This window comes from Adiantum capillus-veneris, chromosome 8 (genome assembly GCF_014529385.1).
Source record: "Adiantum capillus-veneris isolate H3 chromosome 8, ASM1452938v2, whole genome shotgun sequence".
Taxonomy (NCBI): domain Eukaryota; kingdom Viridiplantae; phylum Streptophyta; class Polypodiopsida; order Polypodiales; family Pteridaceae; genus Adiantum; species Adiantum capillus-veneris.
In genome coordinates, this window is record NC_140938.1 from 73,601,424 (window position 1) to 73,673,512 (window position 72,089).

Consider the following 72,089-nt stretch of genomic DNA (forward strand, 5'->3'; position numbering starts at 1 on the left):
AGTCTACAAGTTCAACACTAAAATTTAAATATAAAAAAAAAGTGGCCGTAAGGGAGTGCGAAATGGCCATCCGGGACTTTTGGATGGCCATTTTGCGCGCCCTTGTGGCCACTCTTGTTGAGGGCCCTGGGAGTCTTACATGGAAAAATTTTGTAACACTATTGTGTATAAGTATGAGAAAAGGATGTAAGATAGATGTATAGAGAGCAAGAGCTCCCCCCTTGGGGTCTTATAATGACAAATAGGGGCTTTTTTAATGCATGGCCATGAGATAGAGGTGTAGCGTTTGATGTAATCAGAGCACCCCCCCCCGCCCCCCCCCCCGGTCCCTTTTTCTATGTGTTCAAAGGTCTGGAACATTCACTTGTAAAATTTTCCTATATCATGTGCATTCACCAGAATGGATTAAAAGTACCCCTATAGACCTTATCTACACATGTTTTTGTAGCTTTACAAGAATACAAAATCCCTTATGTAGTGTGCTATGTTACATATACTTTAGTGAACTCCCTAGGTCAAAGGCCTCACAAATCCTGTGCACTAAACATTCACACTAGAAATTGACCAAACAAGGAGACAATTTTTACTTCCTTGTGTCCACCTCGTGTTCTTGGGAATGTTTTGGTTAAGCCATTTCTTTGGTATTTGAAACCACACGTGACCCCTATTGTTATAGTATCCAACCAAAGGTTTTTTGATTAGCAGTTTATATAGGCTCGATTGGTACATATCTTCTATGTTAATAATGCATGTATCTATAATTTATGTTACACTTTCTCTATCCAAATGAGGTACATAGTAAAAATCAAATCCACAATTCAACAGTTAAGTTCACAAGGTAATAGCTATTGGTATCATCTTTAGCAATACCAAAGAAATAGCTACCAACAGCTCATGAATAGGGATATTTAAGAAGATTTGATACCAAAAACTTGTCAACACTACTCAAAAAGGTGGAAACTCAAAGGCTTTACAATATATGTATGATGAAACATGATCCAATAATAAGTCACCCTTATACATCGACACCTTCATCTCAAGTTGTCATTTCTCTAAGTCAAGCTTGGCATAGGCATAGTATGGAAACAATAACATGTTGGAAAGCAAGAATTTAGCTTTCTCAACTTGTGAAACGTTGTTAATGATATATATTCAGCATCCCCAAATGAGGATATCTTGACAAATGTTATGATCCACTTTAATAAGAATAACCATTAATGATTAAACTGAAATCAAAATACTGCTTGAATTTTTTATTAAGACTTGAGACTTGAAACATCTTACAGGCAAATAAAAATATCCATAAAGTTCAACAATAATTCTCAAATTTGTATGAAACTCCAGTAATCTAAATTAAATACTCTCACTCAATGCGACACCATTTAACAAAAAAACACATTTATAGAAGAATCCATCCTCGTGAAAATAATTACAAACGAAGACAATGTCGTTGTTATTAGGCTTCTCTTACAAGTATTTGTCTTCCTCATCTAGAGATTCATATACACTTGAGTATTTGTGTGTCTATGACACTAGGGAAGATAGTAGGACTATATGGATGGCTTTTCTAAGAGCTCCTAAAGAGTACCTATTGGTTCAAGATTCTACAAAAATTCTACTATTCTTATCAAAATCCTTTAACATCGTAGTGAAAGGTTCCTCATGGAACAAAAATAGAGTGATTTCCATCTCTGCACATGGTTGCTTGCTCATGTCCTCTGAAAAGAAGTTGACTCTGTAAGTAAACAACAGATTATGTGAGCACAAAGTTATAAAGTAGAAAATGATAATCTAATGACAACTATACAAAGAATAAATTATAAGAAAAATCTTTGATGACTCTCCATAGATAACACAACTTACTTGCATTGTGAGACTCAATCACATGCTACACAACTATAGATGGCGCGCCAAAGCCATCAACAAAATAGCACCACCCAATGTTATGAGGTAAGAAGCCTAAACATTGAAAGCCATAAAGAGGTTTATTCTCTCCAACATGATAAACTTAAAGATGGAGATGATGTTAAACTCTGAATGTAAGCTACAAGGGTAGTTTTCTTACCATTTTATCTTTATGTTGGAGATGAACCCTTGCAAAGCCCACACACTATTCACACCTCCTATTGTTGTGGTATTCAAGTCATGTGAGCTCATATTTTTTCCATCTTCGGGAGTAGAGGTTTCCATGTAGTGTGAGTGAATAAAATTAGAAGGAGTAGAATCTTGTTTCATGGTGTAATGGAGGTGAGAGAAGGAAGAGGAGCTAGCTTGGTGTGAAACTATGTGGTGGCCAAGGGGAAGAGATGGGGGAGGAGCTTGCTTGGTGCTACAATGGAGGTGGGAGAAAGCTAGCAGAGAGATTGTTAGAAGCAGCTAACGGCTACACCAATTATGCACCAAGTTGTGGATATGTTATGGATGTACACAATATTTACTTTTCATTGTATAGGGCTTGGGCTCATTTAGGAGTTCCAAAGTTGTATGAGTCTAGGGTAGAGAGCTCACTTTATCCCATAGTTGAAGGGTTTGAGGCCCAAAACTATAAAAGATCCCTATGCTTAATGAGAGGTCATTCTTGAGTGGTCCTTTTGAGAACTCTCTCCCTAGAGGAGGTCTTGATGGCTTAGCCTTTGAGCTTAATGCCCATGCTTAGAAGGCTAGTGCTAATCACATATAATTAGTGTAATCCTCTCTTAATTAATCTAGTCTTCATTATGTTTTCAATCATGTTTCTCTACTTTCCTTCATTGTTTTGAAGTGTTGATCTTCTCTAATCTAACTCTTACTTATGCTAAGCTTCTCCGATTAGTGGAGTCCTTATCTAACTCTCTCGATTAAGCGGAGTGGGTGTACTCGTGATTGAGGGATTAGAGTTGTCCTCTAATGGTGTGCTTGTGTGTGTGTGTAGGTTTAAGAAGCCTTAAGCTTAATTTGATTATGTGTGACTTGATTTGGACACCATGATGGGCATGGTTGGGGTGGCCGACTTGAATGTGATCTTGTGTGCTTAATCGTCAATGCATGTAATTAGAGTTGTGCTTGAGAGATTCCAAGATTAGTGTGTTTCACTTCGTTGCTTGATGTGTGTAGATGATTTCTTGAAATTGATGCTTGATGTGCGATTAGCATTAGTTGATTTGGGATGATTTCTATTTGCATTGGAGGATGCACGCTCTTGAATCCTCTCAATCTTTGTGTCCAATGACGCTCTCGCACATTCTTTGTGTGATGCCTCCAAGCCCTAGCCGGGTCATGCTCTTTCTCTCCGGATTGATAGATTTTGTGGGAGATTGCCTATGCTATGGCGAGCCTCCAACAGAGATAGTGTTACATTATAGGGGGTGCATGTGGTTGTTGCAGCAATGGAGAGCTTAGAAAAGAGTTTGTAGAGAGAGAAAATCACTTTTTAGCTATAGAATAGGTTTGGAAAGACTTTGAAGGGTGGAAAATGATGTTTTGAACTTTTTTGAAAAAAATCAATTTTTTGTATTTTTTAGTGCACGTTTTTGACTTTTGGAGGTCAAAAATACTTTTTTGACCATGAAATAAGTTTGGAGACCTTTTAAAGAGGGAAAACTTGAAATTTGAAATTTTTTGAAATTTTGAATTTTTTTGAAATTTTGAATTTTTTAGTGTATTTTAAATCCGGACCAAAAAGTGGGGGAAAAAAGGTCAAAGTGGTCCCCCCCCCCCCCCCCCCCCCCCCCTTTCCCCTAGCCACCTCCCTTACCTTCTCACTAGGTAAGAGGCGATAAAGAGGTGTAAGGCTACCTTGTACCCCTACTTTTTTGAGGGTATAGAGTGTGTCCACCACCCTCTTCCTATTGGCTAGCCTCTAATTAACCTTAATCCCAAAGGGCCCCTAGAGGGTTCATATTTTTCCTAATGGGAAGCATGGGAGGAGAGCTTTTTAGGCTATTGAAGGGGAACCTCGTAGGGCGAAATCAAGCGATCCTTGCTTTCTCATTATGGTTGTTTGCTCCTACCAGGTGCCAGCCAGCCCCAACCCTTTCCGCCATGACACCAATGCCGCACCATTTGTTGCAATTGAAGTCACTCTCTATTCAGACCAAGGGCTTCACTCCACCTCCAAGTATCCCTTTGAACAACCAACCAAGATGTGCGACTCCTGCCAAGTTTGTGCAGGCCGGAGTGAGGGAGCATTAATCATGCTCAGTCAACATAGGATGCTCGTGCAATTTTTTGAGGTCGTAAGTTGGGCAATAGGATTTAGCCAGAGCATCTCCTATCTCCAATGAGGCATTTTCTTTTTTTTTAAGCCATTAGGATTAGCATTTGTCATGGGAGCATGCTGCTCACAAATGACAATCTAACTTATGCTAGATGAATCACTCGGTGCATACAGGCAGACCAAGATGATTGATTAAAATGGAGAAGCTCAAAGACATGATATAATTTAATTACTCACAATGCTATTATATATCACTCGTCGGGATTTGGGTAGAGCTTGAAACCTCTTGTGTCTTTGGCTGCAGCACGCGTAGCAAGCTCCAAGCCTCCAAGACGCAACATTGAGCAGCTCAAAACCGACTCAGGAGCTCTTGCAGTAGGCGTAGCAGGCTGCATTGTAACTTGCACAGCAACCCGGTGCAATTTTGCCTCAATCAGGTGGCGTAAGGTGCCATCATCACCAAAGGGTAGAGCAACAAGGCTCGTGCAAAAGGATTTCCAGTCACTCTCGCCGCCATAGCATTCGAAACATCCAAGGTCGGCTCTAGCAGATTGCGGCTCCATAGCGAAAAGCAGTGAAAGAGATGCACGTAGGCGGGAGTTGAGCACCGAGGAAGGGCATGAAGTGAGCAATGAGAACTTTTTTAGGGTATATGCGTTCAAACTAGGGCTAGAAAAATATATTTTTCCTAATCAAAGAAAATAAGGGCAAGCTAGAACTTCTCCCAGTGTTTAGGTCAAAATTTAAAGCTTTTGTCGGTAATTACATTAAAATTTGTGAAAACTTCCCGGTTTTCTTCAAGGCAAGCTCAAAATCTAACCGGGATTGTAGGATTTTATTTGGTTAAAATACATTGGACCCCGGTTTTTTTCTAACTCTGGAACTTCAAACCTCACACGGCCATAGAGTTTGGACAAACGTCCACAGTGCCCCACACTTCAAACTTCAATCTTGAATCGCGATAAGCAAACAAGTAAATACCTCTCAAATTTCAAAAATTCTCAAAATATCCCCAATACCCCTGATCGTGAGATTAAATTTTCCAAAATTCCCAAAATTTAAAATACCTTGGTCATGAGATTAAATGTCCTTCAATTTTCCAAAATTCCCCAAATAACCCTTGTCGTGAGATTAAATTTCTCTAAAGATAAAAAAGTTTTTTGCTTTTCATAAGAAGAGTGATTGTCTATTAATACAAGATGCTCAAACCAGAATTTGAATTGGTTATGTAGGCTTTGGAGATGAATCGCTTCATTATTTTTGAAATTTGGACATAATCGCCTGTTTTGTGAGGTAATATGTGACAAATTACATGCTAAGCACTCAAAAATGCATCTCAATTTTCAAAAAGGAATAAAAAGTAGAAAATCTTGAACAATCTGACCAAAGTAAATACATGGGTACTTTGGGAATTTTAGAAATTTGAAGGGTATTTTGGAAATTTCGACAAGTTAGAGGGGTTTGAGCTTGGCTTTAAGAAAACGAGGAAATTTACACAAGTTTTAGTGTATTTAGCAACAAAAGCTTCTAATTTTGACCAAAAAACCGATAGAATATCAAGTTTGCCCTTATTTTCACCACGCCATGAAAGTACTTTTCGATGCACACACACACACACACACACAGTTACTAATGTATTTAAGGTGGCTCAGGTAGTTGAATGTAGCCCCAATGTAAACCCCCCCCCCCCCCCCCTTCCTTATGTGTACGGTATGAGTATGAAATAATGAGGGGCTACCCTTATTGTATACGCTTATGTACAAAATCCAAAAACCCCCCTATTGTACACTCCCGTGGTACCATACGGAAAAACACAGTGAACCCCCCGGGGTTTTGCAAATTTTGTTGAACAAATGTGAGGAACAATGGTGCACTTCACAGACAACACAATCAATGCATGAGCATGCGCATCCTTTACATCCCAACGATCTTGTTCTAGCGTAGGCAAAACAACTCTAATAGCAGCAATCCTTGCAGCAAGACCTGCAACATCCTCAACATCGCCTACATTCTCAAAACAAGGACGTACATCAATGCCTTGCACAATGTTCCAGACGCCCTTTGACACAAGAACATGTTTCATCATAGAAGCCCACATAGGATAGTTGTCCCCATCCAACCTGTCCTCAGCAGCAAACATCTTGAACACATCTGTGTTGTTGTCAGCCATGGTAAATGCTGCACCTGATGTGAAAACTGCCCGAAAATAGGAGAAATGGAGTGGGAACAACACGTGCTATATAGCACAAACCGTAGAAGACTGTAAAGCACATGTTATGCAGATAACGTCACTGACAGAAATTTTGCACAAAATGACAAAATAGCTTGTGCAGCACTTTCTGTAGTGGAAACGGAGGCCGAAATGAGCTCAAATCAAAAATCTGAGCAGACTAAGCTCTAAGAGCTGTCTCGAAATTTTTTGTCGACCTGCGAATGCTTGCCAAAGCTCACCGAAATCAAAGAAAGTGAGCAGGCGTGTGCTGGAGCAGCTAGCGACTAAGCTCGGGAGGACGCAACCTGCTCTGATACCAATTGTTGGAATTAGGGTTGCAGAGAAATGCACACAGCTTGGAGAAGACGAAGGAAGCTCAAGGCACACAATAGAGAGTGTGTTACTTAGTATGCAATTGAAAGATAGATAGCCCTAGAGGGACGGGCGTATATATAATGCACGGGGGAAAAAACCTCCTAAAGATAGAAAAACTGCCTCGACAGTCCTAGTGTGTTCACACACATCACTACCACATGTATATGGTAACAAGGCCAACGCGTTTTAAACCTTTTTAGGTCTAATTAGGGCACTTGATACATTCTCTCTTTAAGCTTTTATTGAGCTTGGAGGAGTAAGTAGGGGAGTCACTTTCAAGAATTAAAGCCAAGGCTTTTCAGGGTAGTTTTCAAACTTTAAGGTTGGATAGGAATTTATCAATGGAATATGAGAAGTACCCACAATCAAGGGGTGGGACACGACACAAACTCTTGGGGCATTTAATCCTAGACAAGAGAGTTTGTAGGTCCACCAAGATTAGATCTTCTACATGGAAGGGATAAAAAGGAGGGGATACTACTATCAAGGGATACATAGACAAAGAGGGTTTTTTAAGTTTAAAAAAGAGAGGGTATGTTATTGGCATTGGGCATGGATTAGGTTTAAATTGATCCAATGAAACATACTTAAAAATGGCTTCTTATTGACAGCAAGTGGTTCAACGCTATGCTAGATGTCCCAATAATATAGAGTCCTTTGTGTGGAACCTTAATACATTTTTGGAAAGAAATGTGGTTCAAGATGCATTGAGTTCAAAAGGTTGGCAGGAAGGGTCATAGGAGATCCAAGGGGAGAGTGGGGTGATTCAAAACAGGTGAGGGGTTTGTATGGATTTAAATAGTTTATAGAGGGGAGGCACCCTGAAAAAGGTATGGTTGGGACAAAAAAGCATGTAATTCCATGTACAAAAGCAAAGATGGTTAGAGAGGGATAGGTATAGATGGGGATAACTATAAAGCAGAAGTCAAGTATGACCTTATCTGACCGACTGCTATAATAGCTGTAATAAGATAAAGATAAAGGGATGGGGGAAGCAAGAGGGTAGGATAGATTTTAAATAACATTTATGAGCAAGAAAACAAAAGTTCGATACTTAGGTAAAGCATTGAGGATGAAGAGCTTACCATATTGAGGACGAAGAGCTTACCGTCAAAAAGTGATAAAGGATTCCAAGGGGTGGTATAGGTTTGATTTCTTTCAAGGCATAAGAGGGCTAAAGAGGAGCACAAAAAATGGCTTGTAGCCAAAACAAGGTATGTTCTTGGGTAAGAGTAAGGGTTTACTTAAAGAGAGGGTTGGGTTAGGATGACTACAATCATAATCAAGATCCTTTTTGGATTATTGTTTTGTGAATCAAACTAAGTTAGTAGGTAGTCCCAATGCTAAAGATAAACTCAAATAACATAGGGGTCCCTTTACTATGTGAAGATAATGAATGGAACATAAAAATTCAGGATATTAAAGATAAGATTTTTGAAAAACGGTTTAAGCAAATGCCCCCAAACTCAGGTGGGGTTGGTTAGTGATTAGTGATTAGTGATTTTCTAAATAACTATGCCCCTTGTATGTTCACGTGGGCACGTGGGTGAGCATCGGAGAACTATCTATAGCTAGTGCAAGCATGTAGATTTTGGCATAACTGTGAGAGTAAGGGGTTAGTGCCATAAATGAATTGTGATGGTAGTTGAGGCACCTTTAGATACAAGGGAAGTAGCCACTACCACAGATGGGGTGGGGTCACAAGCAGTGATGCCTATTCCCGAGGTAGAAGAACCATGGCCACAATCCTTATGGGAATTGATCAAAAACCAAAAAGATGGTAGTGCTACTTTACAGTCAATACATATTCCTGAAATAAACATGGATCACAAATTTTTCCTAGGAGATATACAATCTCTATATGGGGATGTTGGGTCTGTAGCATCTGAAGAGAGTGAACCACGCTCTCTACAGACTTTTCATCTTTCATAGGAGAACTCGAAACAAAATTTGAGGTTAGTAGAGAGGTACGTTATGAGTGGAAATCCACACAAAAAAGGATGGATACCAACAGCTTGCACGAATTGATGTCTTCTCCTATACAATGCACACTTTCTCTCTCAGTGTTGCTAAAAATTAGACCGCATCTATGGGGCCAAATGGGCAAACACGTGGAAACGATGGGGTTGAAAATACGTTCACATGACCAACTTGCAGATGGAAACATGGATGAAACTTCACCTAAGAAACCACAAGCAAAACTAGTACTAGTAGTAAATAAGGTGGGTGACTATTGCAAAGGTGAGGAAGGAAACACAACCTTAACACTTGAGTACAAAGGAGTAAAGACGATTGCGATATTAGATAGTGGGGCAGAAAATGGAATTGCAACCAAAGGGATGTGGAAAAATGGGGAAAGCCTGCTCTTAGGAAAACTTGAATGAAACTGCAATTAGCGAATGGATATGTGGAGAGAGCAATAGGAATGCTAGAACAAATCATTGTATCCTCGTGTGGCATTGTGTATGAACACCTTCACCATAATGATTTTTGATGATTGCAGCAACTTTGATATCTTATTGGGCAGACGATTCATGCATCAGCTCAAAATAATACAAGACTGGGGCTATGAATATATCTACTTGAGACACAAAGAGGTCACTACAAAAATTAGTGTCAAAGATTATAGTTGTATAGATGTAGAGCAAACCTCGGTGGAAGAATTAAACTCCACAACTGGACATGAAAATGAGGTACATGCTTGGTTGCAAAGCAAAGTGCACATTTGGATGTGCGGGGCATCAGAATGCGTGAGTCTTAGAAAAGGAAGATTGCATCCTAGAGCGTTTAATAGAAGATGACGCTTACATTAAGGAGCCATTTCTAGAGGATTTGCTTGAACCTTTTGGATGGGAGCAAATACTGGCGACTCTGACATCTACGTAAATGAGGTGACCAACACCAAATTTTGCGACAAAAATGGATATGATATAAGACCCTTTCTAATGATTTCGATAGTCCATGAAACCAAAAACATTTCTGAAACAACTTAGAATAAAAAAGTAAGTGATTACAAATGAATTGTGGATGAAGTTTATATATGGGATCCTCCACATGATGCTGGAGACGAACTTTCAAAATGGCTATGACATAACTCCCTTATTTATGATAAAGGTGTTGAAGGAAGCTAACAAGGTTTGTGAGTGTGAAAGCAAAAAAGGTGAGACAGATAGCTATGTCATGGAGTATGGTGTTAAAGTGCAAACGAAGGAAGCAGAGCAACCACAAGAATATGTCATGATTGACATACCTAAAGAATTGACAAAAACAAACCCTAGCTATCAATGAAATACAAAAAACTCAAGCAAGAAAAGAACAACCGTAATAGGCAAAAGTAAGGTATCAAAGAAACAAGTAATGTAGCACGTATGGGTATCGAAGTTAGACTTCAACAAAGCTACCCATCAAAGGCAAGTGCAATAGCGGATGATTCCAATCAAGCTACTTTTAGCACAAGGATTTTATAAAGGTAACACTCAAATATGGTTACCAAAAGTTGCAGCTCAATCTAAAAAAACTAAGAGAAATCATGGAGCACAAGCTTCTACCCAAAGGCAAGCAACGAAAACCAAGAGCCAACAAAATCCAATCCAACCAAGGGTGCTACAACCTCCAAATGGATACCCTGTCATCAAATACAAAAGCAAGGCTTCTACAATGGAAATCATCAGATATGGCTACCGAAGCCTAGTGTCCATCAAGTCATCAAGCAAAAGGAGAAAATACAAAAGACGGTCGCACACGGAACAAAGACAATGTGGGTTCCAAAATGGCTCGTGAAAAATCGATCACAAAGAACTCACACCTTTCGACAATCGCTTCTCATGGAAAATAACGCAAACGCTACATCAGTCCCTACAAGAGTTGGACTTGTTTCACAAATCAGTGTCAACATATGACAAGCAAGTCAAGAGGAGCCAACCTAATCGACAAAATGGTGACATCCAGAGACCAACACAATGAAAGAGACCTAAATTTCCAGAATCTATGGAATTTGGTTTCTGGAATTGAACAGGTAAGTCCAAGTTTCCCTTAAAAATACATGGCATAATAGTCAAAGTCGAGCAGCTAAGCCACCAAATGAGTGAGGTGTTAGTCCCAAAGCTTCAAGTAATATCTTCTATGGTCTAAGCATCTTAGCTAGTCTAGGTACGGCTTAAGCTAGAAGAGTTGAGCATAACTACTTCGTGTCGCTCATGCTAGTATATTTAAGCATAAGAGTCAAAGTCTATGTAAATTTTGTGCGGTGAAGTGAAGGAGGAATTCCAAAAGACACACATGCACTAAATACAATGAGGTATGATTGAAGAAGCTTCTACTTCGAAAAGCCTGCTTGGAAACATGGAGGCTATTAAAACATCCTTTGATATTACATGTGCTACATTTGTTCCTTGAAGCACCCACCAAATTCCTCTTTTGCACTGCATGATTTTGTTTGAAAGTTTTCTCATATGCATGTAGAGTGTCCCATAATTGGCACTTGCATTAGGCACTCTTCCTTTGTTTCTCCCAAGCAATCACCTTACATGACAGGTACTTCAAGTCCAAATGCTCAACTCCAATAAGAGTGTATACCAAAGTCACTTTTTTCCCACCGGGTTTTTTCCCTTTGGTCATCCTGGTTCCATACCCTAATCTAGAAACACATCATCTTCTTGTATATATTTCTTCTACATCAATAATAACAAAATGGCTACCCAAATCAATCGACAATGACTTGGAGCAAGAGCTGCAGATCTCAACATACTTATCAAGAGAATCTCTTATCGTCAAGGGTGATAACAAAGATCCATCAAACAAGGGCAAGATGAAGAATGGCATACAAAACCAAATGATAGGCAATGACAACTTCAACAAGCGAGCTATCCACAACAATCATACGTAGATTCCACAGTGCTTCAATATTGGCTACCTACTGCAGACAACTCAAATTGTAGTGAACCTTGAAAGAAAACCCATCATAAAGTCCACACCACAAAGAGGATCAGTTTTATAAACTCGGACACATCAAAATCCATCTTCATGGCGGCCAAGATTGGCAACAAAGAGGAGAATGCGCAACAAGAAGAAAATTTGCCTCGAAAATCAAAGCTCAAATCACCTATCAACAACATGGCAAATATAAATCACTCAAGGAAGGTGGGAGAGTCACAAAAAACAAAGCACTTCCCAAGCTAAAGACCAACCTTGAAGACAAAGCTAAAGACAACCCTATGACAAGAACCATATATGCAAGTAGAGAGAAAACTAGCTCAAAACACATCCCACAAGAGAAAATGCCTACAAAAATCTGCAAAAACCTGTGAAACCTGTGACTATCCGATTGTAGCCACACAAGCATACGATAATCCTCACTCCTGCGAGAGTGGGCACAAGAACACCAAACTGTGTCTAAGCTCACAAAACCTGTCAAAGTAAGAGTAAACGCTCGATCACTGTCAAAGTGGGAATATATCAACCACTGTAGAAGATGACATAACATTGCAAATTTTTATGGCGAGAAGACGGGAAAAAACGAACATAATTTTCTTTGCAAAATGAGTCAAAACTCAACACAAACTGCAAGCTAAAAAAACTGCCGATAACTGCTCAACCACTAAACCATCAAAGAGTAAACTACGAATACGCATAAACCATGGTGAGAGTCTGGGAAAAATTTGGTAGAGTTTCCCCTATAAACTGAGAAAAAGCTCAAAAATCTCACCAAATACGCATGAAAATAGATACTCAGTGTCTCAGTAGCAAAATCCACAAATAGCATACATAGCACTGCCAAAACCCTGGCAAAACAACTCACTCTTGACCGAGTGGCTATATGGACGTGTATACCTGTCCAAAAACACATGTAAACTAGCAAACCTGCTACTTGTGATCTATAACAAGCTCAAATTGTATCTGCATAATGCATACATAGCATGAAATTGCACAAGACTGTGCCAAGAGCTCTCTATAATGCTCCACACAATCATACATGAGCACTACCTATGCTGCATAATCCACACTCGAAAGATTGTGCAGCATGTGAGCAAAACCAATGGAAAAATGGCACACACTACCTCATTGGTTGGTAAACATGTCGATCGAAAACACATGCTAAGAGCTGAGTGCGCTCGAGGAAAAAAACTGCTCCGAAATGGGCTGCCGGAGTCGTATGTGTCGGTATGTGCCGTTGAAGCCGGAAATTGGAGAAAACGTCGAAGTCGTTATGGCCGTGGAGAGTACGTCAAAACCGGGGCCCTCTAGACGGGGGCTAGAGGAGAGTCGATGCCACTCTCGCTCTATGGTCTCCTACTATGTCGAGGTCGGAAAGGCGGGGATGTCCATCGGTGCCATCTTCCACCGCCATGTGGAAGAACGCTAGCCAAATAGCCGCCTGATTGGTGTCAAAATCGATGCACTGAGCTAGTCAATGCAAAACCATAAAGGAAGGCACTAAAATTGTAGCCGATGCCTAGTAGAAAAAATCGGTGTCAAAACCGATGTGTCCGAATGGATAATCACCGATGCTTGAAGCCATAGAGGAGAAATGCCGAGAAGAATGTTGAATCAATGTCAAAAATTGATGCCGAGGTCACCTCCCTCCGTCGGCGGGAGTCTTCGATGCCGAGGAGAATAAAGAAAATTAGGCGATGCCGGATGATTCCCGAGCTTACTCGCCGAAGTCAATGTCGCTCAAGCTCTCTCTCTCTCTCTCTCTCTCAACTCACACGCTCGCTCTCTTTCACTAGCACTCTCTCACTCTTTCTTGGGCTTTCTTGCGTTATCTCCAAGCTGGGGGTGTGTTAGTGAGCGAGGCGGGGAGTCGGGGTGTTGAAGGCCTTTGGCGAGATCAAGTCCTTAACTGCGAGTCGATGAGAGGGGACCAAGGGTGCACCCACCCTTACACACAAGGTGTGTAAGCAAGGTTTTTTCTTTTAAAGACATTCACTTTTGAGAAAGCATGTCTCTGTCAACATCTCTACCTGCCAGGTCTGACAAGCGAGGGAGGGGGAGTGTGTATCTGTGCATGTATCACCACCACACATGTTGTGATTTTCTCAACACTGCAGATCCCGCTCTTGACCAGCTGCTCGACCTCGGCTGCCTTTTCTTGGACTGCTCACACCTTCAAATTCTCTCCTGATTGACCAATGCTGCCCAAGAGTAAGCTCGTTGCCTTTGCTCGCAATTCCCTGCTCGAAAATATGTGAATTGGCAGTACTACCTTGCAAATGTTTCATCAACCCGAGCTCCCTGCAATGTCAAGAGATCACTCTCTCCTTGCTCGAATCTCTGTTGCTCGATTGTCTGTTGTCTACAAGCTTCCAATGATTTCAAGCAGTCTCCTACTCGACAGTTTGACTCTCTGCAGATCTGAATTTCCTTGTTTTGTTCTCCAAGGCTCCGCTCATTTTGAGCTCCCAATTCCCTCCAAGCCCTGTCGCGAGGCCGAGATCTCTCAAGCCTTGCTTTCCTCTCTGCTGTTTGCCTCGAAGCTCTCTCTTCTAAGCCAAGCTTTACACACAAGCTTCAAGGTCAATTTTTTGCAGAAGCTTCATTCCCTTGTTTCTTGCAGATCTCTGTTTTTACAAAGATGCCAAAGCTTCTCTCAAAGATACCCTCGTCTCCTCAAGAAGGGCTGCATGCGTTGGGTAGCCAAGAATCACCAAGATCTCTGATCTCCTCCGTTCAAGCCCTGATCCGTGCCGGATCTACCCCAATTGCTCCGATCCGGTGCCGCAAAGCATCGAGCCCCGTCTGAGCTCTGTCATCTCTAAGAGACCACTATCGTCGTGAAGCCATAGCTCTGATACCACTTGTGAGTGAGCGTGTGTGTGCGGATGCATGCGTGCACAGGTGTGTGTGGAGCAACCTCAAGGACAAGTGAGTGAGGAGATCCTTATTCTTATGTATACTAAGAATAAGGGTATATACACACGTGGACGAGCAGCCAGACACCGGACGTCCGGTCCTAGGCTAAGGCACATCGCCTTTACTCTAGCAGGGCCACTTTTCTGGATAGTTTTGTTGCAATTTTCAAGACGTTTTTCATGGTGGATCGTGATTTTGGTACTTTGTTGGATTGCAACCAAACTTAGTAGGATAGTGTCCCTAGGTGTTTTAAACCTCCTCCTAAAGTTTCGTTGCATTTTGAATCCGTTTGAGTGCCAAAATGGCGCGATGACTTAGAGTGGTGAGAAAGGACATAGACAGATTTTTCTAATAATTGAGTGGTGGTTTGCTTGTTGAGTTGGTGTGCTATCTTGTTAGGTTCACTTCTTGAAATTGACAACCTCAAAGAGTCTCCGTGCCCCATCTGAGTCACTTCCCTGAGTATTGGCATTATGTTAGTACCAGATAGCTATGCTACAACGTCCGTTTTGCCGGTGATCCGAACGAGCGTCCACTTAGACGGATACGTAGTCGGACATCACATTTATACTCTATTAGTTTAATGAGCTAGTGTAGTGATACTCTGTGTAAATCGTGATTCCAGAGTAGCATGTCACTTCCCTGAGATGTAATTCTATCATGATATTTGTAAAGGTCCATGTGAGCAAGTCACTGGCCACTTAGAAGGCCCTAGGTAAAAAGGTCAATAACTTGAATGTGAAAGGAGAGCTTATCTTTTGGAGAAGAAAAAAGCTCTGTTGTACGTACTCTCAAGCGACTACGAAGCTCCAACTTGTAATCATCGCAGCTAATGATTGGATAATCTGAATTTAGTTTCGAAACTTACATTGTGTTCCTCTTTCCATGCTCTTTCATTCAAGTGTAAGCATTGTCAGTTTTGCTATGGTTCATGACTACACATTAGTGAGCTTTAATTGCAAATTTGAATGCTTAGATCACTATTTTTTGACCTTTTGACCATAGGAGAGTATTCTAAGACCATAGGGCGACCTTTTTGGTGGATAGATTTGTTATAAGTTTTAGGACCTTTTTCATGATGGATCGTAATTTTTGTACCTTGTTGGATTGCAACCAGATTTGACAGAATACACTACAACACAACATGGAGATATCGACGCACGTATATCGACGAAATTAGCGGGCGTCGATATACGCGTCGCAATGTGTGTCGATATACACGTGGAAAGGTTTTATTTCTCACGCGTATATCGACGCATATAGCGACGCAAAAAAATTTGGAAAAAAAAAGCGAAACCTGCGAGCAGCATGGGCCATTTTCGCCTGCGTTCTGCTCAAATCTTGGCCTCCACCTACTGCGCAGGTATTATACCCCCCCAACCCCTCTCTCTCTCTCTCTCTACATCGTGCGTGTGTGTGTAGGAAAGAGAGAGAGAGAGAGAGAGAGAGGTGTGTGTGTGTGTGTGTAGGAGAGAGAGAGAGAGAGAGAGAGAGAGAGAGAGAGAGAGAGAGAGAGAGAGAGAGAGAGCGGTGTATGTGTGTAGGAAAGAGAGAGAGAGAGAGAGAGAAGTGTGTGTGTGTGTGTAGGAAAGAGAGAGAGAGAGAGAGAGAGAGAGAGAGAGAGAGAGAGAGAGAGAGAGATAGAGAATTAATGTATGCTTAGGAAATTAAAATTAAAGAAAAATAATTAAAGAGAGAAATGAAATGAAATGTTATATTAACGTCTTCGAAAGGCCAAAGTGACCTATGAGACATGAGACAAGAAAGTTACAATGTGATGTATCTGATACAAAGTCAGAGTAAGAAGATGAAAAAATAAAATATTATGGAATCCTAAACTGCTGGGTATGGACTAAACGGCTAAACCAGCTAGCTGGGATAGGTAGATCATAGGAGATCCAGCAGCTGTCGCTGGCGGATCTCATCAATCTCCTCCATGGTCAGTAGTCTGACCGGGCGTTATGCATGTCGAGCCAAAGTGACCTAGCTAGATCCTCTAATGCAGCCTCCGTCGATGTTGTGTAGTCCTCCGCAGTCGTGGACGTCTAGATCTCCCTAGCTCAATCGCTCGTTCGATCAGTAGAGAGATAGGGAAGTAGAGAGTGTGTGAGAGAGAGAGAGAGATAGGAAATAGCTAGAGAGATAGAGAAAGAGAGTTATATATATATATATATATATATATATATATATAGAGAGAGAGAGAGAGAGAGAGAGAGAGAGAGGTAGGGAAGTGAAGAGCAAGACAGAGAGAGAGAGATAGGAAAATAAGGAAATAGAGAGAGAAAGAGAGATAGCGAGAGCGAGAGAGAGAGAGAGAGAGAGAAAGAGAGATAGCGAGAGTGATATCGAGAGAGAAAGAGAGACCGAGATCGCTTTTTTGAGCAAGAACCATGCAAGGCTTCTGAATCTTTCTCAAGTTGCTCATCCATCTCCACATTATCTTCTGGCTTGGACATGGAGGCCCCGTCCGGTTTACAATCTTTGTAAAAAATAAAACGAGTACTCAAGCGTGCGAAAACGACTTCATAAGATTAGCATAGGTGCCAAAATTAGTGGGTAAAGATAGGGAGAGTACCACCAAACGCGTTTCGCTCTAATGAGCTCATCAGTGGTGGTGTTAAGTGGATTGAGTTTGTAAGAGAGGAGGAGGCAAGGGGTTTATAAAGGGAGCTTGGAGGAGTCTTTTTGAGGTTTCTATCTTGGGGGACATCACTTTTTGGGAGAAGTGGCTTTAAAGGTTAAGTACTAGGGTACGGGGGGGAAGTTATGGTGGGTTAGGTGTGGATGTAAGCTAGAAAAATATCAGGTTTTAAGGTACAAGTTTTTGGGAATGAGAGGTTGGGGGTAGAGGGGGGGGGGGGGGGGGGCTATTTTAGGTGAGAGAGAAGTGTAATGATGAAACAAGAGTGCAAGGGGTGTCCAAAGGATTAATCCAAAAAATTGAAGCTCTAGATGGTATGGTTATAAAAAAAGGAGAAAATTCAGTAAACTGATTTAAAGGCTAGCAATATATAGGTGGTTTTGGGATGGCTTGGGAGGTTTTGAAAAGAGACTGTGTGCGGGGTAAAAAAGGGAGGGGGGGGGGGGGGGGGGGGGGGGGGGGTGGGGGTGGGTTAAGGGGGGTGTGAACTATGCACCAGTAGGCTGTGGATGTTGGGGCCTAAAGTCCAACAAATAGTAGGCCTAGGGAGGTAGGAGAGGTTAGCATCAAGTTGGCAAGCTTTTGAAATGGGATTGCTAATAATTTGAGAGGGTAGTAATCTTCTAGTGGAAGGTGTGAAGGGGATTTTGAACACGGTGGGTGGATTTTTTGTTTTTTTGTGCAGGGGAAGGAGGAGAGAGGTGCGGTTGAGGTAAGAGACCTTGCTGAAAACTTTATGGAGAAAGTTAGGTGGGTAACCCTTAGCCCGAAGGCATGAGTAGAAGAGGTTGCGGAGGTAGAGGTATCCCTTCAAGGTTGATTCTCTAATACAATATCTTTTGAGTTCTGAGATGATGAAAGCGACTTTTTGATGTGTTGGGTGCCAGGAGATCCAAGGGATATAGTTGTAGGCATTCAAAGGTTTTTGAAAACAATGGGAATCCAAGAGGCTAGATGTAGCGAAGCGGGTACCTTTAAAGAATTCTATGTCGAGGATAATGGCCCGAGTAGAGGAGATGGTTTTAGAGATTTTGATGTGCTCTTGAAGAGGTTCACCATATGTGCTTAAGAGAAAAGTAAGGGTTTTGAGGGACCCTTTCCAAAGCCCAAAGGCATCATCCACATATCTTTTGAAGTAGAGAAGATTAGGGTTATGCAAGAGGGGGCAAGAGGCTTCCAAGTGGCAGAGTAAAAGACATGCATATACCACGGCAAAGTTTGAGCCCATGGCAGTGCCTTTGGTTTGTTTCCAAAATTTTCCTTTAAAGGTAATGTAGTGATGAGATAGGATAAGGGAGGCAAGGGAGAGTATAAAGTAAGCTTTTTGCGAGTCAAAAAAGTTAGAGATGAAGAAGTTGAGAGCAAAGAGGCCTTGATTAATGGGGATGCTAGGGTATAAGGCTTCAACGTCAAAGGTAAAAAGGAGGGTGTTAGGTGGAAGGGGAAGTTTATCCAAGTCTTGGATGAGGGTAAGGGAGTTTTGAAGGTGTTGCTTTTGGCCAAGGAGGATTGGGTAGAGTTCTATATGGAGCCAGATAGATGCTTTTTCAAAAAGGTAACCTTTATAGGAGCATATAGGACGAGAGACAATGGATGGTTTATGGAGTTTAGGGATAAAGTAGATAGGACAGGGTTTGGGGGGTTTATTAAGGGGGGAGAGGATAAAGCTCCGCTCCATAGAGGGGAGTGCGGAGTAGCGAAGGGTGATAGAGGTAAGAAGGGAAGCTAAGAAGGCAAAAGGGAAGTTAAGGCAAGGTTCATAGGTGGAGTGGTTATTGAGATGTGAGAGGGCATCTTTCTCATACCAATCTAGTGGTAGGATAACTACGCCAAGGTTTTTGTCGGCTGGTTTTATGATTATTGATGAGTCCAAGGAGAGGCTAGATAAAGCTTCAATGACAAAACGTGGTCGCTTTGAAGTGGGGAAATTACAAGCATTTAGCATGAGGTTAAAGTTATGCTGGTTAGTGGACAAAATTTGGTTAAGATGGGGGTTTATTAGAGGAGGTTTCCAAAGAGGGTTGGTTTCCTTAAAAGGAGAGGGGGAGGAGGGTTTAAGGTTTTTGAAGAAAAACTTAAGGTTGAGATTTCTTGAAAGATTGTGGTGTGAGTTGAGGAGTAAGAGAGGGGAAGGGTTTAGAGGGGGAGGGATGTATTTTAAGCCTAAGGCCAAACATCGCCTTTCGGAGAGGGAGAGAGCTCGAGGTGCCAAATTGTGGATTTTGTAGTTAGAGATACCATGCTCCAAGGTTGAAACTTGAATTTTTCCAAAGAGCAAAAGTTTGTAGCCTTGTGGGTTAGTGAGTGGGAGCCACAACTTTCTTCTTGTTCTTCCTTTGTGGGGAGGGGGTACGGGAGTGTCATTAGAAATCCAAATATATGGGAGGAGGGGGGGTTTGGAGAAGTAGAGGTGTACCCAAGTGTATGGGTGACTAAACCCTAATCCCTCCTCCCTTTGCCTTTTCCCGAGTGGTTATTCTTGTGGTGTGTGGAAACATTACAGGAGTGGTCCTTGTTGTGTGGGTGTCGGTACGGGTGGTTGGGGATTTTTTGAGATGGAATAGAGGAGAGACCAATGGAGGTGGGTGTAGGATTGAGGGTTTTAAGGGGGTAAAGAGGATAGGCGGGGGTGTTGGGAGAAGGAGAAAATTTAGGTTTTTTAGATAGAGGGAAGGACTTTTCAGGGGAGGGTTTGGAGGAAGGTTGAAAAGGTCGTTTGTTGGTGGTTATAAAGGATGGTTGAGGACAGTGGTGGTGGTGTTTAAAGGTTCTTGGCGGTACAAATGGTTTTTTGGAGAGGAGGTGGGTGGGTTTTTTAGAGGGAGGGAAGACCATCTTATGTGGAGAGGCGGAAGGAGAGACCTGAAACTTGGGAGGAATTGTATGGAATTTTTCTGTGACAACTTGTTCCACAAGTTCTTTGATGGTTTGCTCTTTGGGGAGTGAGAGCACCTCTTCTTCAATGTTGTTGATGGCCTTCTTGCGGGCAAGTTTAGCTATATCCTCTTTTGAGGTAGCGAGGTGTGCATTTACAACGTAGGTTTGAATATCCGAGAGGAAGCTTAGGAGGGATGAGGTTTTCCATTGTTGTAGCTTGAGGCTCCAAGCATGTTTGGAGACTAAGGGTATGGAGACTTGGATGAGCTTTAGTAGGAGATCATTAAGCCGTTCTTCTACTAAAGCATGATAGCCATCAAGGTAGGTTTGCAAATTATTTATGAGGAGAGTTTGTGATTGTACCAGAGCTTTCATGCAATCTAATTGGTATCTAATAGTAAGTGAGGCAAACTTAGCATTGAGGAGGGCTTGAGCTTGTGTATCCTCTAGGGATAGTTTTGGTGGCTTCATACAAAGGCTATTAGGTGCTTTTTGATTACAAAGTAGATCATTGATGTGCTTAAGGAAGCTTTTAGCTTTACCTATTTTACCATGAAGCTTCTTATATTCCAAAAGCGAGTTGGAAATAATCACCTCAAAGTCCCGAGGTTGCTTGAGGTGTGGGAGAACCTCTTCATTGGTAAGGGGGGCGGTTGAGGGTAGGCCATCATGTTGAGGGGTTGACCGTTTGCCGGCTTGGGGTGGAATGGTCGTAGCCATAGAAGGGGTGCTAACATTATGGTTTAGTTCGCCGCTTCCTTTTGCAAGCACCGAAGAGAAATCAAAGGACTCCTCCGGAAGACGCTCTAATTCTTCCGTGATGTTTTCATAGGGGTTGGTTGTAGCGTCATCCTTATTTATCGAAAGGAGAGTCGAGGTGGTCGGGTGAGAAGCCGAGGTTTCCGCTCTTGCATACGCGGCGGCCGAGATGAAACCGGGGAGCGAAGGGCCGATAGCCATAGAGGAAGGGAGATCCGGGGCGAGATTGTCGCGGGGTTGCGGCGGAGTTGGAGTGTTGGCATCCATTGGAATAGAGAAGATGACCCAAGGGTTTGTAGGGTGTAGGGCTAAGGACAAGGCGACCCAATGTGGAGGTCTTGGTGGGTAAAAAGAAAAGTTTGTGTCACTGTGTAGAGGGCTGAGTATCAAGATCCGAGTTGGTTAAAAGCAAGATAAAGTTAAAAAATAAAGCAAAGGTTAAGATTTAAGCTAAAGGTTGGCCCGAGCGTGAGCGGGGCTTAGTGTGTAGGTGAGTGCTTGGGTGCAGTAAAGGAAGTGGGGGAATGGGCTGGGGTTTTGACAAAGGTAGGGGAGGGAGGACAGTTAAACTCAGAATAAAGATGTGCCGGTGAAACCAAGTTTGTGCAGGTGAAGTTTGTAAGTGAGTGGGAGCATGCGCTTCATGGTTGATGTCGCAAGTTGTATGCAGTAAGCCATTACATGGGCCATGCCGTGGGTAATGCCGCACATTGTATTCAGTAAGTCGTTAGGTGCGCCATGCTGCAGGTGTTGCCGAAATTGCATGTAAGAGTGCTGTCAGGTGCGCAAAGTGCTGTAGGTATTGGCAGCAATGCTTTCCTCAAGGCGGTATTGCAGCGTAGCAGTGCTTTGCTCATGGTGGTTAAAGCAGTGCTTTCCTCATGGCGGTATTGCAGCGCAGCAGTGCTTAGCTCAATGGTGTTTAAGGCAGCGCAGCAGAAGCTCCGTCAGGTGCGCCAAGTGCTGCAACATAGCAGGGCTTTCGACGAGGGTTTAATGCAGCACAGCATGTGTGTGTGTGTGTGTGTAGGAAAGAGAGAGAGAGAGAGAGAGAGAGAGAGAGAGAGAGAGAGAGAGAGAGAGAGAGAGGTGTGTGTGTGTGTAGGAGAGAGAGAGAGAGAGAGAGAGAGAGAGAGAGAGAGAGAGAGAGAGAGAGAGAGAGAGAGAGAGAGAGAGAGAGAGAGAGAAGTGTGTGTGTGTGTGTGTAGGAAAAAGAGAGAGAGAGAGAGAGAGAGAGAGAGAGAGAGAGAGAGAGATAGAGAATTAATGTATGCTTAGGAAATTAAAATTAAAGAAAAATAATTAAAGAGAGAAATGAAATGAAATGTTATATTAACGTCTTCGAAAGGCCAAAGTGACCTATGAGACATGAGACAAGAAAGTTACAATGTGATGGATCTGATACAAAGTCAGAGTAAGAAGATGAAAAAATAAAATATTATGGAATCCTAAACTGCTGGGTATGGACTAAACGGCTAAACCAGCTAGCTGGGATAGGTAGATCATAGGAGATCCAGCAGCTGTCGCTGGCGGATCTCATCAATCTCCTCCATGGTCAGTAGTCTGACCGTGCGTTATGCATGTCGAGCCAAAGTGACCTAGCTAGATCCTCTAATGCATCCTCTGTCGATGTTGTGTAGTCCTCTGCAGTCGTGGACGTCTACATCTCCCTAGCTCAATCGCTCGTTCGATCAGTAGAGAGATAGGGAAGTAGAGAGTGTGTGTGAGAGAGAGAGATAGGAAATAGCTAGAGAGATAGAGAAAGAGAGTTATATATATATATATATATATATATATATATATATATATATATATATATATATATATATATATATATATATATATATATATATATATATATATAGAGAGAGAGAGAGAGAGAGAGAGAGAGAGGTAGGGAAGTGAAGAGCAAGACAGAGAGAGAGATAGGAAAATAAGGAAATAGAGAGAGAAAGAGAGATAGCGAGAGCGAGAGAGAGAGAGAGAGAGAGAGAGAGAGAGAGAGAGAGAGAGAGAGAGAGAGAGAGAGAGAGAGAGAGATAGCGAGAGTGATATCGAGAGAGAAAGAGAGATCGAGATCGCTTTTTTGAGCAAGAACCATGCAAGGCTTCTGAATCTTTCTCAAGTTGCTCATCCATCTCCACATTATCTTCTGGCTTGGACATGGAGGCCCCGTCCGGTTTACAATCAGGTAGAAAACTTTCATTGGGCTGAGAACTTCCATGGCTTGTGCATGTGGTGAAAAAAACACCAGGATGGGCATAATATCCTTGGAAAAACCTGTGCAAAAAATTGCAAACAGACGGAACATTACAAAAATGACAAAAATGGTTATGCTTTAATATATGATTCATCAAGTGCGGCATTGGAAAGCTTTCTCTGACAGGCTACCTCGGAATGGAGGCAGGTGGGTTCGTAGACAGAGAAGAAACTATGGAACTAAAAGAGGCAAAGGGGTTTTGTCTGCTACATGTATTGCCATGTACACCTGGGAGTGCACTTATGTGTCTACCCATATAGGATTTGACCAATAAAGACGAGATTTTGACCCGGTGGTCCTGATCTCCGTACTCCTCTGGACCGAGGTGTACGGAGATTGGGCAAGACTAGAGAATGCGAGGTAGTTTACATTGTGAGGATTATATATATATATATATATATATATATATATATATATATATATATATATATATATATTAAAAAAACATTCATAATCATTATAGATGGCAACGTCATCAACTAACATGGAGGAAAAGATTGCATGCTCGTGCACGCTCTGCAAGTATCAAATCCTGCGCAAGCGTCCATGTAGTAGATGAGGTTGCAGTGGCAGGTACAGTCCACAGCCGTTGGATGTTCTTTCTAGAGCGGTTCATGAAAACACTTAAGGGTTTTGTTCGCCAAAAAGCGCGTCCAGAGGGGAGCATGGCAGAAGGATGGCTGGTGCAAGAGTCTCTTGTATTGACGACCGAATTTCTATCCGTTTCTGACCCAGAAATGCCTCGACTGTGGAGCGATGAGGAGGATGCAAGACTGGTGGGAGAGGAGCCGCAAGGGCAAGGGGTTCCGAAGAAAATGAACCTGGCCATGCGAGAAAAGATCATGAAATTCTGTATACTAAATTCAGCGCCGATGCAAAAATGGCTTGAAAGGTACAAAGAAGAGAAAGAGAGACGCAATCTAGAGCGACAAATTTCAGGCGAAGTCGAACAACTAGAGGCTTACCCTTGCCAGACTATCTCGCTCCTCTACCTGAATTCCCTAAGATGGCATGGTTGGACAAGACAGTGAGAGCAGCTCGACAGATCGGAGAACCCATATCTCTAGAAGAGGAAGAGCTGGCTATTGGATGTGACTGGAAGTATCATACATACATGGCACTGTGGTCGCATGGAAAGCATTTCAGAACACAACAAATTGACAGCAGAAGAAACACGTTTGACAGTGGGGTAATGGTTAGTTTCATGCAAAAGAGCAGGGCCAGTGCTAGAGACACGAATGAGAGTACTAGCAATCTGGATTATTGTGGTCTGGTGTTAGATATCCTGAAAGTAAGCTTCAGGCGGTTTGAGATGTTTTTGTTGGATGTGAAGTGGTTCAAGGTGATTACTTCTGGTCGCAATGCAACGGTACGCAGAGATGGAAACAAACTTGTGAAAATAGATTCTACAAAGACTTGGACAGATGTGAGCGACACATTTGCTCTCCCCAAACATTGCGAGCAAGTGGTCTTTGTACCGGACCCTCGAGAGCGACAATGGTGGTTTGTGGTTCAGGTTGCTCCAAGAAATAAACAAGTATTTGAAGGGCAAGATCTCCTGGAGGAAAGTCAGTCAGACGACGTCCATACTACTGTGACATTAGATGAGATGGACGAAGGTATGGCAGAGGAAGCTGACAGATATACGAGGGATGACGCAGACGAGCCAGAAGTGACACTTGTAGATGAAGATGCAATGGATGAAGACAATCTGCCAGAACGAGTTGGGACAGAGTTATGTTTGCAATTAGAGATAGACGATGATACGGTGCAAGGTCTTATCTATGATGCCTCACTCGTCGAGGCCTAGGCCTATAAGTGTTTGTGTGAAGACTTTGATTTAAAATTAAGCTTAAAGTTAATTTAAACAACTGTGTTCTGACGCTTTATTTTACTTTCTTTGTGCAGGACTTTAGTATGGCAGACGAGATTCTAGAGCTCGCTTCCATGAGTGCAGATGCATTCATGGGCTTCGTTACACGAATGACGCCTGCTCAGATGGTAGAGGCTTATCAGTACTAGGTAGCTAGAGGCACGGGTACTACGTCTCCGGGCTTCACACCCGAGGGACCGACGCCTAGGGGGGGGACGCCTACGGGGTTCAGGACGCCTATGGGTACGATGCCTTCTTCTCCCATCACGACCGCTTCGACACCTAGGGGTGGGGCAGAGGCGGGTATGTCCTCATCTCCGCAGCACAGGCGCACTCGCCGATCTCGCCGATCGTCAGGTGGAGGTGGTGGTTGCTGTGGAGGAGGGTCCACAGATGCTTCGATCCCTCCTCGCTCACGACCCCCGTCTTACCCAGGCACACCTCTCGACACACCTCTTGGCACACCTCGGACACCTTGGGGGGCACACGATCCTAGTGCCTCCAAGCTCTATACTGTACGGGGAGATGGTTCTATTGACATGGATAGAGTCGGGACTGAGATGCGACAACGGATTCGCCAGCTCGTGGAGCTGCAGTTTTCGACCAGCATTCTGACGTCTTGGGATCAGCAAGAAAAGGAAAAAGTCACTTACATAGTGGAGACCGTCCTGAGAGAGTACCAGCCTGCTCCGAGTTCTTCCGTTGTTTCGGCGTGGTGGATCAAGGGTGTTGCACGGGACACCATCAAACATCGACGAGATGCAGCTCGGAAGGCTTTCAGGACCGGCTCGCCGAAGCCTTCGGGCATCCCACACGAGACGTGGCTGCAGATCAGGGAGGATGAGCGGACAGCGGCCACGCGGTTCAGACATCAGCGTGAGGCCACGCAGGTACGACAGATGACTAGGGGGACATCTCATCTTGGCAGCGGAGGCTTCGACACCTTTCGCTATGAGTTTGTGAGTTTCTAATCCAATCTTAACTATGGCGTTTTTTAAAACGCGATGAATCATGTATTCTTATTACTTTGATTTTTGTATAAACGCAGAATCTTGCGATGCATCGAGCTCCATCACGCGAGAAGGAGTCAGATGGATATCGCAGAGATATCTATGAAGTACTGAATGATCTTGAAGCTTCAGGAGAGCTTGTAGACTGGGAGGCCTTACAGTCTCGCTAATCGCTTGAGGTGAGACGTTAATATGTGTGAGTTGATTTAATTAAGTCAGTATATGTGAAGTAATATCAATACTAATTTTGTGAGTTGTCATATGTGCAGGTTGCGACGCCTAGTCATTAGTGGACTAGATTTCATCTATATGCTTTGTGAGACACAGACACGCTTATGTGTCTCTTTTTTGTACAAACAGTTAGTGTTCACACAGTTATTGTTTCCCTTATGGTTATGATTATTGTCATTGTCATTGTATAGACAGTTATTGTTTCTCTTTCTGGTTATGCTTATGGTTATTGTTAATTTTGTTTATGGTTATGGTTATCTGCATTATGGTTTTGATCAAAGTGATTATAGCCGGTTATGGTTTTAAGTTATGGTTATGCTTTTAAGTTATGGTTATGGTTCGTTATGGTTATACTTTTAAGTTATGGCTATGCTTTTCAGTTGGTACGGTTGTCTTTCATTGGCCTTAAATCTCATGTGAGATCCTACATGGATAGCATGTAGGAGGCGTATACATGATATGGTTTTTTTTGAAAAGTTTATGTAAAAACAAAGGGAACTCTGCCGAAATTTTTGCGCGCGGGAGCATGGTTGATATTTTGGTGCTGCTCGCTTTCTTGGGCAGAGGGCAGGAAGTCTGGCTGTGGCTGTGTCCATCTTTTAACTGGGCACAGGCCAGGCTACCTGTCCTCTGTCCAAGAAAAAAATTTTCTGCTATGGTCGTCGCTATATGCATCGCTATGCACGTCGCTATATGCGTCGCTATGCGCGTCGCTATACGCGTGGCTATCAACGTCGCTAATAGCGACTGGTTTCACAGCGACGCTCATAGCGACGGGCAGCATCGATATATACATCGATAACACCTTCTTTTGTTGTAGTGATAGTGGCCTTAGGTGTCTTTGACCTCCTCTTAAAGTATTGTTACATTTCGAGTCCGTTTGAGTGCCGAAATGGTGTGATGACCTAGAGCGGTGAGCAAGGACATAGGCAAATTTTCCTGATCATTAAGTGGTGGTTTGCTTGTTGAGTTGGTGTGTTTTCTTGTTAGGTTCACTTCTTGAGATTGACAACCTCAAAGAGTCTCCGTGACCCATCCAAATCACTTCCTTGAGTATTGACATTATGTTTATTCCATATAGCTATGCTACAGACGTCCGCCACGACGACCCGCTAACAAAAACCTACATATCATCTAAGTTCAGGGACTATTTATAAAACCCTTTAGCTATGTGAATTTTTCAGCGATAAAAGGGATTCTTTTCCTATTGAATTTGTACTTTTTTTTCAAGATCATTTTTCAATATCCTTCTCTACATGAAATTGTGAGAAAATATAGAATAAAATAATCTTTATTGTTAAATCCGTGTGATATACATTTTTTTATTGTAGTGTCACCCCCCTCCTTTCCCACATCAAAAGGCCTTGCATAGTCGTATATAAGATAAATAATTGGTGTGTGTGCGATCATGCATGAGGCATAGTTATTTCAAAAAGTAAATGATAACTATGCAGCGCATGACTAATGCCTAGATAACTATGCAACATGTTGACTAATTCCTAAGCTAAGACACTTTTTAGAACGTTGGTCATGAGATGAGGATAGGTTAATATGAGCCACACGACCCTTAAGAATAAGGCTATGAGACCTTTAAAGATTTGAGTCCCAAGCTAGCTTTGAAATCCTCCCCAATATGTCAAATTCACATCAAATTCACATACTCTCTCAATCATGCATAAAATGGTTGGCAACATGAATTCAACAACCCCACGTGGGTTAGGGTAATATGAGCCACATGACCCTTAAGACACTAGGCTATGAGACATTTAACGATTTGAGTCCCAAGCTAGCTTTAAATCATCCCTAATATGTCAAATTCACACTCTCTCAATCATGCATAAATGATTGTCAACATGAAATCAACATTCCCACGATCATGTCCTTGATTAAGCACCCTTGGCATTTCTATCACTCAATTTCTAATAGCAAACAATGTCTAAATGAACCCAAATATTTCAGGCTATTTGTGTGATAAGTCTTCTATCCTTGGCCACCGAAAAAGTTTAAAAATGAACCCACTGACCACCAAGAGATAATAAGCTGATTATTATCTGCTGCTGGCTAAGGAAAGCATTATTGGTTGAGAGAATATCTGACTCTCATACTCAATTTGAAGGATTTTGAATGACCCTAAAATGTAAGGCTTTGACTTGGTCTTAGACCATACATCCTATATCCATTGTAGACTTACCAACATTGGCTAAAAGTTTGTTGTTGCTTGTTTAAAAATGGAAATCAAGCATAATACAATAGCAAAAGTCTATAGCTTTAAGCAAAAACAAGGAGATTTTATAAAGCATTGTGTTAGTAGAATGAGATAGTACATTGATAGAAGTCCAAAGTTGAAAATTCCAACCAAAAGGATTCTTATCTCATCGTTCCTTGAAGGTCTATTCAACAAGGAGTTGCATGCTATATTGTATATCAAGAAACACAATACCTTGAAAGCATGCATCTTGGATGCAATAGACTCGGGGGACAACTATGCGATCTACAGTGAACAAAGAAGTGTGAAGGATACACAAAGCGAGCAAACTACATTTACTATGCTAGCACAAATATGAACCACTGTGGTAGCGCCATTGAATTCCATAGAGGATATGCTCAAGCATATAAATGATAAGATGAGCAACATGCAAAGGATGCAAGTGAGAGGGCCAGGACAAGGTCCACCACAAGGGCAACCCATGGAATTGATGAGGCCATCTAAGTGGCATGCCATCGAGGGAAAATGGAAAAATTATGAGACCAATGAATGATATTATTGATCAAATTATGATGCAAATGTCCAATACGTGCCTATGAGACCATAGGGAAAACTATGTATAAGGTATCCACCTAACATGGAGCAAATGCAAAAGCCACCCATGGCTATGGAGACAACACAACTCATCACTAGGTTAGAAACCACCCCTACTAAGAAATAATGCAGTACCAGCCAAGTACATGCATCTTGAGGGACATGTGGAAAATTAGTCCATAAGTATTGGCCACACCCTATAATGAAGCTAGTTCATCAGTTGTGGTAGCAAAGGAATAATGGTACACTCAACCGCGAACTACCATGGTGGAACTAGTCTATCAGTAGATACCTCTAGAGGTAGAAACTAACTTCATTGCAAACTAGGGACCTAGGCCACCTATGATGAAACAAATGCCCAAACCACGAATGAAAAATTTCCATAACTATGGATCAAAAAAACTATTCCCAAAAATTGATAAGAATGTTAAGCCAATTGAGGCTTACTGCATGAAATGTGGTAGAAAAGAGAGACAGTATCTTGAGGATTGTTTAAGAAATCCATCAAACAAAGAAGAAAAGGCAATCAACATAGTACACATCATGCCAATTAGATGATTTGACAATGAACCTATGGCTCCAGTCAAAGTAGTGACAAGGATATAAGCAAAGATAACAAACAAAGGTGTGCTAGTGAGTCATACAACAATCAAAAGTTTACTGAAGACTCCAAAAAAGAGAGAGAAAAATGCTATGGACTTAGGAGATAGAAACAACAAAGAGAAAGCTCAAATGTTGTTCAAGAGAAGACAAAGTCCATGTCAAGTGAGTTCAAGGAACCAAGACTGGAATTGGGAGGCTTAGTACTTGTAGCTAAACTGAGCCAAGCAGACTTTAGATGTAACCCAAGACCACAAAACTAAAAAAGAAGTAGACTTGAGATGTGAAAAAATTTCGGTCGAAAATGTCAACACTTATCAATGTACCATAACATTGGAGGGAGAGTTATTGAAGATCAGACTACATCTATTGAAGGATCTACAAAACACTTTAGAAAAAGTTGGAATCACAGGATTAGCGAGAAAAAAGCAAAAGAGTTATGATTAGAGGAATCTCATAGAAAACTTATCATATCTGTTTCTATGAACAAGGCAGAAATTATTTCACGGGAAATGAGGGAAATGAGGAAAACAAAACTCTTCTTTTTTAGTATAATGTTGTAAAAATCATGGTTGTACTAAATATTGGGCCTGGCATTGCCATATCCACAAAAGCAATCTGGGAAGCCTGGGGTAGACCATCAATCAAGTAGACAAGAATGAAATTGCAATAAGTTGATGGTCATATCATATGAAAGATGGGATTTCTAGAGAATGTGATAGTCAGATAATGTGGATTTGAATATCAACATACATTTTCCATTGCATATTTTAGAAACAAACTAAACTATGAGATAATTTTGGGATGACCCTTCATGAGACAATTACAATTCATCCAAGACTAGGGAAACAATTACCTATACATGAAATAGGTGGGTTCGATTACACAAGTAAACCAAAAAGATCACTCTTATAAGGATGTCATGGTTGAACAAAGACACTCCTATTTGGATGTGTGGGACTTTAAAAAATGGTAGTTTAAAGCGAGAGGATTGTATCTTGGATCAAAAAGTAGATGATGTTGATTATATGCTAGAATCTTTTCTTGAAAACTTGTTCGATTCATTTGAGTGGACTCAAATATTGGCTGCCATGGATGTTTGTGTCAACAACGAGTCTACAACAATCTTTTTTTTTGCTAAAGAAAGCTACGACATTGTTCGAATCCAAATGGTAACTATTGTTCCATTGAACGATCAACAAGTTTTCTCTAAACAATTACTATGATGCTACACATGAGGTACAAGAGAAAACAATGACCATATAGACTCTGAAAAATAGCATGTAAGGGCAAAATTGCTATTACGTGAAATCATGGAAAATTGGATAGCTGAATGTCGTTTGCAAAAATATAATTTTTTTATTGACCAATTATCTTCCAGAAAGAAAGCATGCAAAAAAAGTACACAAGATTAGATACCAATAGTTCATTGAAGAGGCTTAGGAGGAGGCTTGCATTTGAGTATTGAAGAGAAAACTGGCAATGCGACGAGTTCTAAAAATCATGCTACTTAACATGCTACAAGTCCAAGTCCTCCATTTTAATCAAGCCTTACCAGAGGATTGTTGGGATTCACGCCAATTGGACGGACATCCCAGTTACTACTAACCCATCCACTAACTTAACCATTATACACTTATTCTTTAATACACAACAGAATAAGGAGTTGCAACAGGATTACATTGCTATGCACTCCACCCAAAGCAGGTCTCTCTCTCTCTCTCTCTCTCTCTCTCTCTCTCTCTCTCTGCTCTTGCACTTGCACTCGCACATGCTTCTCGCGGCACCTTCAACTGGTATCAGAGCAAGGTTTGTGCTTGCCGTTTTTGCATCCGCATGTGCGCACTTTCAAAAGTGCAAATAGGTTTTCGATTTCAGCATTGGCAAATTCAGCGTTCCTAGAGCATTTCCGGCAGGTGTCCTGCTGTTTTACTCCCCTTTCGAAGTTTTTGGTGTAGTCGAAAGCTTCATCCGAGCTACAGTTTAGGAGTTGTATTTTTCAACTCCACTTTTGCTACAGGTACAAGTACAAGACACAGGTGCAGGTTGTTAAGAGACTATTTTGGGATGGAATATAGTCGTTTTATGGCATTATCTTTTCGGCATCGACATTGTCTCGGGTTTTCCAGATATCCATCTCCTCACAGGTTCTTGCATACATATAGGGCTCCAGGTTTCTTACAGGTTGCAATGTTTTGCATCAGCACAGATTTCAGTGGGAGTACTTTATGCGCATATGCATTGTTTTGGCACTTTTGATAGTGATTGAGCTCTTTTGAGAGCAGTTTTACTCCCCGCAGGGATTTGTTTACTGCTTGCAAATTTTTTTTGGCGCCTATTTGAGCGCATATACTGCACCTTGCAATATTGTTGACAGTGGATGTATGTTGAGTTGCAGAAACTACCATATGTACCTTTTGTGGAGCCGATTTGGCTTGTTTTTTGCAGTGCCAATTGTTTCTAAGACTCGGTTCAGAGGCCCTTTCTGAGACTAGGCTAGTTTCTTGTCTGCATAACCTTTTGTGAGGGTCGATAGCGTGAGGTTTTCTTGAGCTGGGGGATTCTCGAATGTTGAGATCCTTTCGATGATACAGGTTGTTGGAGTACCCCTTTTTTGTGGCCTCGCCATAGGACATGTATAGAGAGGTCTAGGTGCATTTCTGGTTATGTGGTTCTCGACACCTAAATCGATTCTGGTGCGACTTTCCATGTGACACCACATAGAGAGTGGTTATCTACTTATTCTCACTCTTGTGGCAAAGTGAGACTTGGTGATGCTTATGGACTAGACATTGAGGGTGTCGAGAACGTCAAATTTCATCTAAGGAATGGTACACACTTTACTTTATCTAATGTCAGACATGTGCCCAAGTTGACTAAAAAAGCTTGATTTCAGTTGGTCAGCTTGATGAGTTGGGCTACAACACCACATTTGGAAATGGTTTGTGGATAGTACGCAAAGGTAATCTTGTTGTACTCAGAGGTCAGAAGCATGGTACCTTGTATTCCATGCATGTGTCAGATGTTGGTCATGATTACATATCTATAGCCAAGCTGCCGTCTACTGAGTTGTGGCATTGTCGGCTAGGTCATATTAGCAAAAAAGGAATGAGAGCTCTGACTCGTTTTGGCTACTTACCTGTCTTGTCTTATGTTGACTTTCCTGTTTGTGAGCACTATATCTATGGAAAATAGACTAGGTCCATGCACTTACCATCGGGTCAAAAGCGAGCTAAACCTCTAGATTTAGTACATAGTGATGTTTGTGGTCCTATGTCAACCAAATCTCTAGGGGGGCAGCTATTTTGTGACATTCATAGATGACTCTACTCAAAAGGTGTGGGCATATCCTTTGAAACATAAGGATCAAGTTCTTCTTGTGTTCTAGAAATTCTTAGCACTCATTGAGAATCAGTTTGGCAAGAAACTCAAGAGGTTGTGGACTGACAATGGTGGACAATATGTCTCCAAGGAGTTTGACAATTTTTGTGCTAAAAGGTGGATTAAAAGGCAATTTACTGCACCATACACACCATCTCAGAATGGAGCTGGTGAGCGCATGAATCATACGATTCAGGAAAGAGTCACATCCATGCTTTCTAGGGAAAATCTCACATAAGGATTTTGGGCAGAAGCCGTCTTTACCATAGTGCACATTATAAATCCTTCGCCTAGTACGCCATTAAATTATGAGATTCCAGAAGATTTATGGTCTAAACGTAAGCCCCACTATGACCATCTTTGTGTTTTTGGTTGTGAAGCTTATGCTCACGTGCCTAAACAACTTCGACTGAAGTTAGAGTCAAAGTCACACAAATGTATTTTCATTGAATATGGTGCAGACGAAGAGATGGGATATTGTCTTTGGCACCCCGAATCTTGTCAAGTCATCCGTAGTTCAGATGTGATCTTCAATGAGTCGAATATGCATAAACAACCTATCAAGGAAATAGAGATTTGGAGAGTCACTTTTGAGGATGTTGTCTCAGTGACAATGAAATCAACTTAGCGGGCTAGTGATGTACCTTCCACTAGCAATGCTCCAGAGGGAGCGGATAACAATGGTCAAGGAGTGAGACGGTCTACTAGAGTCTCTCATCCCGCGTTTGGATCTAGGTCTTGATTACATCATGTTGACCAATTGCGGTGAGCCATGCTGCTACCAAGAAGCCATGATGATGGATGATGTGGTGAAGTGGGAGCAGGCTATGGAATTTGAGTATAACTCGATTTTGGCTAATGACACTTGGGACTTGGTAGAGCTGCCAAATGATGAGAAAGCTTTACCTTGCAAATGGGTTTACAAGAAGAAATTTACATCAAGTGATCCAAATCCAAAGTACAAGGCTACACTTGTAGCCAAAGGGTTCAAACAGCAAAAGGGAGTCGATTTTGATGAAATCTTCTCGTATATGGTCAAGATGACAACGCTTAGAACCGTATTTGATCTTGTAGTGATTGAGGACATGGAACTTGTCCAAATGGATGTGAAGACAATACTTCTTCACGGGAATCTCGATGAGGATATTTACATGCAGCAGCCTGAAGGGTTTGTTCAGGAGAATGCATCTCGTGAGAGCTAGTATGTAAGCTCAAAAAGGCACTTTATGGCTTAAAGCAGGGTTCAAGGTAGTGGTATCATAAATTTGATGCATGTATGAGGTCTCAAGGATATAAAAGGAGCGAAGAGGATCACTGCTTGTACACAAGAAAGATAGATGATGGCTCGATGATCATTCTAGTTTTGTATGTTGATGACATGCCCATAGCTGGGAAATCCATTGCAAGAAATTGCCAACTTGAAGAAAACACTTAGCAATAATTTTGCAATGAAATATTTGGGGGATGCTACACACTTTCTTGGCATGCGAATCAAAAGAGATCGCAAACATCGTATTCTTGAGTTATCTCTGGAAATATACATTGAGAAAGTTTTGCAGCGTTTCAATATGCAGGGGGGAAAGCATTGAGTACCCCAATGCAGGCATTCTTGAAACTCAGCAAAAAAGATGCACCCAAATCTGATGCTGAGAGAGCAAAAATGGCTAAGGTACCGTATATTCTTTGGCAGTGGGAAGTCTCATGTATGCTATGGTGGCCACAAGACCAGACATTGCTTTTGTAGTGGGAGTGGTGAGCCGATATATGGCAAATCCTAGCAGAAAACATTGGGAAGCAGTGAAGCACATTCTTAGGTACCTCAAAGGTACGATCGGTAGGTATTTACGCTTTGGGAACAATGATACATCCATTGTGGGTTATGCGGATGTAGACTATGCGAGTTGTGTCGACAATAGGAGATCAACATCTGGCTATGTCTTCATATTTGTTGGAGCAGTAGTATCTTGGAGGTCATGTATTCAAGATTGTACGTCGTCTTCCACTACAGAGGCAGAGTACATTTCATTGTCGGATGCAAGTAAAGAGGTTGTATGGTTATCTCACTTGGTTAGAAATCTTGGCATTGATGAGACTCCATTGATATATTGTGATAGTTAGAGTGCTCTTGCATTGGCAAGGACTCCCATGTTCCACTCCATATCAAAACACATTGAAGTCAGGTATCATCTCATGAGAGATTTCTTGGCCAAAAAGATCATTGATTTGGTCAAGGTACACACTGACGACAACCCAGCAGATGCTTTGACGAAAGGCTTAGCTTTGGAGCGGTTTACACATTGCAATGAGTTGATGGGTATAGGTTCAAGCGACTAGATTGCATCACGGTTGTACATACCAGGTCACTTGGGCTGTGTTGGGCTTCAAGTGGGAGTTTGTTGGGATTCGGGCCAGTTGGCTAGACATCCCACTTACTACTAACCCATCCACTAACTTAACTGTTGTACACTTATTCTTTAATACACAAAAGAATAAGGAGCTACAATAGGATTACATTGATGTGCACTCCACCCAAAGCAGCTCTCTCTCTCTCTCTCTCTCTCTCTCTCTCTCTCTCTCTCTCTCTCTCTCTCTCTCTCTCTCTCTCTCTCTCTCTCTCTGCTCTTGCACTTGCACTCGCACACACTTCCCGCGGCACCTTCAAGGATGAGGCCGAGACAGATGATCAATGATTGGATGGTCTTGACATGAAAATTCCAATGACCTTGAAAGATGGAACTAAGGTCAAGGAATTAGCAGTTGATATAGGTACCGGAATTAATGTAGTGAACAATTTCATTTTATAAGAAGGCAACTACCCAACCCTTGGAGTATTTCATAGCTAAAGGGAAAGCGTGCCATAAAGAATTTACTCCCAAATTTGGGAATGATCAACTTCAATATACTTGTGCATGGATTTCGCTACCCACACATACTTATCTGCATTCCACATGAGCACATGAATGAAGATATAATACTAGGATTTCCATGGATGAGAATGTATAAAGCCATTCAAGATTGGGACACCAATGTCTTGGAACTTACACTCAAATGTGGACAACTGAAAATTCCATTGGCATACAACAAAAAGGAATGGAAGGCGAACCTGTGAGCTTCAAAGTTGGAAAAACCCTATCCCAACACTACATCTATGTCAACTGCTTGACACAAAATCTATCCTCATAACATAGACATGCAAGGAGCCAAGTAATATTGGGTACAAATTGTGAAACTCTAGGCAAATCTTAAGCATATTTGGATGCCCAAGGAACAGAAAAAGTACAAGCAGAGTATCTGCAAACCACAAAAACAAGCTATAAAACCAAGCAGCAAGAAGAAAGTGTACCCACCAAAGACCAATTGGGTGTGGATGCCAAAGAGCAGGACAAAAGCAAAGACACCAATTAAGATGATTTATAAGTGGGTAAAAAATCTTCAACAACCACCAATTTAGTCATTAGGGGAAGAGGAACAACCAATCTCTTAAAAAGAGTGAGCAAATAGACAAAGATGGTTGTTCAAGAAAAACCATTAAAGAGCACGCTCAATTGCTTCAAGATCTTCTATTTAAGAGAATTAATCAGCAAAGAAGCCTCGACAACAAAAACTTTTGAGCATTCCACTCAAGATCCTTCTCTTGCACAACACTATTGTTACCATATACATGTGGTAGTGATGTGTGTGAACACACTAGGACCATCGGGGCATTTTTTCTCTCTTTAGGAGGTTTTTCCCCCCGTGCATTTTATACACGCCCATACTCTAGGGCTATCTATCTTTCTGTTGCACACTAAGTAACACACTCTCTATTGTGTGCCTTGAGCTTTCTTCGTCTTCTCCAAGGTGTGTGCGTTTCCCTCCAACCCTAATTCCAACAATTGGTATCAAAGCAGGTTGCATCCTCTCGGGCTTAGTCGCCAGCAACTCCAGCACATGCCTGCTCACTTTCTCCAATTTTAGTGAGGTTTGGCGAGCGTTTTCAGGTCGACAAATATCTCGAGAGAGCTTGTGGAGCTTAGTCTGCTCAAATTTTTTATTCGGGCTCATTTTGGCCTTCGTTTCCACAACAGGCAGGTCTGCACAGGCAATTTTGTCATTTTGTGTAGAATTTTTGTCAGTGCTATTTTTTGCATAGCTGGCGCCTTACATTCTTCTACGGTTTGTTCTATATAGCACATGTTGTTCTCGCTACATTTCTCCTCTTTTTGGGCAGTTTTCACATCAGGTGCATCATTTACCATGGCTAACAACAACACAGATGTGTTCAGGATGTTTGCTATTGAGAAAAGGTTGGATGGGGACAATTACCCTATGTGGGCTTATATGATGCATCATGTTCTTGTGTCAAAGGGCGTCTAGAATATTGTGTAGGGCATTGATGTACGTCCTGGTTCTAAGGATGTAGGCGATGTTGAGGATGTTGCAGGTCTTGCTGCAAGGATTGCTTCTATTAGAGTTGTTTTGCCTATGGCAGAACAAGCTCGTTGGGATGTAAAGGATGCGCAGGCTCATGCATTGATTGCATTGTCTGTGAAACACACCATTGTTCCTCACATTCATTCAGCAAAATTTGCAAAACAGGCTTGGGGTATTTTGACTTGTCTTTATACAAGTCGCAATGAGGCTAAAATTGCTTTGCTGCGTAAAGAGCTGGAGTTGAAGATTATACCTGAGGAATATGATATGGACACTTTTCATGCTAGTGTCAAGGATATCAAAGAGCAACTTATTTCTGCAGGTGGTCATTTCAAACAGTTCCCTTGTGCAGACTATTCTTGATGCCTTACCAGATTCTTACCACACTTTTGCTAGTACTTGGATACTTATGACCCAAGGAAATCCTGAAGTTGTCAAGTTTGATGCATTATGCACATTGTTGTTGCAAGAGTCACTTTTTAGAAAAAACAGGACTAGATAGCGTGCAGTTGAACAGGCTTTTATTGCTTCTCAAAGAAAGGGTGGTAACAACAATGCAGCCACTTTTTATGGTTCTGCTGCGAGTGGCAAAACTTATGTTCCCAATGCTTCTGCTAGCAGCACTTCGTCTGGCAATTTTGGCGATAAGGGCAAAAAGAAAATGTGCTGCCATTATTGTAAACGTAATGATCACTTGGTCAAGCAGTGTCCTAAGTTGAAGGCCAAAGAGGCTAAGAAGAAAGAGGGTGGTTCCACTTCAAATGCTCGTTCCACTACAAATGTAGCCATTGTTGAGTCTTCTGTAAAAGGAGATTGAAATACTGATGTTGATGCAAAATGGGCTTTTAGTGCAGAGTGCACTTACAATCCTGTTGTCCATGATGCATGCATGTCAGTTGCTGCAGATTCGCATGTGTGGTATTTTGAGAGTGGTGCTACAAAGCACATTACATCACATCGTGAATTGTTCACCTCTCTTGAGTCTGTCCCTCATGGGAATTCAGCCACGTGTGCCAACAATGCCTCTTATCCGGTTCAGGGAGTTGGAAAGATTGTGCTTACTGCTGCTACTGGAAGTTCTTTCACATTTACTGATGCACTTTATGTACCTGGGATCAAGAAGAATCTCTTGTCTATATATGCACTTGCTAGACTTGGACTTCCTTGTATGTAAAGTGTGAGGGTGATGTACTTCTCATTGTGGTCCTTTATATAGATGATTTGCTGATGACTAGACCAAATGAAAGACATATTGCTGAATTTAAGGCTGATTTGAATGCTACTTTCAAGATGAAAGATTTGGGGCTGTTGCATCATTACTTGGGTATACAGTTTAAGCAGTATGATGGTGGTATTGCCTTGTGTCAGAAAAGTTACATAGAGACATTGCTATGTAAGTTTGGACTTGAGGATTGCAAACCTATTGCCACTTCCATGGAGACAGGTTTGAAATTGAGTCTTCATGACGCTAGTGATCCTGATGATGTCACTCTTTACCAAACTGCTATTGGATGCCTCATTTATGTATGTAACATGAGGCCAGATATTCAGTTTGCAGTCTCATAGGTCAGCAGATTTATGCATAGCCCAAGGTCTAAGCATTGGCAGGCAGTCAAGAGGAGTTTTCACTACCTTAGTGTTACTTTACATCTTGGTTTGTTTTATCCCAAGGGGGGATCATTGCCGCCAGACTTACATGCTTTTTCGGACACAGATTGGGCTGGTTGTTTTGACATGTGAGTGTCCACAAGTGGTTTTTGTTTCATGCTTGGCAGTTCATGTATATCATGGTTGAGCAAGAAGCAACCTACTTGATGCATGGTTTTTAGGACCCCTTCTGAAGATGTAACAAAGGCACAGTCAGTTGTTGGGGAGATGAGGATACTCTAGTCGAAGGGATCTCGAAAGAGAAGAAAAATCTACTTCACAAGCACCAAAGAGTAAAAAGTGCCATGGACAGAAGATACGTGGGAACGAGCTCTTATGCATGCCTACAACCTATATCTTACAGAATAGCCCATTCTAGGTGTGAATTTCTAGTGAAATTTACACGAGGATACTCCGTTTTCACTTTTTTATCGAAAGTAAATATTTTTTACCTACAGTAAATATTTTTCACCTACATGGTAAATACAAATCACTTTTTACCTACAGTAACTTTTTTTACCCATGGTAAATATTTTTTACTGCACCATAAGTATTTGGTAGGTAACAGTTCACTGTTACTAGAAGCAGTGATTGGGTATCAACAATGCAGTTACAGGAGGAGAAAAGGGGAAAATCTTATGGTAAAGGTGAGTCAACAGGGATAAAGACTTTTGAGTTGAAAAGAGACATGCTGATTTTTTCAAAGAACACATGTCAAAAGAAGCCATGGTTGAGGATTTTTTGAGAATTTGATATTCAGGAGGACCTAGCTGCCACCTCCCCCCCGCAGGTCCCCCCCTGACATGTGCAGAACCTCCAGTTTCAACAACCACCTTACCTGCTCTTAAATGTTGGTCAAGGCCTTATCCCCATGTGTCACAATCAGAAAAATCAGCATTTACCCTCCCCTCTCACATCACTCTAGAGAATATCTTGATGGTGACATATCAGGTGACCTCAATCTGTTGACTACCCTAAGCAAAAAGTAACCCCAATCAGCGGATTTAAGCATGTTTATCCCTAATCCTAAACCCTCTCAGAAACCTATATAAGGAGGCCTTCTCTCACTCAAAACCAACACTTCACCCACTTCACCAAGCAATGAAGCTATGACGACATTGCTCACAACGAGGAGCTATGGATGGAGCTCTACTCTCTCTCCCTCTCTCTCTCTCCCTCTAGTATGCTACATTACTAGCCCTAAAACCTAAATAAGGAGTCTTCTCTCATGCTCCATGGCCACCATCCTCGCCATCATTCTCTAAGGTATTGATGTGTTGCTAGTAGGATCATACCTACTTGCTGGTTTAATTGTTTTTGACAAGGGATTATGCCATCCTTGGCTTGCTTCTCTATATCCTTGTTATGTATGATCAGATGCCGTTGTATTGTTAAGCTGATGTCTTGTGTATATATATGCTACATAAGGTCCCTAAGCTTCGTTTCTATGTGTTTGCCATATGTTTTGATGCCATCATAATTCCAGAAGTCTCACTTGCCTATGTGCACTATGTGTGAGGTCCCTAAACCTCTTAATTTAGGGTGGTGCCCCCTTTGTTTTGTTCTTTGCTTGTTTGCATGAGGCGTGGTTTGTGGAGTGTGCACGAGTACAGAGGCCACCCGATTGCACTGCTCTTTTTCCCGCTATCACTACTGTGGCCACTTCTAGTTGTGAGGCTAAGTACAGGGCAGTCTTCACAGCTACGGTTGAGTGTGTATGGCTCAGACGCCTTATGGCTGATTTGGGTGTTGGACAGGACACTGCCAACACTATCTACACTGACAGTAAGAGCACATTGGTAGTTGCAAGGAACCCAATTTTTTATGCTCGCACAAAGCACATTGAGGTGCATTACCACTATGTTAGGGAGAGGCTCTTAGCAGGAGATATCATCTTGGCTTATGTGCCAACACAGGACAACCTTGCAGATCTTTTCACAAAGGCATTGTCTCGTGAGAAGCTCGAAGCTTTTCGCAAAGCTTTGGGTTTACTCTTCTTTGTGGACTGACCATGTCCTCAAGGCATGGCACATTCCTTTACTCATGTGCCAGCTCTCGTTCACCACATCACTCCAAGGAGGATTTGTTACCATATACATGTGGTAGTGATGTGTGTGAACACACTAGGACCGCCAGGGCATTTTTTCCTTCTTTAGGAGGTTTTTTCCCCCGTGCATTGTTTATACGCCCATCACTCTAGGACTATCTATCTTTCCATTGCACACTAAGTATCACACTCTCTATTGTGTGCCTTGAGCTTCCTTCATCTTCTCCAAGCTGTGTGCATTTCCCTGCAACCCTAATTGCAACAATTGTAATGTTTTACAATGCATTGACCTCACAAGCATGATAGAGCCAATCAGGGCCATGCATAGAAACAACTTTTCAACCCATGAACAACACTACATGGGCCACACTGTATCATCCCAAAGGACTCCAACCTGGAGCTTGGAGAGGCATTCTAAATGCAGCATATGAAGAGCAATGTTTCAAGTGTTTGTGTGGCACATGTGACTTTTTTTTGCAAAATCTAGTGTGAAAGTGCCCTTCGAAGTAAAGAGAATAAGGAAAATGTAATATGATACTCCCTAGGTATGTGTATATAGTGTAAATATCCTCAAAAACATAAAAATTTGTAAAAGTGATCAAAATGCTACAATCCATAAAAGTATGGCCAAATATAGTATTTATGTGTGTTTGATTGTTTTGAATTTTTTGAATTTGGATTTCTATTTTTTAGATTGGATTCATATTTTTTTTTCTAATTTTTCTAATAAAAAGGATAAAAAATCAGAAATAAATAGCAAATAGACTAAGGGCTACTTCCTAGGCGTTTAGGAAGAATCGATTTTTGATGATTGCATTTTGTTTTTAAGGCTTTTAGTAGTTATATTTTGGCCTTAATTTGAATTTGGCTTATCCCGGCTCAGATGGTGCAACACAAGGATTTTCCACTATAAAATGTACTTAATGTGCCAAATCGTGTGTGTTGATTCCAGGGTCAATGCAAAGCTCACCACATATGGAAAATAAGAAGATTGTGAAGCAAAAGCTATAAAAGCTTCCTCCCTACCAATTGGAGGAATAATCCATAAGAGTGGCAAAGAAGATATATTCAAGAGAAGCCTAGCTAGGGAAGCACAATGTGGCCATTTTTCATGGCAGATTTAGAAGTGCAGATAGCCAGGTGGTAGAGCTGCAATTGCTTCCCAAGGAGATATTGACGTAGCTCAAGCTCCATAGGTTAGACAATCACACATGAGATCGGGCTAACTATCATTCTACCAAATGAAGCCATGTGGAGTTGACTTATAGAGGGCATGTGATCTCCTCAGCTCAATCCAAGAAGATGGTACAACAAGAATCACTGACTTCACTAGCCAAGCTATTGAGTTCAATATAGAAAAGGACATAGTAATAGAAGCCTTAAAGCTACCAAGAGAGGGTGAAAGAATGTGATCTAAGGAGAAGAAAAGGACAAGACTATTCATCAAGAATACTATTGTAGCAACTTTCATGGATATGATTCATAAGCGGACAGAAGACCTCAACTGACACTAAGAAATACATGTATGAACCATGCAGTGGCATCAGCTTTCACCACCTCCTTGAAGACCAAGCTGTTGATACCCATAGACCATGCTTCATACATTGTGCTCAACACTTCAAAAAGCACAAATGGCATCACTTATCTTGGAGCTCTTGAAGTTCTCACTAGGATTTCCCACCATGTAGTGGGTATGGCCGACAACCTATCACCTCTACCTAATCAAAATTTTTGATAGCAAGTGGGAAGAATAAAAACAACAAGAAGAAGAGCAAGAAGTTGCAGTTCACCCTACTAGAAGATCAAAGAGGAAATGTATGCATCCCTTTGAAGATGAGGATGATGACAATGACGAAGGCCCTATGGAAGAACAGGATGTTGAAGGTCAACCTTCAACAAAAAGTGCTCAAGAATTTCCAGACACTAAGGAAGAGAGAAGGGTTGCTAAAGGTAAGCAAAAGGTGGGTGAAAGGAGCTCTAAATTCCTTAAAGTGACACCACTAGTTCCCGGGGATTCACTCTATATACAAAACGGGACGCCACCTATGAGCGGACAACTTTGATAAAACCCCTATATACGATTCATATTAGGGAATATGACCCCCCTTTCTATGCTTATACGACAATCAATGAAGAAAACTATCATACCCATATCTTACATATAAAATTTAGGTCTCACATGATTTGACTGAGTAATCTAGTCAAAGATGGTGTAGCATAGGGACTCGCAACGTACTAAGGAACCACTTCTGTTAATAACTAGATGTACCCTCAATGTGTCTTAGTTTGACTTTTAAACTATGTGACGATCAGCCTGCACTCTGGCTACTCGTCCAATTTTGACCCATCTAAATTACTCAAAAAACATGGTTATAAAGTTGTGTTAGGTTCTTTGTGTAAATTTGCATCTACACAAACTCTTTATATATTTTATCCCTCAACAAATGAACTATAATCACAAAACAAACAATTGATACAAAGCAGTGTTAGTTTTTGCATGTATCTTTGTAGTTATTGACTCACAAGTCCAAGGGTAGCCAGACTCTTTTGGGAAGCCATGACTTTGAAACACGGAAACTTTCTCTCATTTTTCCCTTTTCTCACTTCTTCCCCCTTCCTCTTCATAAATACGATACCCCCCTCCCTTATTCTTAAGTCTCGGAGATAAATTATTGGGGGCCTGTCCCTAACTTATACGCTTATGTAACTTGTAAAAAGAACCCCTCCCTTGCACTTACGTGGTGGGGTAAGTTTTCCATGGTGAATCCCCCGGGCACTAGTTATAATAAAAGAACTTTCCTAGACGGTTTCAAGGTTAGATAGAGAGAAAGAAGATTTCAAAAGGGAAAGTGTCCTACAACGTGATTTCAAAGAATTTGGCAATGAAACCCAAGGAAGCTTCGAACAAAGAACCCCCATGTGCATATGTTAAATACAACGACCCTAGATACTAATGCAGATGCTCAATGAATGTAAATACAGTTAAATATTACCAACATCTAGGTAACTCATCCCAAAGACAAACTAAAGGACCAAAAAGAGCTCCTTAACAAGCTAAGGACTAATCCAACAGTGGATCCAGCCTAGTTAGCAAAAACTATAGTGAAGGACCAGCCTTGGCTAGTTAGCCAAGTTAGCCTAGTTAGCAACAGTGGATCGAGCCTAGTTAGCTCCTCACCATTTTCCTGATGAAAAGAGTGAAGTGTTGGGGTAGCCATCAACTCATTCTAAAGGAACATCCTAGCTCACTGAACTACCCTAGACTCTCTTCATCAAAAGGGAAGTCCATTGAAGACTACATGTTGAAGACATTGATGAATGCAATTGAAGTCTTGAATTTGGAAACAGGGTTGCAAGGAAACATACACAAATTGGAGAAGACAAAGAAGCTCAAGGTACACAACATAGAGTTGTATTACTTAGTGTGCAATGAAAAAATAAGATAGCCCTAGAGTGATGGTTATACATATGATTGCACTGGGGAAAAACCTCCTAGTGAGGAAAAGGAATGGGGCCGGAGGTCCTAAGTGTGTTCACAACATCACTACCATATATCTATGGTAACCAATCCCCCATGGGAGTGATGCGGTGAATAAGAGTTGGCACATAGAGTATAGGGAAGTGCCATGCCATGAGGAAATGATCAATCCACAAAGGGGAGTAAGCCCAAAGCTTTGCAGAAAGCTTCAAGCTTCTCACGTATAAGGTTTCCAGTTTCCGAAACCTTAAAAATTGTACAAAGCTTATAAAATTAAATGGAAAACCACTGTTGAAGGATTCAAGCACGGCTAATCTTGGTATTTTTGGAATCATAAGCAGGGCTTTACTATGGTTAGTAATTTTCAGAATCAGAATCTGATGAAAACTGGAAAAGTTATAGACCCTGGAAGGTTACAATAAGAATTCAATTAGTTAATGAAAATTGGATGGTTTCTGTAATAATTATTAACAATGACTTTTTACACTAAGGTTCTAGAATTAAATGGTACTCCAATTTTCATCATTAGAATCATCAAAAATCAACCAAAGTAAATTCTGGAAGGTATGGGGACTGTGTGGAAGCTGGGGGAACCTGCCAAGGACAGAGATAGCAGCAGGTGGCACCATTTGCAAGCTGGGGGGCTGCTTGGAGTGTAGAAACCTGCCAGAAGCTGCCCGGTGCCCAGAAAAGCTATAAAAGGACCCCCTTCTCTTCATAATTTTTTAGACTCGGAGCCTTGACACTCTCTCTCTCATCTAGAGAGAACGCTGCGCAAAAATTACTAGAGATTAAGCTCTAGTTGATTAACCTAAACGGTAATTAACCTAATCCTTCTTAATTAGCCAAGCTAGATTAATCTATTTTGTTAATAAATTAAAGATTAGGCTTATGCATACTCATAAATCCTTTATTAATTAAATAATCTCTGCTGATTGTTGTAATTAAGCTTAGAAATCTTAAGCTAATTAATTATCCTATCATATTAGGACTAAAATTAGCCAAATGAACCACAAATTAATGAGAAATTTAGTAATCAAGCTTAGATTAGGTTGAGGTAATTATCAGAGCTGCATTAGACAGTCATTAAGCTAGGAAAATTATCTCATAATTTTTTGAGTACTTTTTATAATTAATTAGGCTGAATTAGATTGTTTTTTAGAGAAAATTAAAGGGGAAACTAATCAAATTCATCCCAAAAGTCTTGAATTATTTATCAATGGTTAATTAGATATTAAGGAACCCATGATAATTAGGAAAAAGTCAAAAAATTAATTTAGCTAATTACTTTAGTAGAAATACCTTGTTTTTGGGATAATTTAAATAGGGGAAATTATCAAATAGATTCAAATTGAATTAAGATATTTATCCGAGGTTAATTAGATGTTAGGAAACCTATGATAATTATTAAAAACACAAATAATTAATTTTAGCTAATTACTTTAGCCAAAATACCCTATTTTTGGGACAATTTAAATAGGAGAAATTAGCAAATAGATTCAAATTGAATTGAGATACTTATAAGAGGTTAATTAGATGTTAGGGAAACTGTGATCATTAGGAAAAACTCAAAAAAGTAATTTAGCTAATTACTTTAGCAAAAATCCCCTGTTTTGGAACAATTTAAATAGGGAAAATTACCAAATAGATTCAAATTGAATTAAGCTATTTATCAGAGGTTAAATAAAAGTTAGGAAACTCGTGATAATTAGGAAAAACTCAAATAATTAATTTAGCTAGTTACTTTAGCAGAAATACCCTATTTTTGGAACAATTTAAATAGGGGAAATTAGCAAATAAATTCAAATTGAATAAATCTATTTATCAGAGGTTAATTAGATGTTAGGAAACCCGTGATAATTAGGACAAGCTCAAAGTTTTAATCTACCTAATTAATTTAGCAGAAATACCATGTTTTCATGACAAATTAAATAGGAGAAATTAGAAAATAGATTCAAATTGAATTGAGATATTTATCAAAGGTTAATTAGATTTTAGAAAACCCATGATAATTAGGACAGGCTCAGATGATTAATCTACCTAATTACTTTAGCTAAAATACCCTATTCTTATGACAAATTAAATAGGGGAAATTAACAAATAGATTCAAATTGAGTTAATCTATTCATCAGAGGTTAATTACATGTTAGAAAACTCGTGATAATTATGACAAGCTCAGATCATTAGTTTATCTAATTTCTTTAGCAAAAATACTTTGTTTTTAGGATAAATTAAATAGGGAAATTAGTAAATAGATTCAAATTGAGTTGAGCTATTTATCAGAGGTTAACTAGATGTTAGGAAAATTGTGATAATTAAAAAAATTTCAGATAATTAATCTACCTAATTACTTTAGCAAAAATACCCTATTTTTAGGACAAATTAAATTGGGGAAATTAGCAAATGAACTCAAATGGATATGAGCGATTTATTATAAGTTAATTATATTTTAATAAACCCTTGGTAATTATGTTACCATCAGATAATTAGTTTACATAAATATCCCAATAAAATTACATTAATTTTAGGGGAAAATAAAAGAAAGAATATAGTAAATTAATTTAAAAACTTTTGATATAAATATCAAAGGTAGAACACGCTCTGAGGAATCCATGATAAATATCCCAACCTTAGATAAATAGTTTAGGTATGTATCTTAAATAAAAATAACCAATTTTTCATATAAAATGGACAAGGGAAATTAGTAAATGAATTTATCTAATTACCAAATAAATAGCCGAGGTCCAAAACCCTTATTGAAGGGTGGGAAAAATTACTTACAGCATAACTAAGTTATAGAAGGAATATCTCATCAAATTGATTATTAAAGATACCTACTTACTCCAAAAATCCTTATTTTTGGATAAACAAGGAAAAAGAAGATTACTCAATTAAGCTTCTAATGGATTAAGTCTTTTTATAAGGCTGCCGACATGGCTCCCAAGAGAACCAGGGGAAATCCTCTTCCTGAGGGAGAGGATGTTAAGCGAAACAAAGCCACCAATGACCATGAAGCCGGGCTAGCCATAGACCAATAGAGGAGAGTCTACGGGCACCCGCCCCAGAGCACATGGACGAGCAGTCTTAGGTGGATTTCTATTTTATTCACTAAAAGCTTTTACATTCTGAGAACTCTTAGACACGTTTTCATCCATGCATACTACTCTAATGTGCTACATTACAGCTTCCATGCAAGAAGTGGTAAAGTAATTTCCACACTTCAACAACAAAAGGACAGGGCAGCGCTGACAAGAAAAGGATTGAGTCTTTTGACTCTGTTAAAAGGTTTGGAGCTTAACAATCAAGTAACATCTAGCATTCTCCCAATCACCATGACATTGGTCAACCACAAACACCATGTTTTGAGCGCTGGAAATGACAAGCATTAAAACATGAAACTAATAAGCATGACAAATTTCTCATCACACAAAATCTAATCATAAACGAGCAATGATTTTTAATCAGGAAAGACATGATTGGGTTATGACTGATTGACTTAGGAAAGAAACGTTTGACCATCCTTAAGACAGCTTGTCTCAAGACACCTCTGATTCCTTGGAAATATTTTACTCCAGGTAATGAGTAATGATGGAGATACCATCAAGGAAGAGTCGATTTCCTCGCCATTTGTGGAGTATTTACCCCGTGCTTGTTTATGTTTATGGGTAGTACTTTCAAGTATATTCTAGAGGAACCACCCAGCTGTATGGGCAACTGGTTTTGGCGTATGGACGCCCGGACTTTGGGTGAAGGCTTTTTCCACCCCGGATTTTATAAATAAGGAATGGATGCCGTTTTTCACCCCTGTATAGGTGGTCTTGAGACAAGTTAGTATTGGTCAGAGATACTTCAAAATGACAGTATCGTGTCTCAAGTCTAAAGATGTTTGTTTGCTGAAAGAATGTCTTCAATACTGTTTTCAAAAGTTGTCTTAATGAAATGCAATGTGAAAGTTAAAAGGAATCATTGTTTTAATTGTGAAAAGAATGTGGTAGTAATTAAACAACACAGAAATCATGTGTGAGTGCGGGGTGGTAAGTGGGGATTGACTAAGGTTGTCAATCATGGACGGGTGGACCTGATTAGTCAGGTAGCTATCCATTCCGGCGCTGTAAAACGTTTAGAAACTTCGTCATTTGGAAGAGGAATCCACCAACGGCTATGCCCTCACATATGTTAGGGGGGAAAAAGCGTTGGCTAAGGAAAAACCAAAATCTAAAGGATGAAGTTATAGGGCCGGAAAATTTTTAGTGGTCCCGTTTCCACTGCGAGACAAGATTAGGTCTCTTTCTAGGGCTATAAACCTAAACCATTGTCAATGGTAAGGGTGAATTCCCTGGAATTATTCTTGTTAAAGGACTCTGACTTAGTAGGCCTAGAGACCTGTCAATGGTACCATCCCGTTTTTGGTGTCGGCGGGATTGGGGACCTTACATCACGAGACAATGCCTTTGTGAAAATATCTGCAAGGTTGTCCTGTGTTGGCACATAAGCAAAGATAATCTCTCTTACTAAGGACCTCTCCCTGACAGAGTGGTAATGCACCTCAATGTGCTTTGTGCGAGCAAGAAAAACTGGGTTCCTCACAAGTGCCAATGCACTCTGATTGTCAGTGTAGATGATGTTGGTTGTGTCTTGTCCAACACCCAATGCACCCATAAGGCGTCGGAGCCATACACAGTTAAGCATAGCTATGAAGACTGCCCTGTACTCAACCTCACAATTGAAAGTGGCACAGTAAGTTGCTTCTTGCTCAATCATGATATGCATGAACTATCGAGCATGAAACAAAAACCACTCATGGACACTCTTGTGTCATAACAACCAATCCAATCTGAGTCTTAAAAAGCATGTAAGTCTACCAGCAATGAGAAGTACATCACCCTCACGCTTTATATACAAAGTGCTTTCTGTTGGATTGTTATGAAAGCCTCATTTAACCAAATGAGTGCCAACTTTCTCATACCAAGTATGAGGAGACTGCTTCAACCCATACAAAGATTTCTTACATTTGCACACTTTATCTTCATGCCTTTTAATGAAACATCCACAAGGGTGCGTTATATAAACTTCCTCAAATATGTCACCATACAAGAAAGCAGTAACAATGTCTGATTGATGGACATCCCATCCAAAATGAGTTGCCAATGCACATTAGTCATACGACAAGTGGGAGGAAAAGTCTCTTCAATCTATGCCTTTGTTGTGCATAACCTTTTGCAACAAGTTGATCCTTATAGCGATCAATCTCATCATTTGGCTTGCATTTCACCTTGTAAACCCACTTCATACCAATGGAATTTTTGCCAGGAGAAAAATCACATAAACTCCATGTGTCATTTTCTATAAGTGCTCTATCAGAAGGTAAAGGTTCCTCAACATCACATAAACTAGAAACAGCCAAAGCATTACAATTTGATGCATAGGTTGCATGGTGAGAACCTCAACGAATACAAATAGACAAAGGTGCATCTAATTTACTGTCACACAAAGGATGCACCGACCATTTTTGGCATACCCCCAACCCTTTCCACATCAAGTACATCATGTACATTTGCATCAGTAATAGGATGATATGTAACGTTTTCAAAAACCCCCATAGGTTGTACATTTGCCTCATTCAAATTTACATACGAATTTCTACCACTGAAAAGAGGCAACAAACTGTCATAAATGTCATGTGAGCCTACATTATTTCTCTAGTACATTGCAGCAAAGATTGAATAGAATCTTCCATAAACGCATCATCTCGTGAAACCAAGTTATGCTTTTTTGTGGATGGTACAACCTGTATCTTTTTCTTTCAGTACTATAACCAACAAAAATGCATGTGACAGTCTTATCATCCAATTTTTAGCGCTGCATTTGTGTCACCAATGCATAAGCCAAATAGAAAAAAATGCACACGTGATTAGTAGATAGATTTCTATCATGCCATGCTTCATATGGAGTCATAGATTGCAAAGCTTTTGTAGGACACCTGTTAAGTACATAAGTGGCACACATGATAGCCTCAAGCCAAAACAAATGTGGAAAAGTTGGACCATACATCGTGCCATTTCTATAAGCAACCTATTTTTCCATTCAACAACACCACTTTGCTGAGGTGTATACAAAATTGTACATTAGTGTTTTATCCCATGACTGGTGAGAAATGCATTAAATTCATAAGGCATATATTCCCCCTTTGATCTGAACACAGACTGCCCATAGTACATTTAGAGACATTTTCACTCATAGCCATAAATCTTTTGAAGCACATAAACACTTCGAACTTAGCTTTAAGTGGATACACCCATGCATGCCTAGAGTAATCATCAATGTAAGTCACAAAGTAAAGCTAATTACCGAGGATGAAGTTTGTTTGGGCCACAAACATCATTAGGCATAAGTTGCAACTTGCATTTAGCCCTTACTGAACCATCATTTGGAACTTTTGAACGTTGGATCTTACCCAAACTACATGCTTCACAAAACATTTTTTACGTGTTTCAAGAGGTGGCAAAGAAGCAACCATATTATATTTCTACAAACGCAACATATTGGCAAAATTCAGATGCCCAAAATGTGCATTTGGCAAAGTTTTGCATTTGAAATAGCCTTTGATTCCATAACTTCATTTGCAAAATCCTATCCACACTTGTCATACAAAGTGACCTTGTATAGCCCACGACACAAAATACCGAATGCAACAATTTCATCACCAAAATTGAGATCATGAACTGTACATCTATCATCCACAAATTTGACAGCAATACCAAGTCTAGTAAGTGCTGATATAGACAAAAGGTTCTTTTTAATCCTAGGTAGATTAAGTGCATCAACAAGTGTGAAGGAACTACCATTCACATCAGTCAACACAATCTTTCCAGCTCGCTTGACCAAATAAGAGGAATTGTTGGCACAAGTGACTATATTCCCATGAGGGACATCCTTGAGAGAGGTAAACAAGTCACGATGAGAAGTAATGTGCTTTGTAGCACCACTATCAAAGTATCACACATGAGAATTTTCAGCAACTGACATACATGCATCATGGGCAGAAGGATCATAAGTGCACCCTGCTCTAAAAGCCCATTCTACATCTACATCAACATCACAACCTCCTTTCATAGAAGACTCTACAATAGTTGCACTTGTAGTGGAACCAATCTTTTTCTTCTTAGCCTCTTTTGCCTTCAATTTTGGACATTGCTTGATCAAGTGTTCATTAGATTTAGCAACACCTCTTCTTTTTTCCCTTTTCACTAGAATTTTCGGACGAAGTGCTGCCAATAGAAGCATTAAGGACGGGTGACTTTCCATTCGCAAAAGAACCATGAGGAGTGGATACATTGATGTTACCACTTATTCTTTTTAGCAGCAATAAAGGTTTGTTCAATTGCATGTTGTTTAGCCCTGTTTTTTTTCTTAAAAGTGACTCTTGCAACAACAAAAAGTGCACATTGCATCAAACTTGGAAGCTTCAGGATTTCCTTGGGTAATAAGTTTATAACTACTATAAAAAATTTGGCAAAGAGTTAAGAACAGTCTGCACAAGGGGGCTGTCAAAATTACTTTGCATGCAGATATAAACGCAGCAATGTAATTTAAGCCTCAATTGCAACTTACATAAATACCAACCAAAATATCCCAGGCCCGTTTTGCAGATTTAGGTAAGTAAATGTGAGGATTAATAGTGCGATTCATAGATAATGCAATCAATGAGTGAGCATGTGCATCTGTTACATCCCAATGAGCCTGCTCAGCCGTAGGCAAAACAACTCTAGTAGCAACAATTTTGCCACCAAAACCTGCAACATCCTCAACATCTCTTGTATCCATAGAACCAGGACATACATCAATGCCTTGCACAAGATTCCAAAAACCCTTTGACACAAGAACATGTTTGCATCATGTAAGCCCACATTGGGTAATTTTCCCCATCCAATCTATCCTCAACAACAAACATCTTAAATACATTTGTGTTGTCACTCAACCATGGCAATTGCATGCACCTGATGTGAAAACCCCAAAAAGAGGAGAAGCAGAGCGAGACAAATGTGTGCTATATAGCAAAACCCAAAGAAGACTGTAAGAGACTTGTTGTTATGAAGAAAACAACATTGACAAAAAAATTGCACAAAATGACAAAATTGCATGCACAGCACTACCTACAATGGGAACGAAGGTTGAAATGAGCCCAAATGGAAAATCTGAACCAAATGAGCTCTATGAGTACTATTGAAGTATTTGTTGACCTAATGATTCTCACCAAAGCTCATTGGAATCGAAGAAAGTGAGCAGGTGTGTGCTGGCAATGTTGACAACTAAGCCGGACACAACTTGTTCTAATACCAATTGTTGAAAATAGGATTGCAGGGAAACACACACAACTTGGAGAAGATAAAGAAGATCAAGGAACACAACAGAGATTACTTAGTGTTAAATGGAAAGATAAGATAGCCCTAGAGTTATTTATTGGATACTCAGCCATGGAGCTCAAGACACCAATAGACATTGAGTTCCTCATAGAAGGGGACAAAAAGCTATGGATCAAGTACTATGAAGCCCTTGAAGCCCTCCAAAAGAAGCACAAGGAATGTAAACCAAAGCACTATCTTGTAGAATGGTAGCTGTTTCACGAATGACTTAGAGTAGGAGGGGGGGTTAGCAGGCTAGCTAACAAATCATACCATTTGTTAGCTCAATATTGTAACTTCACCCATTTTTGGTATAAAAACCCATCCTGTCAAAAATTTTAATTTCAATTACTTTTACAAAAATGTAAAGTCGATAGATGGGGTTGTGAGTTTCCAGCTTGTGATTACTTGTACATTATCTCTAGTCCCTTCCAACCCAGATTTGAAGAGTTTTTGGATAATAAGTGTATGTAAAGTCTTTGAGCTTTGTGTACTCTCATGCAATCTTCTCTTGCTCGTAAATCCCTCATGGATTGTCTTTTTTGGAGCGTTGTCTATTCCATCACATTTGTAGGTGAAAACTCTATGCAACATTCCATAAGTTTGTTGTAGCTAAGCCTCTTCTTGATTTGATCATAACTCAAGTTTTGAGCATCTAAACTATATTTTATCCATAGGGTAGGTATAAGGGAAACATTGCTAAGCTATTGAGTTCATTCTAAGCAGAAACAAACTAGGTCAAAATAGCCCTATAGATAACAAACCTTTTTTGTTGAATTTTGGATTTGAGACCATAGGCATATGTGTTTAGGCTCTATCTATCTGACTTACAAGTTTGGTAATGATAGGAATTTGTTTGCTTGGTGAATGATCAAGGTTTGCTTGTTGTCTGACATACAATTGAGTGTTGCATTGAGTAGATAAGGATTGAGTATGTTTTTCAAGAGATTGAAGACCTTTTGTAGCCTCCATGCACTAGTCTTATCAGCTCCATCCCACCATATGACATTTATGTGCATGGTTCTCACTATCCCTAGAATAAGATAGAGTGAGGATTGGCAACCCTAGAACTTACAGGGAGCTTGTGTCTTCCTTCAATTACTTTGAAGGGTGTGTTTCCTATAGAAGTATGCATAGTGTTATTGTACGCATACTCTACTACAGGTATATAATTTTTCCATTGATCTCTTTGATATCCTTTTGTAACATGCGCTTTGAGTAGATCAATAATAGATGAATACGCTATCTCATTTTGGCCATCCATGAGGAGAAGCTCAACTTAGTACTTCAATTTTTAAAGAGGCCTTTCCAAAAATTGCAAGTCATTCTTGGATCTCTGTCAAATACTATAGATGCTGGTAAGAGATGATATTTAAAGAACTATGATATGAAGAGGACTACCATATGGTGTGATTTAATAGAGTTTTTGATCGATATTGAATTAGACTACTATTTTCCATGCACTCATATTCCCATGAATAGATCTTTGCAATCCAAAGATAAAATTTATGGTTTTAGTCTTCCATCAGGAATCAAGTATAGGCAATGGCTGAAGCAAGCTAAGATGATCCCCTCTAGCACACTTTGTTTTTTGACATAGAATGCATTTGGCAACATGGTATGATATGTATGCCTTCATTATTGGCTAATAAAATTACATTTCTAGTCTCTTAAACATAGATTGAATCCCTCTATGTTGTGCATAAGGGGGAGCATGAGATTCATATCACGTAATCTATGTGTAATACATAGCTTATTGAACCATCTTGTAATTGTATGGTTCCTCTATGTTTCCTAATGCAATAGATGACAATACATCTTAATATGTAGCATACTCATCTACAATAGAAGATAGATCATTGTTGTGAGAAGCAATTGATACATTATTAACCTTTGGTCTTTGTGAAAGAGCATTGGCCACTTGGTTGTACTTACCATCTATGTGAGTGTTGGGGTTACCATCATAGCATAGCTCCAATGATCAACACATAAATGTCAATCTGGAGTGATGCACTACCTCGCTAGGGCATGAAAACACTCACACAAGGTTTGTGATATAATCATTACAACACTAACGGTTAAATCTATGAGTGGGCCTCTCGGCCTATGGAGGAACTAACCCACAAGATTAAAAATCTCCACATCCATTTCTTTTCATCTCAAGCAACTCAAATACACACACTAACAATTCCAATGATACACAACATCACTAATCTAATAATGAAATACACTAATCACAAGTGCACATACATAGATCTATCAAGCATCCACCCTCAATCTAACCTACATGAATACACAAAGAATAGAGGGCAATCGCACAAGATTAGAGAGAAATTAACCACTAATTGTTTAATTTCACTAATCACAAGTGCACACACATAGATCTACCAAGCACTACCAAGATTAGAGAAGCAATTAACCACAAATTGGTTCATTTGTGTGGCTCTCAATTATGGTTTTTACCATTGTTTCTAGATCTCTTTTGTTGCGATGGCAACACCAGCTCCACTTTCAAGGATTGCCATGGTTTTTACACCTTGGAATTCCACAGGAAGAGTGGTGTTCCCATCTTCTCCCTCATAATACTCCCCTACTTCATTCAAGGTACTATTCTTGTGTTTAGCTAAGGCATTTCAAGCTCTTTGATCCCTTCCTCAAGTTGAGTCATTGGGTTTTTTACGCCAAATTTCTCTAGGCACTTACCCACAATAGTCCACATGTTTGGTCTTATTCTGAGAAACTCGGCTAACGTTATCGTATAGATGACTGGGGTAGATAGAATACCTATTAACCCTTTTGAATCAATGGCCTTGTTGGAAGACAGTCTTTGTGACAGGGCTGCAATAACATCTAGCTTGGCCTCGTGCTCTCCCGTATAGGACGGTAGTTTTCTTAGCAAATGGGGTTGATTGTCCATAGACTATATAGATCCTTTGTCTCCCCAATATAATTGCACTTCTAGATTCATTTGAGATCGAGTCTCAAATTCCTCTATTGGTAGAAGAAACACTCTTGTTTCATTACCAGTCTGGTTTACTCGTCTGCTTAGCTCACTGGCTTCATTGGCCTCTCTGACTTGTTTCCACAATTTGTCAAGACCATCTATTTCTCTACAACCCTCTAGTATAGCTAGGTGAAATTCATCAAAAGAGTTATCCATAATATTCAACACTATCCTTGGTTCTAATGATGGGTCCTTGAGATTTGGTACGTGCTCGTGATGACTAGGATCTAGCTCTATTTGTTAGTTTGGTGGGATTACTGGTGTAGGTGGGACAAGGATCACATCCTCAGGTTTTTCAACTCCTAGTTCTAGTAAAGATTGGGCTGCTTGAATCATTTTTTGACACATTTCATGCCTTTGCTTTTGTAGTTCGTATTCGGGGTAAGTTATCCATCTTTATTCTTGGGTTTGGTTGTTTTTGAGCCAACATTATAGTCTTTTAACAGGGCATCTAATGGCTCATTAACCTTCTTGACCAACACTAATCCTCTTGAACTAGCACTTCTCTGTTTCTCTTTCGTGGATTGTTCTTTTGGAGGTTGAGATGTTTGCATAAGAGAAGTTGCAACCCTTTCCTCATGTTGTCTTATCCTCTCTTTAGCTTGGGTAAGCTCCTCAGCTAGGGATTTCTATACTCGTTCCCTACGTGCTTTCATCACAACCTTTCGAGCTTTCCAACTATTCCACTTGCTCTTGGTTTTTTGACTAGGTGCATCGATTTTTGGTTCACCCATCTCTGGACTTGCGTCAGTTTCTGTTTTCTCCATTTCTAGGTTCTCATCAGCTTCCTTTTGAGCTTGCGCTCTTGTAGCTACTTGAACTGGCACGACGTTCTTGTTTTTTGAGCTACTAGGTAGCTAAACAATACCTAAGGCATTCAGTGCGATCCTAAGACTTGGATTGGGTTTTTTGGACAATCAAGAATCAAGTGAATGATGCCACAATCAAGACAATAGGCATTTTATTGTGTAATCTCCATCTGAGGACATTGTTTGACCAACTAGTTGTCATGGCTTTTGTGAGAATCTATCTCTGGTTGAGGAGCTTCTTTTTACATTCCTCTTGGCTGTAAATAGTCTCTAACCTAGCTAAGCTTCTATTCACAATGGATCGTAATGTCCTTTTTTCATCTCATCCCTTATTTCTTTAGGTTGAACATGGAGTGGTGAGGCCTTTTTTCCATATGTGAAGTACCGGCCTCACCACTCCATGTGTTTCTCTCATCTTCTGTCTCTTTAAGGGCAACACCCACTTTGATTGTTATAATACATTGTAGTTGGTTCCAATGCTTGTTTATTAGATGCTTCCATCGTTAGTGTGTATCTCATGTCTACAAGCATTCTAGCACCTGGAAGCGAAGGTTGTTGTCCTAAGACAGGTTGTGGTCTTGAAAATCCTACTGGAGCTGGCACATTCCCCGCCACATATCTAGGTGGAGTAGGTGCTACTAGAATAGGTTGTACATACCTCTCCCTAGCATATTACATGCTATAGTAGCACTCTTCCCTCATATGGTTTGTCCATTTCTCCTTAATTTTGCACCACTTAAGCTTTCTCGGATCAGACTTTACAAGAGGAGTTAACCTCTTGACCATGTTGTTGATAACCTTTTCTTGATCGACAGGTGCCATTGTTTTTCAATGGACTCAGTCATCTATGAATCACTGTGCTGAGAGAATGTGTCGTCCTCTTGACTCTTCCAATCCTTTTCTTTATACTCCTGACAATTGTCCACCAAATAAAGAGCTTCTTTGATCAATTCATTTAGTGTCAGGCTCCTTATCATATGCAAATCCTTTTGGAGACCCGCATGTCTCAGTCCCTCGATAAAGATTAGCATCAACCTTGCTAGTGTAGGTAGTTCCGCTCTCGAACAGAACTTGACATATCTCTTGAACCGTAATGCCACTTTGCGCACTCATTCTCGTTCTTTTTATTTGAATTTGTGAATTTGTGAGATCGTATTGTGATCTATGCCTTTCTATGAGAATTCTTTGATGAATTCTTCAAACAGCTCATCTAGAGTCTCAAAATCCCATCTTTCCACTGAGTCAAACCATGTAGCCGCGTCATCTTCCAGAGTCAAGCCAAATCTGACAAACTGTGTTGCAAAATCCAGAACTTCCTCTGCTCTAATTACTCTTTCAAAAGTCTCTACGTGATCTATTGGATCTTTATCTCCCAAGTATTTTTTGTTTACCCATTTTTGAGCTTGCAATGATCTAAATCACTGATTGTCTATAAGTCTAACCATAGCCTTCTCCCAATCCTTCTCTCATTTCAAGCCTTCTACTATGCCTAGGTTCTTCTTTGATTTCATCTTCTAATTCATATCCTCGTGAGTGTCTCACAATGGTTGTGTCTTCTCGGAACTCTCTCTTCATTCTTACTCTTTCTACATAAGGTAGCCTTGTTGTAGTCTGTCTAATGGTTGGTCCTCAACCTTCACTAAAATACAGATATGATGGAAATAGTGGTGGTGCACTTAGTTTTGGGATGATTTGATAACCACCTCTAGTGATATTTGGTCTTGGTATTGTAGCCTAGACAGCAATGATTGTGTATTTGGTCCCAATTTCTTCATTGGTGGATAGATTGGCATTTCCACTCTCCTTGTCTGGTCCAATTGATACCTGATTGTATATTGGTCTTCTTCAAATAGATTGGTCGTTTAGTTAGACAATGGCTCGTTAGGGAGATTCACTTGAGGAGGCATGTCTACCATCTCTGTGATCATTTCATATCTTGTTATCGCTCTAGGAGAGAATCCAGGTGGCTCTCTTTTGGAATTCTCGTAGGAATTCTTGTGTTTGGTGGAGGTATCTGTGGTCCTTCATTGACCAAATATCCACCTATTTCTAATGTAGTCTATGGATTTGTGCTTTCTATAGATCTGTATTCTTGTCCATACTTGTCAACAACTATGGATTTCCATTGATAGTCAACTTTGTATGTATATACATATAAGAGCTTGTAATCCGTCAGCTCTTCTAGGTATGGCTCTGAACACTTGTAAAAGTTGACCTCACTGCCATTGATATATGTATAGAGGACTTCACTCTCATGATATATGATCCAAACTCTCTTAACAAAATTGGTCTTTATCAACTGCAAGTTTGGAAGGTCCATTATGGGAGGATTCTCCTCTATCGATGGGATCCCGAAGCTTGTATAATCTAAGTTTGAATCTAAAGTAGACATGATTTTTGGACTTAACATCTCTAGCTTGATGAAATAAATCTTATTCCAATGTATTCAAGTGCTTTGGTTAGGAAAAAGTCAAAACTATGTCCAAAACTATGATCGTTTTCTCACAATTCTCTCAAATTGTCACTTTTAGACACCCCTAACTTCCGATGTGTTTTGAGGCATTAAATGATGATCTACTCTCAAGCTTCGTTTTGATAAAAGGAGTTTCTTAACTTTATACCAGGAGCTCAAGTTATGGCCGTAATAGTCTTCTATCGTATTCAACCTTTCTTAGGTCAATTCTAGTGATTTTAGAGTGTCAACACTAGATACATGCTTTGTTCCACTTATAGGTGTCCAAATTTTGTTTTGGAATGATATTTAGGATTCTAGGGTCAAAAGGAAGTCCTTTGACTAGTCAAAGTTCCTGGCTGGCCTCAACGTGTGCCTAGAGTCTTCATACGAGTATGCTATTTCTTGACTGAGAATTGCTCCAAACTTTAACTGTAGTAGAATCTCCTTGATGTGCTCTAACCACTTCAAGTCTCAGTTTGTGATTCTGACACTTTTATAACTACTTTTTCTGTTTGGTTGCTTGCAACTTCCCTGGGAGGTTAGCTAAGCCAAAAGTGATCCAAATTGAATGAAACTTGGTCTCTAGGCCTATTTTGTGATGGCAAACACTTCTGTGAGCTCAGATGGCCCGGGTTTTGTTTTCTAATTTGGAACTTGAGACATCATACACGTATGATGTCTTTTGTGGCAAAATGAAGTGACTTTTATCCCCAAGACTTTTTATCACTCAAGCAACTCTCAGCAACTTTCAGAATTCAATTTCAACACTTTTTGTGCAAGTTATGATCAATACAAGCATGAACCTTGCCCAATTTCCGTCTTTTGGCACTTTTTAGCCCAAACATGCTCAAAATGAAATAAAAGTTTGGCTAGAGATTTCTTTTATGCTTTAGGACACTAGGGTATAAGTCCTTGTGTCGTCAATCAAGGACACAGATGACACGATAGGCGCACGGAGGCAATATCTATAGCTTGTCAAGCTGAGACCATCCCACACATTCAACCCTCTAGAAGGCCAACTAAACCAAAATTAGCAACCTCACTGCTTTCAACTACACCACCCAACCCACATACACACAGAAGGCAGGTTACTCACCAAACCACACCGGAATTGTACAAAACTTAAGGAACACCATCTCCTCACTAGGATACACCTATCTCAAAGCCTCTTCACTCAACATCCTCACTCCAAGCCCCTCTGCAAAAAACGCATATGAAGACAAAGTAGAATTTTGAAAGTGCTCGAAATCTATGAGTACCTATGCATAGCTTATGTCACCACGATTCTAATGACTAATTTCACGCAAAAAACAAACATCATTTAATACACTTATGACCATAAATAGCTCGTAGATGTCTTAGCGTGTATGCTCCATTTTGTGTGGAATGCTTGGCGTTGTTGCATAGCTCTTTCTAAGCCTATCACAATGGTGTAACCGGATCTCCAATGCGATGAGCGAGCAGGGAGGAGCACCAGGATGAAGCTCTCTCTCTCTCTCTCTCTCTCTCTCTCTCTCACACACACACACACACACACACACACACACACACACACACACACACACACACACACACACACACAGTTGACGGTAGCTCAAAACCTTTGATTAAGATAAAGGTTTTACAAAATGACCTAGGTACCTAATATACTAGCAGCTACCATAGGTTAAACCAAAATAGAGTTTGATGGGTTAAATTGCTTTGTAATTACGATTTGGAAGTTCCTTTGCACCCTGATTTCTCACTAGAATAGCTACTGATTACAATTGATGTTTATAACCATAATCCACACCATTTCATAACTCTCAAAATATAAGATTGAGGGAAGTTCCTCTAGCTCAGAAAGCAGCTTAACCTATAAATGACATGAATGCGGTGATGCTGGATTATAAGAGAGCACAACGATAGAGGCAGAAGCATCTAAAAAATTTCAAGTTTAACCTAGGAGAAAGACCAGTGAATCTCGACGACAAGACGCCAGAAAGAAGAGGTTCACAAGCACACTAATGCAAATAATCTTGATCAAATAAGTGAACATATAGATAGAGAGGCAAGTTTGTCTAAATTGGGAAACACATTTAACAAATATGCAGCAAAGATAAGGACACATAAGGAAGAAAAATTACTACCAAAAAGGAAAGGTGGTGGACTAAATTGGTTATTGTTAGATGATCAAGAAATGGAAGAGTGGAATCTTGGTTCAAAGGAGAATTTAAAAAAATGGTCAAGATCAACAAACATCTAAAACCAAAGATAAAAGAAAAAGCCAAGCAACTGTTCCAAAAGTATAAGGATGTTTTTTCTTGAGAACTTACAAACATAAAAGGGGTAGATCCATAGTATGTCAACACAAAATACTAATGAAACTGGATGCACAATTAGTGAGGCTCCATAGGTATAGGATGCATCCTAATTATGCAAAGAAGGATCAAGAAGAAATTGACAATTTGCTAAAAGTGGGATTCATCACTATCAAGGACTTATTTCGACATCCATTCACTAATATGAGGGTGGACAAGATTTCTAGCCAAGAGATATACAGTTTCATGGATGGATACAATGGCTGTAATCAATTAAGGATAGCATCAAAGGACATAAGCAAAACAGCATTCATCATTGAATGGGGATCATTCGTGTACTTAATGATGCTCTTTGGATTGTGAAATGCTCTAGCAACCTTTTAGTGATGCATGATGGAAATATTCAATGAGTTTCTGCATAAACTGTTGGCCATATTCATGGATAATTTTATTGTGTTTTCAACAAAGTATTTGCATCTCCTATTTTTGAAAATGGTATTTAGAGATACAGAGAAAAAAATTTATAAATCCTTTTAAGTTGGTCTTTATGGTCATATTGTATGCAGAAATGACATTGAGATAGCTAAAGACAAAGTCCAATGTGTCTACTAGCATGCTAGAGCACCAATGAATGTGTGAATCATTCCTGGGGTATATCAAATTTTATAGAAGATTCATTCATATATTTGCAACCAAGGCTCTTCCATTATATGAATTGACCTAGAAGGGGAGTGAAGTTCGTATGGACCCCGGAATGGTGATGCTAATTTCTAGTGTCTAAACGAAGCGATAAGTAGGAAGCAAATCCCTTGTCCATCTAGATTGGGAAGTGATATTCCGTGTTCATGTGGATGCATTTGTTATTATGATATGACAAATCTTGGCTCAGCCTGATGGGAATACATACTAACTAGTCTACTTTGCTAGTTACGTACTAACTAGTATACATTGCTAGTCACAAGCTCAATGTAGCTGAACAAGGATACTCCACTATTGAAAGAGAGGCACTAGAAATGTTATTCAATGAAACCAAATTCAAAGACTATTTGTTGAAATCTATTCCACTTTTATGTAGCCATCAGGCACTCCTCTTTCTAATTAACAAGGTGGAGATTCAAGGCCGCTTAATCAGACGGATGATGTTCTTGTTGGAGTTTGAGTTCAAGATCTTCCACAAGGCAAGGAAAATTCACTATGGTGCTAACTTATTGTCTAGAAGCACTGAGGGATTTTTAGCTACCTCCCTAAGAGATGAACCAATTGATGTTGAGTTATTCTAAAGTATTGAACGGATGAGCCAAATCCAAAATGGCAAACTGTGTATGATTTTCTCTAGTTTGGAGGATTTCAAAAGGATTGTTCTCACTCCAGGAAGAAAGAACCAATCATCAAGTGTCTAAAGTTCACTATCATAGGTGGAATTTCAGCTACATTGCTCAAAGATGAACCAATCAATGTTGAGTTATTCAAAGTATGACAATATATGGGCCATATCCAAAATGGAAAACTGTGTATGATTTTCTCTAGTTTGGAGGATTTCACAAGGATTGCTCTCACTCCAGGAAGAAAGCACCAATCATCAAGTGTCTAAAGTTCACTATCATAGGTGGAATTTAAGCTACATTGCTAAGAGATGAACCAATCAATGTTGAGTTATTCAAAGTATGACAATAGATTGGGCCATATCCAAAATGGAAGGATGTGTATGATTTTCTCCAGTTCGGAGTATTTCTCGAAGATTGGTCCTAGTCTAGTAAAAAAGCAATGATCACCAAGAGTCTAAAGCTAACTATTATAGGTGGATCATTATACATGTTGGGAGTTGATAGATTGCTCAGAAGATGTGTCCCTATGCAAGGTAGAATGCAAATGATTACAGAGGCTCACAATGGGAGCTCAAGGGGTCATTTTTCCACTGACATTAATTACAAGAAAATCTTATATGCAAGATTATGGTGGTAAAGTATGATGGAGCACAACAAAGTCAACAGTGTGGCTCTTGTATGAGCATATAGTGTGTAGATTTGGTTATCCAATTGAGATGTTTCAGACAAGGGAACTCATTTCATCAACAAAATAATCCAGACCGAGCTAAACTTTTCTCAATCAAGCATTGCAAATCACCAAGGTACTATCCCAGAAGGATGAGAGCATTAACAAGACCATCAAGACCATTCCAACAAAGATTGTATATAAGGAACCCCATAACTGGGATGAGAAGCTTCAGACAACACAGTGGCCTTTCAAGATGGCTTACAAGATCACGATAATAATGACTCCATTTTGAATGATCTACAATATAGAGGCAGTAGTGCCTATGGAGTTTTCTATCCCTAGCTTAAGGACGGCCATTAAACTTGGCATGGACTTTAATTCAACATTGCAGAATCAACTAATGAGCTACTGAATCTGGATGAGATCAGACAAAGGGAAATTCTGAAACAAGAAGTGGTCCAATAAAGAAGGAAGTATTGGCACAAAGATAAGCTCAAGGTCACAAAGTTCAAGAAATGTGACTTGGTGTTACTCTATCAAAACAAATTAGGCCCAAAGAACCTTATATGAAAATAGCTTGGTCAAAACCATATGAGGTAAAATGGCACAATCAAACTGAAGGATTTATCTAGACTGATGTTGGCTAGGGTTTATAATGGAGCAAAGATTAAGTTATACTACTCAAGATCACATGAACCTCCAACACCAAAATAATAGGACAAGCTAGAGTTTGATTATGAGGATCAATCATTGGATCTATTTCTTATTAGACTAGAAGTAGTTGGGGCATCTAAAGGATAGGATGTTGGTATTATTACAGATTAGAACCAAATTTGGGAAAATTTCAAGGCATCTATACCTTATAATGGTTATTGATGGTGCATTAACGACTAAATATTTTTTAGTATCCCATGAGTAATCATTGATAGGACAGTCCAATGCATGGATGACATGTCATTTGTAGTGGGCATAGTTCATTGAGGCATGAAAAGATTGGAGCATTCATGGCTTGAATTAGGATAACTATAAGGAGAGTGCATGACCGTACGCTCATTTCTTTACCTCTTGCATGCATCGAGTAGAGATTCCTTCTACATTGCCTTCACCTTCTCCACCTGATGTTGCATCACCTTTGCTTTTCCCAGCTATTTGTGAGGTCCCCAACCCCGAGAAGATTGGGGCGACTTGATAGATGGCCTTCCTTTATTCTCCTTTTTCATTGACGACACCGTACTCTATTTCCACAAAGTAGAGATACGAGCAACAGAAGAGAGGAAGTCCTCTATCCATGGTTTACGTGGTTATAAGGGTCATACGCTACAAGCCAGGTCGATAACTCTAGGATTCTAATGAAGCTGTTTTCTAACATAAAGATGAAATCCCATTCACATATTTAAACTCCATAAACAACGGCTTTTTCCCCACATTTAAGAGGCACGGCCGCCATCCATAAATCATAAATATGACATGAGACTTAGTCTAAACTAAATAGGAATCTTGTGTCACGTATGTTACCATATACATGTGGTAGTGATGTGTGTGAACACACTAGGACCGTCGGGCATTTTTTCCCTCTTTAGGAGGTTTTTTTCCCCCGTGCATTGTATATACGCCCATCACTCTAGGGCTATCTATCTTTCCATTGCACACTAAGTAATACACTCTCTATTGTGTGCCTTGAGCTTCCTTCGTCTTCTCCAAGCTGTGTGTGTTTCTCTGCAACCCTAATTCCAACAATTGGTATCAGAGCAGGTCACGTCCTCTCGGGCTTAGTCGCCAGCTGCTCCAGCACACGCCTGCTCACTTTCTTCGATTTCAGTGAGTTTTGGCGAGCGTTCGTAGGTCGACAAAAATTTTGGGTAAGCTCGATGAGCTCGGTCTGCTCAGATTTTTGATTTGGGCTCATTTCAGCCTCTGTTTCCACTACAGGCAGTACTGCACAGGCTATTTCGTCATTTTGTGCAGAATTTCTGTCAGTGCCGTTTTCTGCATAACAGGTGCCTTATAGTCTTCTACGGTTTGTGCTATATAGCACAGGTTGTTCCCGCTCCATTTCTCCTATTTTCGGGCAGTTTTCACATCAAGTGCAGCATTTACCATGGCTGACAACAACACAGATGTGTTCAAGATGTTTGCTGCTGAGGACAGGTTGGATGGGGACAACTACCCTATGTGGGCTTATATGATGCAACATGTTCTTGTGTCAAAGGGTGTCTGGAACATTGTGCAGGGCATTGATGTACATCCTGGTTCTGAGGATGTAGGCGATGTTGAGGATGTTGCAGGTCTTGCTGCAAGGATTGCAGCTGTTAGAGTTGTTTTGCCTACGGTAGAACAAGCTCGTTGGGATGTAAAGGATGCGCAGGCTCATGCATTGATTGCGGTGTCTGTGAAGCGCAACATTGTTCCTCACATCCATTCAGCAAAATCAGCAAAACAGGCTTGGGATATTTTAGCAGGTCTTTATGCAAGCCGCAATGAGGCTAAAATTGCTTTGCTGCGTAAAGAGCTGGAGTCGAAGATTATGCATGAGGAAGATGATATGGACACTTTCCTTGCTAGTGTCAAGGATATCAATGAGCAACTTATTTCTGTAGGTGCAGTCATTTCAGACAGTTCCCTTGTGCAGACTATTCTTGATGCCTTACCAGATTCCTACCAGACTTTTGCTAGTACTTGGAGACTGATGACCCAAGGAAATCTAGAAGTTGTCAAGTTTGATGCATTATGCACATTGCTGTTGCAAGAGTCACTGTCCCGAAAAAATAGGACTAGACAGCGTGCAGTTGAACAGGCTTTTATTGCTTCTCAAAGAAAGGGTGGTAACAGCAATGCAGCCACTTCTTATGGTTCTACTGCGAGTGGCAAAAATTATGTTCCTAATGCTTCTGCTGGCAGTACTTCGTCTGGCAATTCTGGTGATAAGGGAAAAAAGAAGATGCGTTGCCATTATTGTAAAGCCAATGATCACTTGATCAAGTCGTGTGCTAAGTTGAAGGCCAAAGAGGCTAAGAAGAAAGAGGGTGGTTCCATTGCAAATGTTGGCTCCACTACAAATGCAGCCATTGTTGAGTCTTCTGTGAAAGGAGACTATAATGCTGATGTTGATGCAGAATGGGCTTTTAGCGTAGAGTGCACTTACAATCCTGTTGTCCATGATGCATGCTTGTCAGTTGCTGCAGATTCACATGTGTGGTATTTCGACAGTGGTGCTACAAAGCACATTACCTCACATCGTGAATTGTTTACCTCTCTCGAGTCTGTCCCTCATGGGAATTCAGTCACTTGTGCCAACAACGCCTCTTATCCAGTTCAGGGAGTTGGAAAGATTGTGCTCATTGCTGCTAATGGAAGTTCCTTCACACTTGTTGATGCACTTTATGTACCTGGGATCAAGAAGAATCTCTTGTCTGTATCCGCACTTGCTAGACTTGGACTTGTAGTCGAATTTGTGGATGACAGATGTACAGTTCATGATCTCAGTTTTGGTGATGAAATTGTTGCATCTGGGCTTTTGTGCCGTGGGCTGTATAAGATCACTTTGTATGACAAGTGTGGACAAAATTTTGCAAATGTTGTTGCAGATTCAAGGGCTATTTCAGATGCAAAACTTTGGCATGCACGTTTTGGTCATCTGAATTTTGCCAGTTTGCTGCGTTTGCAGAAATCTGATATGGTTGCTTCTTTGCCACCTCTTGAAGCACCTGTCAAACATGTTTGTGAAGGCTGTATTTTGGGTAAGATGCAGTGTTCTAAGTTTCCAAAGGATGGTTCAGTTCGGGCCACATGCAGGTTGCAGCTTGTGCATAGTGATGTTTGTGGGCCCATGCAAACTCTGTCCTTGGGCAATTACCTGTACTCCGTGACTTTCATTGATGATTACTCTAGGCATGCATGGGTATTTCCGCTTAAAGCGAAGTCCGAAGTTTTTATGTGCTTCAAACAATTTCTGGCTATGGCTGAAAATGTCTCGAAATGTACTATGGCACCCTCCGTTCCGATCGAGGGGGGGAGTATATGTCTCATGAATTTAATGCATTTCTGGCTAGTCGTGGGATAAAACACCAATGTACAGTGCCTTACACACCTCAGCAAAATGGTGTTGCTGAGAGGAAAAACAGGTCATTGACGGAAATGGCACGATGTATGGTCAAGAGTCAAGCTTTACCACATTCTTTTTGGCTTGAGGCCATCATGTGTGCCACTTATGTACTAAACAGGCGTCCTACGAAAGCTTTGCAGTCTATTACTCCATATGAAGCATGGCATGATAGAAAGCCTTCTATTGAGCACATGCGTGTTTTTGGCTGTTTGGCATATGCTTTGTTGCCACAAGTGCAGTGCAGAAAATTGGATGATAAGGCTGTCAAATGTATTTTTGTTGGTTATAGTGTTGAAAGTAAAGGTTACAGGTTGTATCATCCGCAAACAAAACGTATTCTGGTTTCTCGGGATGTAGTGTTTGTGGAAGATTCTGTTCAGCCCTTGCTGTCATGTACTAGAGACAGTAATGTAAGCTCACAGGACATTTATGACACTTTGTTGCCTCTTTTCAGTGGTGGAAATACGAATGTAAGTTCCAATGAGGCAAATGTACAGCCTATGGGGGTTTTTGAAAATGTTTTAGATCAGCCTATTACTGATGCAGATGTACATGATGTACTTGATGAGGAAAGGGCTGAAAATGAGCAGGCTAGAGGTATGCCAAAATGGCTGGTGCACACTTTGCATGACAGTAAATTGCATGCACCTTTGTCTAGTCGTACTCGTTCAGGCTCTCGCCATGCATCTTATGCATCAGATTGTTATGCTTTGGCTGTGTCTAGCTTACATGATGTTGAGCAGCCTCTGACTTTTGATGAAGCACAGAATTCAGAAAATTGGATGGCTGCCATGCAATCAGAATATGATGCACTTATAGAGAATGACGCATGGACTTTATGTGATTTGCCTCCTGGCAAAAAGGCCATTGGTACGAAGTGGGTTTACAAGTTGAAACGCAAGCCGGATGGTGAGATTGATCGCCATAAGGCTCGACTTGTTGCAAAGGGTTATGCACAGCAAAAAGGCATAGATTATGAAGAGACTTTTGCTCCCACTTGTCGTATGACTACTGTGCGTTTTCTATCTGCATTGGCAGCTCATTTTGGTTGGGATGTACATCAATCAGACATTGTTACTGCTTTCTTGAATGGTGACATATTTGAGGAAGTTTATGTAACGCAGCCTCGCGGTTTTGTCATAAAAGAACAAGAGGACAAAGTGTGCAAATGTAACAAGGCTTTGTATGGGTTGAAGCAATCTCCTCGTGCTTGGTATGAGAAAGCTGACACTCATTTGGTCAAACAAGGCTTTCGTAACAGTCCAAGAGAAAGCACATTGTATGTAAAGCGTGAGGGTGATGTATTTCTCATCATGGTTCTTTATGTTGATGATTTGTTGATCACTGGACCAAATGAGAGACATATTGTTGAATTTAAGGCTGATTTGAATGCTACTTTCAAGATGAAAGATTTGGGGCTGTTGCATCATTATTTGGGTATACAGTTTAAGCAGTGGGATGGTGGTATTGCCTTGTGTCAGAAAAGTTACATAGAGACATTGCTATGTAAGTTTGGACTTGAGGATTGCAAACCTATTGCCACTCCCATGGAAACAGGTTTGAAGTTGAGTCTACATGATGCTAGCGATCCTGCTGATGTCACTCTTTACCAAACTGTTGTTGGCTGCCTCATTTATGTATGCAACACGAGGCCGGATATTCAGTTTGCAGTCTCACAGGTCAGCAGATTTATGCATAGCCCAGGGTCTAAGCATTGGCAGGCTGTCAAGAGGATTTTCCGCTACCTTAGTGGCACTTTACATCTTGGCTTGTTTTATCCCAAGGGGGGATCATTGCCGCTAGACTTACATGCTTTTTCGGACTCAGATTGGGCTGGTTGTTTTGACACGAGAGTGTTCACAAGTGGTTTTTGTTTCATGCTTGGTAGTTCATGTATATCATGGTTGAGCAAGAAGCAACCTACTGTGGCCACTTCGAGTTATGAGGCTGAGTACAAGGCAGTCTTCACAGCTACGGTTGAGTGTGTATGGCTCAGACGCCTTATGGCTGATTTGGGTGTTGGACAGGACACTGCCAACACTATCTACACTGACAGTCAGAGCGCATTGGCAGTTGCGAGGAACCCAATTTTTCTTGCTCGCACAAAGCACATTGAAGTGCATTACCACTATGTCAGGGAGATGTTCTCAACAAGAGAGATCAGCTTGGCCAACACAGGAAAACCTTGCAGATCTTTTCACAAAGGCATTGTCTCGTGAGAAGCTTGAAGCTTTCCGCAAAGCTTTGGGCTTACTTCCCTTTGTGGACTGATCCTGTCCTCAGGGCATGGCACTTCCCTTTACTCATGTGCCAGCTCTCGTTCACTGCATCACTCCAGGGGGGATTTGTTACCATATACATGTGGTAGTGATGTGTGTGAACACACTAGGACCGCCGGGGCATTTTTTCCCTCTTTAGGAGGGTTTTTTCCCCCGTGCATTGTATATACGCCCATCACTCTAGGGCTATCTATCTTTCCATTGCACACTAAGTAATACACCCTCTATTGTGTGCCTTGAGCTTCCTTCGTCTTCTCCAAGTTGTGTGTGTTTCTCTGCAACCCTAATTCCAACAACGTAGATTTGGGCCATCTCGACTCTTAACACAATGAGTCTCTAATTTCACTTATCTTAATAAGAGAGAGTGGAGAGTTTCTCGACTAATCGAGACCGCCCATCCTTGACTGGCAACCTGAGCCAGCCCCCACTTTCCACCCCACACTCACACTTTTTACCACACTGTTTAACATATAAAAACAGTGTTCCTTAATTAATTCCAAACACAGTTTCTTTTATACAGCCCTTCAAACAATACCAAAACAATTCAAACAAGGCCTAATGAAAGCAGCCCTATTATTCAACAAAAATAACTTTTTTCTCATGAGTTGCCACTACTCGTGGACTTTCTCTTCTAACCAACAGAGCCTTTGCAAAGGATTTATTCGCTAACCCCGAATTACACAACCTTCTCATCTCGCTAACTGCGAGGCATCCCGCTACCCACGAGGCATCTTGATAATCGCCAGGCATCCCGCTACCCGCGAAGCATCTTGCTAACCGCTAGGCATCCTGCTATCCGCGAGGTATCCCACTACCCGCGAGGAACAAAAGATATTCTTTCAACAATTCTTCTCTTTAAATGATTCATCAAACATGATCAACCAATTCTTCATATCAATCAGTAACCACTTATCAAACAATAACAATTTATTAAGCAATAACAATTCAACAAACAGTGATAATTTATCAAACAGTCCTTTCACTAATCTATAAAAACATATGCTTGTTTCTTGTGATAAATCACGTTTCTTGGACGGTTTGAGGGGTTCCCTATGCTTAGCTTCCCAAGTCAAACATGCATAGCAATGCAAAATTATAAATTTGTCTTGCTAGATTTGGAGCGCGTGCGGCTAACTATTGTGATGGAGGTTGGACGGCTTCGACTTTTTCTTTGGTTGATGCTTCCGCATGAGATACGTTCGGAGTAGACACCTTTCTTCCCACCTTCCGGGAGATGGCACGTCGACGATTGGAGATGGAGATGGCTTGAAGGTGAGAGGTTGAGAGAGAGAGCCTCCCTCCTACGCGTCGTTTCAAGAGAGCTTTCGCTTCTGTAGATGTGTGTGTTCAAAGTGAGAGGAGAAGGGTCCTTTATATAGGCCCTAGGGGGGTGCTAAGAATAATAAAAGGGTTTCAAGAATAGGAGAAGGAAAAGCTTGCGCATCGTCGCGACTCTATTAAAAAAAAAAAAATCCACGAATCTTCTGTGCAATTTTTTAAAAAGCTCTATACTTACAAGTTCTCATTCTATCTTGAGAGAGAGAAAGAAAGAAGTATCCTAATTTTGACTCACCTCTCTTTCTTTCCTAAAAATACTATCTCTATGCTTTTTCTTCACACATAGATTAGGTTCGCACATAAACCTATTGTTCCACATAAAGAAAGATCATAAATAAATAGATTCTGAACCCAATTTCAATCCGATTGCTCTGATAAACTCATGAATTGATAACATAGTGAGCATTTCATTAACAACAAGTTCCTAATGAGCACCTAGCTAATTTGGCATTAACAATACTTGAAAAGAGAGAGAAATAGAACAATTGACAATAGTTGAGGACCGGATTTACATGGAGCCAGTCCCCTCTCCATAAAGGCTTTGTATTATAGATTCTCGCATCAGTTAACCAACGGCGCCACCAAGCGACCACCTTTTATGTAGCCATGGACCGGGCTTGTTGGACCCGCTAGTAGTGTATTATGTTATTGATCGAGTTTCTCGATCAGGTAGGAATGGTTGAGAGTGATTGCTGATGAGAAGCGCACTCTAAAACTGGAACCTATAATTTTTGGGTAAGATTGGCTAAGTGTGG

The 72,089-nt window shown here is 40.5% G+C and overlaps 2 protein-coding genes across 2 annotated transcripts; both read left to right on the forward strand.

Annotated features, from left to right (window-relative positions):
* Positions 1-12,514: 12,514 nt before the first annotated feature.
* On the forward strand, positions 12,515-21,963 carry LOC147452374 (uncharacterized; the record flags this gene model as incomplete). Its single annotated transcript, XM_086519245.1, has 4 exons — positions 12,515-13,925; positions 15,751-15,795; positions 20,984-21,201; positions 21,658-21,963. Coding segments are annotated over exons 1-4 (582 nt in total), but the record flags the coding sequence as incomplete, so codon positions are not given.
* Positions 21,964-25,058: 3,095 nt separating this feature from the next.
* On the forward strand, positions 25,059-26,518 carry LOC147452375 (uncharacterized). Its single transcript, XM_086518088.1, has 3 exons — positions 25,059-26,002; positions 26,092-26,232; positions 26,323-26,518. The coding sequence occupies exons 1-2, from the start codon at positions 25,283-25,285 to the stop codon at positions 26,221-26,223; spliced, it is 852 nt and encodes a 283-aa protein (XP_086374214.1). The 5' UTR covers positions 25,059-25,282; the 3' UTR covers positions 26,224-26,232; positions 26,323-26,518.
* Positions 26,519-72,089: the final 45,571 nt, after the last annotated feature.

Coding starts and splice junctions, on each gene's coding strand:
- LOC147452375 (XM_086518088.1), top strand. CDS start 25,283: ATGGGTACGATGCCTTCTTCTCCCATCACGACCGCTTCGACACCTAGG. Junction 26,003..26,091: donor ACACCTTTCGCTATGAGTTT/GTGAGTTTCTAA, acceptor GTATAAACGCAG/AATCTTGCGATGCATCGAGC.